This window comes from Phaseolus vulgaris, chromosome 5, assembly GCF_051622355.1.
Source record: "Phaseolus vulgaris cultivar YP4 chromosome 5, ASM5162235v1, whole genome shotgun sequence".
Classification (NCBI taxonomy): Eukaryota; Viridiplantae; Streptophyta; class Magnoliopsida; order Fabales; family Fabaceae; genus Phaseolus; species Phaseolus vulgaris.
In genome coordinates, this window is record NC_143502.1 from 5,290,135 (window position 1) to 5,349,210 (window position 59,076).

Below are 59,076 nucleotides of genomic sequence, written 5' to 3' on the forward strand. Positions count from 1 at the left end.
AAAATTCTTTGCATATGGCCCAGTGGCCACACCAATGTTGACATCAATAGACAATGATATTTCTTCACCTTTATTTATCTTCTTACACATACTCTTTAATCTTATAGGTCCTCTACCAGTTCTTAAACGAGGAACTTTATCATCTGCCATGTTCCTGTTATCAAAAAATATTATAAGCATCAAGAATATGAAACATAATAAAAATTCCATAATGTAAATATATATAATGTAACACATGCACATACAAATATGTATTCCTTCTTCGTGATCATATCAAGTTGCATGTACAATATCAGCAACCTCCTCGCACTCTTTATTGATCATCGTTTTCGTAAGTGATTCAGTCTCACAAATATCATTGTTTGTATCTTTTGGGTCATTATGTTGCTTTTTTTTCTTGTAACACAACAAATCAGTGTTCAAGTGTAGCATATTTGATATAGAAAACTTGGGAAGCTTGATATTCCATTAAGAATGGTTCGTCATGATAACCTATCTTTCAAAAGTCAATCAAAGTCATTCTTGTGCATCAACTTTGACACTAGTCTTATTTTCAACCCACTTGCATTTGAAAACAGGTACAATAAACTTGGTATAACTAACTTCCCAAATCTCTACTACAACACCATAATAAGGCATTGATCCCATAACAGGATTTTGATCCTTTGAAGTTGAAAATTGCATAAAATCTACCTTTGAAGTGACTCCACTGTTTTGCAATGTACTCCTATCATCTTGAGACTTTGTGTAAAACAAACAACTTACTTCATAGCCATAACAACATAAAACATTAAACTTGAGACAGTTTTCAAGCCATGTTAATGTTTCAGATGTTGATGGATCATTCATGATTTGTTGCTTAAACCATGACATGGAAGTTTTGTTATGCTCAATTAACACTCATTTTTCTTATTGTCTTGGATTCTTATATTTCACAATGTCTTTGTGTGTATCTAAGTATGATAACACCTCATCAGTGTTATTCATGATATACAAATCTGTTTGCAGAACCTCTTCTCTAGATTTGCTTATGACTTGATAAGTGTAACAATTGACCATGTCACGTTCATGTTGAATAATTTTTTAAAATTCCATCACACAAAAGATGTTCTCTAATTTCATAAACATTCAATATTCTTTCATTCAAACAATTCACACAAGGACACCTTATTCTTACTCCGTTATGATTACTAACGGCATTACGTTGTGCAAACTGTATGAATTTTTCCACTCCTCTTTTGTATGTATCAGTTATACTAAATCAAAATTGTCGAAGGTTAGACACCTCAGACTAAGTGTCAACACAAATATGATCTAATTCATTATGAAACTAAATCAAAATTGCCAAAGGTCAGACACCTCTGGACTCAGCATCAACACGTTCAATACAAACCAGTATTATATAATTCATTATAAAAACTAAATAAAAATTGTCGAAGGTTGGACACCCTCGGACTCAAGATCAAAGCCTTCAATGTATACAAATATTATCTAATTCATTATAAAACAAAATCCAAATTGCCTAGGGTCGGACACCCTCAGACTCAGAATTAGCATGTTGCATTCACAAATTAATTTAAAATATAAAGAGTATTAAAACACTAATAAAAAAGTATAGAATATTAAAATACTAATAAAAAAACCTAAAAATATTAAAACACTAATAAAAAAATTAAAAATTATTAAAATCAAAAGAAAAAATTAAAACACTAACCTGGTGGGAAAAAATGGTGTGGGTGCGAAGCACGAGGGCGGCCCGGTGCGAAGGCGGTGAGGAGCGACGACACAGACGTCCACCAGCGCAGAGGAGAAGTGGCACGACCAAGAGCGTGCGGCGGCACGGTTTGTTGTTGATGCGTGGTTGCTTTGAAGGTGTGGAGTGAGTGAGGAAGTGAGGGAGGAAGGAGAGCGGGCGGTGCAGTAAGAGTGGGAGAGCAGCGGTGCACTGCACAGGCGCGACGACTTGTGCGAGGAAGAAGATAAAGTGAGGAAGGTGCAATGAGGAAGAAAGGGGAGATGAGAGGAAGAGATTAATAGAGTAGAGTGTTGGCTCTGCGAAGAGTAAGGAAGGGAGTGATGAGAGGAAGAGATGAAACGAGGAGAGTGAGAGAGTAGTCCGCGCATTGTAGCTGATAAGTGCTAGACCCAATATATAACAACAGTTCACTAAGAACCGTCGTTGAAGCTCTATCAAGGACTCATATAATGACGATTCAGACAAGAACCATTGTTAAAAATAGGAAAAAATTAAAAAAAATTACAACAATATCACCGTCTCTCTTATTACAACTGTTCTTTCATAACCGTCTTTATAGGGAGTCGTGTTTTATGTATTTTGTACTAGTGAAGAATAAGGATTAAAGATTTATTTTATATCTCCAAGCCATGGATGCTATTTAGTATTGTGTACTTTGTGATCACACCCCTTTGATTACCGAAATGCAAGTTCTATACTTCATTTACTGATTTTATACGCACCCTTTAACACGCAAGGTCGTTGAAAGGCCACATGGTTTTGGCACTTGTTCAATTCTTCAGCTCTTGATTGAGCCACAAGAGGAATACAACTTGTGCAAATCTCACAAGCAAAAATAAAGGGACAAGAATCATATTCCACATTCATTTTTTTTCTTTATTCCCCTTCAATTCCATCACCTTTATTTTTAGTATATAATTTTTTTGAAAGAACCACACTCCTGAACCTTCTTACTCGTTTCCTTTTACATTAAATACAATATTTTCCTCTTATCTTATCACTAAGATATATTTTTGTTACATATATATATATAACTCTAATTCAGTTTTGGAGAAACCTAGTTTAAGATGCCATGGGCAACCTCTTTGGCAAAAATAAAAAGCATGGCACTCATAGTTCAACCCATGATAAAGGAAGAGGTGGAAGAATCTTCACTAACGTCACCACAAGAGCTTTACCATCCAATATTCCATCGCAAATATCTTCGTCGTTGCCACCACCAATCTTATATCCATCTCTCCAACCACCTTCGCCGCCACCGCCACCGCAGCGATCGCAATCCATTTCCAAGAAACCAAGTTTTGTGAGAGTTGACTCCAAACAAAGCTCTTCAGTCATGGACAAGAAGCAATCTGCAGCGAAGAAGTATGCTCTTATCCGTGACAACTTCTCTACCCTTGAACAGGTATATGAATTAATTTCATCTTTCTTATACTTTTATTTACCAGATTAATCTCTCAAAAAAATATCAGTATTAATTAGAAAAATTATGTGGTACCCTTTTCAATTTAAGTGTTTCTATTCTTAGTGAGAAACACTTTCATTCAACCAAAACATAACTGTACCTTGCCATAGCAATGAGTTTATTAAAGAATTTATATGTTTATAAAAATTTAAAATTTCATCGTATTTAAAAGAAATAACGTAATCACATAAAAAAATGATTAAAAGGTTTAGTGATGAATGGAAATTTTGAAAGATGTTTTGCATTTCTTCCAGAGACTGGTTTAATGCTTGGAATATTTTAAAGGACGAAACACTATTTAGTTTCTCTCATGGTCATGTTGGAATGTGAAAATAAGACAAGTTAAAATTAGTGTTTATTTCCTAAATTCAAATATTTTCGTAGTCTTTAAAGTATGTCTACGTTATCACTTAAGTCACGAGATATTTTAATTTTTTATTTAAACTAATTGACAAATTACTCTTTCAATTTTTAAAATTTTTTGTTTTCAAATATGAAAGTAATGACACCATAAACATTCTAGGAGGAAAAAAGTTACCATAAATATTCGAGAATACAAAAGGTGTATAAAGTGAAAAAAACATATTTAATTTCAATTTTAATTTGGAGTGAGTAACTATGAACAAGTACTTTAGAATTTTACTTTACTTCATGCATAGACTTTTAATGTCTTCCACAGTTCATTTTAATATTTAGAGTAGTTCAGTTAAGGTCTCTGTAGAAGGTAAAATAATGTTTAATCAAATACAAAGAATCTTCATGAAACGGGTAGAGATAAGTGTATTTTCTTTCCTTCTCAATATGAAATTGTATGGAATTTGTTCATTTGAATACGAACTCAATCTAATAAATATTCAATAAATTATGGAAAGTTAAGTCTTGGAATTAATGAATACACAATAAAAAAAGTAAGTATATTAAAACAAATATATTTTAAAAATAATATTACATGTTATAAACAAATTATTCATCAATTTAATAAGTCTTACTAATAATATAAAAAAAATATATAAGTTTTTAAAAGAATGCATGAAACCCATACCTTTTGTTTACAGTAACCCATACTTATTCTTAAAAGCACACTATCTCGTGAACTTATATAAAAAGCTACATCATAAATATCTATTGATTTATTAGCTTTGACTCTTTGACACTTTATTTAAAGGAATAAAAGAGAATGGGCGTAGAACAATGTGGCAGGAACAATAAGTAGTATTTTTTTTCGTAATAATATTGGTTGGTAAACATTGGAAATAAAGAGTAATATGATTGAAGTCACACACAAAATAAATATTTTTTCCTTTTAACATAATTTAAAGTATTCGAGCACAATACTATAAAAATATACCATAATTAGGCACTTTAAAAAATATTTTCTACTCATAAATAAGTTTAGGTAAGAGTATAACATATTATAAAATAAATAATCATGAATGAGTCTTAAGATTTTATATTTCTTCATTGAAGCTTGTTCATCGTGTGAATAACGGCAATAGTGGACCTCACTGTAATGCATGGTACACACATCTTGTTCAGGTCAAGCGTCAACCTATGTGTGGAATATATAATTAAAAATTTAAGTGGGAGTTGAAATATTAAGTAAAAATAAATAAAAGAAGAAATATGTAAATAAAAAAATTTATAAACTCATTTTTTAAAGATTTTGCATTGAAAATTATTCACATATTTTACATGAATTTATTCTTAATTTATTAGTATTAAATTATATAAATTTACTTTTAATTTATTGGCATTTTTTTTTCAAATGTGTGTTTTTATGGGACTTGATTTGTCAAGAAAGAAGAAAAAAAAAAGTGTAACGTGCTTTCTTATTATTAATGATGCCAAATTACTTTTTCAATAGCATGTTTCATGCTTGGTTATTACTACGAGCTACCAGTCATAACATGCAACAAAATCTTCAAAGAAATGATGCAAAACAAAACCCTTTAATCTGCACTAACCTATCGCACTCTTCCACCTTAATTAATGGCTTGTGTTGTCACCAAATCACTTGAGCTGGGCAGGGACAGAAACAGAGGACTCTAAAAAATAGATAAACTAGGTGGTGTTCTATGACTTCTGAAAATGGTATTTGGCAATCAATTATGTTGAAGGAGGAATTTGGATATATATATTTTTTTTATCAACAAATAATGAATTAAATTAATGGGATACTTTAGGGGTATGTATCCCAACCCTTATAAAAAAAATCTTGCTTTTCTTCTTACTCCCTAGATACACATATTATGTTGAAGGAGGAATTTGGATATATATTTTTTTTTTTATCAACAAATAATGAATTGAATTAATGGGATACTTCAGGGGTATGTATCCCAATCCTTATACAAAAAAACCTTGCTTTTCTTCTTACTCCCTAGATACACATATATGTAGAGAAACTTAAACATGTTTCCCTATTACTAGATATAAGCAAATGTAAGCTGGGAAGATTTTCTCAGAAGAACAGAAAACCAGCATCCCTATGTTGCAGCAGACCAGGAACCACCCTACTGATCCTAAAGGCTTACACGCCTTTTATCAGCCCTTTTGGGATATGATCCAGGCCTTAAAGCAGATTACAACAGACCAGATTACAGTTCCTTCTGTACGCTCTAGGCTCCTCTCACAAATCCACCCTGCACCTTCTTAGACACTGCTCCTCTATTACGGTTAGACCGTGCCTTCCTGCTTCCCTCCTATGCAATGCACCCCTGTGCATATACACTAAAAACAAATCTGCCTAGACCTGCAGCAGCCAGAAAAAAACAACAGCCACCACCCAGATTCCACTTGGAACCTCTTTAATCCTATTTTTCTCCTCCTCTTTGCTTTGGACCGTAGCCATGGATCTGTATTATAACTCCTAGTTTGCTCTTTCCGGACACACCTTACCTCAAAACAGAGGTGATCCAAATCCCTCCCTACTACAAGTGTGGGCTCCCAGCTTTGCACGAGTGACAACCACGCAAATATGCTCATTCCCAATGTATTACAGCTACATACTTCTTGCGTTTTGGTTGACTATGTATCACCTCCTGTACCAATACAAAACAGTACATCCCCACCATGCTACAACACAAAACTGCCAATAGGCCAGCCTTTTCAGCTAACTCTATTGATCCGCACCAGTTCCAGGGTGTGAAAGTTACCCTTTCCAGCACTGGCTTGTGAAACTGTCCTCTGCCCCAAGCTGGAAACAACAACCTACCTGCCTTACATCTGTTTTCCTTCACCCTCAGAACTGCAGTTCCTTGCCTCTCCAGCGCTGGTCCAAGGTACCTTTCCACTCCATAATTCATCCTGCACTCATCATATATCAGTACTAGGGGATCTACATCAGGAAACACCCCTAGCTACTGCCCTAGTCAATGTGGGTCGTTACCTAACCCCTTGACCCCTCTGCTATACAGGTCACACTATTTAACACTCTTTATACAGATAACCGGGTTAATGGTCCAATCTGCAAAGGAGTAATTAAAAGACTTGGTCCTATATTTTAGCCAGAACCAGGATTTTAGCTGTGCCATCTAGATCATCTACTCTACCTCCACAACTCCTTGATTGAACAGAATGGAATTTCTCTGGTCCCAAATACCTCTTATAACAGCTGCCCAAATACCTTTCCAAACCAAGTTTTGTTTTCCACTGGCCTGAGAACAAATAAAACTCTCAAAATGAGATTTAATCTCGTTATTTTGCATTAACACGATTTCCAGCCACTTTTGGCAAAGGGACCAGACACGCTGTGCAAACACACACTCAATGAATAAATGCTGTGATGACTCCTCCTTAATCCGGCACAGAACACAAACGGTAGATTCCATCTGCACACCTCTTCTCACAAGGGCCTCCCGTGTTGAAATTCTGTCTATAAGCACTCTCCACGTTGTTGTTAGCACATTAGGAAATGCTGCGGTTTTCCAAAGGAAATCAAAAATAACTTCTTGAGTCCCTCTTAAATGCTTGACTAAGCAGTTGTACGCTGAACTCACCGTGTACCTCTCTAGTCCTCCTCTCCCCACACTTGGTTGTCATTTATGTATCTCGTCACAACAAACCCTGAAACTCTTTCAAGAAGACTTCTTTCCATCTCAGATTCCCACTCAAATCTCTCCCTCCTCCATTGTAACCTCCATTGCCATTCAGAACCCTCCCACCCTCCAGCTTCTTTGACTTTTTGCTCCTGATTTGTTGTTAAGGTATATAGCCTTTGGAAGCATGTTTTTAGACTTGTATTACCAACCCACACATCCTCCCAGAAATTGATTTTGTCTCCCCTTCCTAGTTTCCATCGTAACTCTTCTTTGAATCAACATTCTCCTTCTCCCTCCCTACAGATTTTTTTATATCTCTCCACCACCATGATTGGTATTTCACTAGAATCTGTGTGTCATCTAGCTGCAACCCATATTTTGAGAGTAATACCTCCTTCCACTTCCCTTTCTCTTGTGAGATAAGCCGCCATCTCCATTTTGCTACGAGGGCAAAGTTCAACTTTCTTATGTCCTTGATAACCAAACCTCCCTCTTCTTTCTGTTTGCACACGTCTCCCCAACTTACCCATGAAATCGGCCTTTTTTCCTTTCCCCATCCCCAGAGAAATCTTCTCTGAATGCTAATTATGCTTTTGTAAACCGATTCTGGTGCTTTATATACAGACAGATAAAAGAGAGGTATTGCGGTGAGCACGGACTTAATTACACAAGTCCTTCCTGCCAAGGACAAAAACCTCCCCTTCCACACACTTAGTCTGGCCTTCAATTTTTCCAAAACAGGTTTCCAGAACGTTTTTTTCCTTGGATTTCCTCCTACTTCTAGTCCCAGGTACTTAAACGGATAACCCATCTGGCCACAATTTAAAAGTTTTGAGTAGCATCTAAGATTAGTATTCTCAACATTTATACATACTAGACTTGATTTGTGGAAGTTGATTTTCAGCCCAGATGTTATCTCAAAACCCCTTAGAATTGCCTTCATACTCACCACATTGCTCCAGGAATCTTCACAGAAGAAAAGGGTGTCATCCGCATACTGCAAGAAGCTCACATCTACCTCCTTACTTCCAATCTTAATTCCTACAAAAAGGTTGATTTTTATCACCTGCCTAACTAGTCCAACAAGGCCTTCAGCCACTATTGTAAAAAAAAACGGTGCTAAGGGATCTCCCTGTCTCAATCCTCTTGTCGGTCTGAATTCTTCAGTTGGACTCCCATTGACTAGAACAGACACTGTGGCTGACTCCATACATCCTCTGATCCACTTAATCCAGGTATTATGGAAACCCATCCTATCAAGCATATCGTACATGTACTCCCATCTTACCGAATCGTAAGCTTTTTCAAAGTCTACCTTCAAGCACAACCCTCTTCTCCCCTTCCTTCTAAGGTCCTCAATTACCTCGTTTGCTAGTAGCACACTATCCGTGAGACCCCTATCCTTTATAAATGCAGACTGACTCTCATTTATTATTGTCAGTAAAACTTTCTTTAACCTTCCTGCTAATACTTTAGTAATGACTTTATATATGGCTCCCACTAGAGATATAGGTCTAAACTGATCAAGCTTGCAGGGATCCTTAACCTTTGGAACAAGTGCTATGAATGAGGCATTGCACCCCCTGGGAATACAACCTGTTTTATAGAATTCCTCTATTGCTGCTACAAAATCTGCCTTTAAGTACTTCCAGCTCTTCTTAATGAAATTAAAATTAAATCCATCCGGGCCTGGACTCTTTGAGCCTTCGCATTGCCACACCGCCTCCTTAACTTCTTCCTCAGAGAACACCTCTATCATTCTCAAGCTATCTTCTTTAGCAAGGGTTTTAAACTCGACCGCATCAAGTCTCACCTCGAAATCCTTTGTTGATTTAAACCTGTTTTCGAAAAGCTTTTTAGCTTCACTTCGTACAGTACTAGGCTTCTCACACCAGAAGCCCCCAATCTCTACCCCTTTCACTTCATTCCTTAGTCTCCTCCACCTAAGAGTTGAGTGGAAAAAACTAGAGCAGGAATCACCATATCTGAACCAATTTGTCCTAGCCTTTTGCCGGATAAGTGAGTCAAGCTTATTATCAGTCTCCCAAAGCCTTCTAATCAGAACTGTTCTAGCATGCCTCTAACTTTCCCCCACTTGACCGTTACAATCTTGACGATCAAAGTTCTTAATTTCCTGCACTATAGAACTCTTAGTCAAATTCAGATTCCCAAAGACGTCCCTATTCCATACTTTTAAATCCACCTTCAGAAGTTTGAGCTTTTCCTTAAGCCCTTTTATTGCACTTCCTTCGGATTTATATGACTTCCACCTTTCCTCCACCATTCCAGCAAAGCCTTTTTCCGAAAGCCATGCATCAATCGACCTAAAGGGTTTGGGACCCCAATCCTTGTCCAGACATTTAATCATCAAAGCACAGTGGTCCGAGACCTCCCTCCGTTGGACATATTGCTTACAAGTGGGCCAACACTGTAACCGCTCCTCTGTTACAAGAGCTCTATCAATCCTACTCTTTACCGTTCCATTTGATTTGAACAAAGTAAATTTTTTCCCAACAATGGGAAAATCCATAAGCAAGTTTGTCTCTATAAACCCATTGAACTCCTTCATCTCTCTAATAAAGTCTCCCCTATTTGCCCCTTGTCTTTCAACTCGTCTTCTTATAGCATTAAAATCCCCACAAAAACACCACATCCCAATCTGTGAATTTTCTTTACACTTGGATATTTCCTCCCAGAGAATTTTCTTCTCTTTTAGAGTGCATGCTGCATACACATTAACCACACAACACCTTTGGGATGATTTCCCGTGTAGACCCACAATAGCTATGTATCCTTTCCCCATTGAGTGGCTCTCATACTTAAACGCATCTTTGTGCCACAGAGAGAGTAAACTTCCACTGTCGTTCTCCCCTCCATTATGGATCCAACCAATGTTGTTATCCCCCAAATAGAGAAACACCTAGCATCCGTTACTTCTGTAGTCTTTGTTTCCTATAAGCACATGAATTCCACTCCCTCTCTCGATATACACCTCCTCTAGTAACGTACTTTTGTTCCTCCCCCCAAACCTCTAATATTCAAATTAAAAATCAGCATCTAAACCTCTCTATCTACCCAACTCTGTATTATTCACCACTTCCTGATCTCTGTCTTCCATAGAGATGAATTCTTGAACCACCTCATCTTCCTCCCCTCGACAAGCTAACCCAAACCGTTTTCCAACAACCCAAAGGTTATCTGACTACTCCCTACTTTCTGGACTGTGCACTCGGGCATTACATAAAAATATATCCCCATCAGAAATGGATGCTGAGAACATACCTTCTCTATTCAACATGTCACTCTTCTTCTGTGATGTTTTCTCGCTCAACCGGACAGACTGCCTAGGATAGGTATTTGCGTCTCCCAACTCTCGGAGCGCTTTCAGCTTGCATTTCCGTGATTGGGTTTTACTTGCAGTACCCGCTTCTGCTGCTTCTTCTTCTGACAAGCCATGCAAATTCACCCCTATTTGGTTTTCTTTCTCCACGGCAATTCGTCCCTCTTGACTGGAATTGGGTTCATTCTGTCGGTTATCAGTTCTACTTCCCGTTTCCACAAGATATGTTGATTGAGAGTTTCCCACATAACGTCGTTCATCGTCTTCCTTTGGCTCATACGCACTTCCAAGAATGCGTTCGATTTCCTTCTGTGATAGGTTCTGTCCAGCCTCACCCTCTTTTCCCGAGTGGGCCTTCCCCGCACACTTCTGGCCCGGATGCATTTTGGGCTTAAGAGGCGTGTCCCTGCATTCTAAATCCACCACTAACCTAGCCAGCTCAGCATGCCCAAAAAGGTGATTTTGCACATATGTGAGATCTTGTTCAGATTGAGATACTAAAGCTGCCTCCTCGTTGCCCTTGGTTTCCTCTTTAGTGTATAACCGAGTTGCTTTATTCTGCCCCTTATCCCCTTTCGTAGCAGTTGCCCAAGATAGGGGGGCCTTTGTCGTATTCGCACTCATGTCCGCTCCCTCCTCCTCTTTCTCCTCCGGTCGCCGGACCTTCCCTTCACTCAAATCCTCCTCCTCACCGTTGAACACCGAACTATCAGACTCCTCCACATAGGTCTCTGAAGATGAAATGCTATCAGAGGTATCTAGGTAATTCCGATGACACATACACTGCCCTTCAAGTCTTATGAGTTTTTCTTCTTCAACGTATATGGTCACCTCTTGTTCATTAATCATCATACTCTTAACCATTCTGGCGTTACGGTTTTTGAGTAGACGGACTTGAAGTCTTGCATACTCCAAGTTTTCCCACATGACCGTTGTTTCATCTATAGACACCAGTGACGCTTCCTCTCCTACTAACTTTGAGAAACAATCTTTGGTCCACAGCGGTAATGGCAACCCATAACATCGCACCCAGACTACTCTATGTTCTGCAACAGACTCCTCGGTCCATGGCTCGATTTTTTGGAGTACACTTTCGAACCACTCCTTATTGAGGTCTATTAACTCCTTCATGTTCACCTCTTCTCGTGGAGTAAGGAGAGCAAGATTATCTCCCAGGGATCTGACTCGGACCATGCTCATACCCCCTTTAAGAAATTCATCCTCAAGTTCTTCAAAGCTCAACTCTTCCTTAAACTGTCCTACCATACTGTACTTCATCCACGACAATACCTTCTTTTCAGTGGTAATGGTCGGCCCCTCCCACCTTCTTTGAGCATCACCTTTGATAACATCTGCATATGACTTGCTCCCTGCCTTCACTCTCCATACCTTTGTTCTTCTCTTCTGACCATGAACAACTGGTGACTCCTCCTGCGGTTTCCTGTATATCCTTCCCTGCTCCTTACGATACGCTCTGTTTTCACTCCCCTGCCCTTTAGCTTCCATCTCACTCCTCCTGTATTTCGGAACATTTACATGCAGCTTCTTGTTGCCTATGTAAATCTGATCAAGATCCTTCTCCAGCCTCCCCACATTCCTTACTTCAAAAAATCTAACGAACCCAAACCTTCTCCCCCATTTGTTAAGCCTTCTTGAGATAAACACTTCTTTAACCCTAGCCCATCTTCTAAAAATCTTGATCATATCCAGCTCCCCATAACCGTTTGGAAAATTCGCGAAGAAGAATGTCGTGAAATCATTTGAGTTTTTGTAGGCATGACAATTAGTACCAAATCCTCCATGTTCTCCTTGCCTGGAATGACGATCCATTTTGTTAATGGATCCCCCTGAACAACTTTAAACAATATTATTCGTTGCTGCTATGCCTTCACGAATTATCCATTGAACAAACTTACACATATTATCATCTATCTAACCATTCCCAATCGCAACCCCTTTGAGGTTAAGAAGTGTGTGATTTGTGAGGTTATTATGAGTGAGAATAGTGTGAGCTAGCTGAGGGACATAATGTCCAGCATAGCTTTCTCCAGTGATGAACAAGTCTCAAGGAACATCGACTAGAGATAAGGACATTTCATTGTATATAAGTGGGTGCAAACCTCACTCCATGAGCCGGTTTTATGGGGATTGAGTTAGGCTTAAAGTCCACTTCGTAACACAGAGAAGTGTTTGTAGTGTTGAATCTTCATAACCTTCGTATATTGGCTAGTAATAATCAATAATCAATGAATAATTTATAAAAAAAAATAATATGTTCTTAAACACAATTTTTGAAAGGTCAAAATAAAGGTTTGTTCACCCTATGTTTAAAAATTCTCACGAAGAAACTTCAAATCACGGATCCATATGAACATTTTTTATCCCACTAACCAAATACAAGTTATAAAAATAACAATTAAAATATGAATTGTATGTAAAAATTCTGATAAACAAGTTTAACATCAAGATTATTTTTCAAATTATTTTACAATTAAGTCAGAGTTTCAAGATTGTAAGCTACCATCTTAATTAATTACAATGTTCATTATGTAGCGAATTTCATGAAAATTTTAACTTGTGCAGGTGACAACAGCCTTGAGGAAAGAAGGATTAGAATCATCAAATCTCATCCTTGGAATTGATTTTACAAAGAGTAATGAATGGACTGGTATGTGGTAGTACATGAACAAGTGTGTAGCCAAGTGATTTCAGGGTCCATTGTAACCTGAATAAGATGTGGTATATGGAGCATGATCTGATGAGAACTAAAATTGGCCAAAGATAGTGTTGTTTGATAATTAATTGTGGGATTTGGGTTGCTTATAATTTCTTTAATGTTTATGAAATGATTTGTTTCTGACTGAAGGCAGAATCTCATTCAATAAAAGAAGCCTGCATGCTATTGGAACTACACCTAATCCTTATGAGAAGGCTATCTCTATAATTGGCAAGACTTTGGCTCCCTTTGATGATGACAACTTGATTCCATGCTTTGGCTTTGGTGATGGTAAGGCCTAATCCTTAAACCAGACCAAGTATTAACCAAGAAAAGTTTTTCAAGCTTGACACATGTAGCTGAACTTTCTATGATGATGCAGCTACTACCCATGATGAAGAAGTGTTTAGCTTTCACAGTGATCATTCACCTTGCCATGGCTTTGAGGAAGTCTTGGCTTGCTACCAGAAAATAGTTCCAAACTTGAAACTTTCAGGTCATTATTACTTTTTGTAGTGTTGTTCTTGAAGATGTAATGTAACTGCTTTTGTGCTGGAAAACTTCTGTGGCTGAAAAAATGATTGTGTTTTGTCTGAAGGACCAACTTCTTATGCTCCGGTGATTGAAGCTGCCATAGACATAGTTGAGAAAAGCCGTGGCCAATTCCATGTGTTGGTTATAGTTGCTGATGGCCAGGTATTATACTATAATGTTACATTCACGTGTGTGTTTGTGTCTCTTAAATCTTACTTGCATAAATGTGTGTGATTTTAAGGTTACAAGAAGTGTCAACACTGGAGATGGAGAGCTAAGTCCTCAGGAAGAAAAGACAATTAAAGCAATCGTTGATGCAAGGTAGATATATATAGTTTAATCAATCTTTATCAAGAATAATATTTCTTTTATAATTGAAAAAATGCCCCATGCCAAAACTTGAGCAACATAAATTTTCATCTAAGAAGAACTATAAAATTAGTAAATTTTCGTCCAAATGCATCAATACAAATTAGAGCTTCAATAATCACTGATAAAAAAAATATATGCAACTACTAAAGTTGTCTTTGATCTAATTCTAAGCTCAACATTTTATAGAATCTATCACACACGGTTGTCTTTATCTCGAGGTTACTTCATTTCTATAATGTCAAACTACCATTCATGATTTTCTCTTCTTGTCATCCTTTATTATATGATAATGTTTCCAAAAGTGTTCTTGCAAATTTCGTTGCATCATTTGTTGCAGCCCAACACATATCCACAACCTTCTTGCAACTTTTTATTTATATATAAGGTTGTCAAATTCAATAGATCACTTAAACTGGTGAAATTATCATAAATTCTTCTAAAAACTCTCAAAGAATTTATCTAACATTAAAAATATTAAAAAATTTAAATATTTGTGTAGTGAACTCTTTATAGCGTGTCATATGATAGTTATGTAGTTGCAACCTATAGCTATATAGACTTGACTTGTCTTTTAGTAGGCTGGATATGATGATCAAGTACATCTTTTTGTGAATTAACAATTTTTTTATATATTTTGTTGTGTTAGTTAGAAATTGTTGTGTGCTTCTAACCAATGTACAATTATTTTGTAACCCATTAAATATGACTCACTTTACTTGGTTGATGTGTATGAGTTATTTAAACTAAGTTACAATTAAGATTATGAATCACTTTACTTGGTTGATATGCATGAGTTGTTTAACCTAAGTTACAACTAAGTAACTTGCATCAAAGCTAATAGACAAAATAATTCGATTTATTTTTATCATACTTTGTTATTTATGTGTTTCTCATCTTTTGTGAGTGTAGTTTATAATTGGTAATATTGTACTGTTTTTTTTTCATTGTTTTTTGGGCTCTTTGGGCTAACAGAGGCAATGCAAACCGACCCGTTCAATTTTATAAAGGTAGAAAAAAGCCAAAAAAAATATTTTTTAATTCAATTTTAAATATCTCATAAAAATAAAGATGTATTAAAGTAAAGTATAAAATAAAATCTAAATTTATACTTAAAAATATATATTATTGATTAAATAATGAATGAAATATTTGATTATATTGACAATCAACAAATTTTACATAACAATAAAAATTTAAAAAAATGTATGCGAATCATGAGATGGGACAGGGTGACCCATGTAGACTTAGGTTGTTGGAGACGATGTTATACAATTTGAGAGACTCATACGAATCATGATCTCTAATACTGAGATTATGCATGCGCACAAGTATTAATTTGTTAATAACATAAATGCATAATATAATACTTTTAATACAAATTTAATATTTCCACTTCATAAAAAAAATAGTAAATCACATTGATAAAATGTTATATTTAAATAAATTTAAACTAAATAGATGACTAAATCATTTATATAAATTCATAAAAAAAATAGGTTATTAATGTGAAAACCAATTAAAAATGAGTTATAACTTCTTCAAAAAAGTTTGAGTCAAATAAAATATTGTCAATTTGGAAAAAAAAAAACAGTTACATCTGATTTTAAACTTGCTAATTCGCTTTTAACTTGGAGTTTATCATGAGTTTAAATAATTTACCAACACAAGAGTTTAAGAGTTAACTTGAGAGTTTCATCACCTTATTTATATGATATAAATTCTTTATTTATTTATTTATTTGAATTTGTGATCTCAGTGCATATCCTCTTGCAATAATTCTAGTAGGAGTTGGTGACGGGCCTTGGGAAGATATGAGAAAGTTTGATGACAGGTTACCTGCACGCGATTATGACAATTTTCAGGTATAACAATACCTATTACTACCAAAAACTATTTAACGCATAATTAGGTTGTTAATTTTCTAAATAGTTTTTAATTCAACCTAACTATAATTCCTTAAGTTTAATTCTGGATTTTGGTCCACACGTTTTGTGCATAGTTCATGCATGCATGTATTTGAGGAAATCTTTACCAGATTCCCTAATCAAGGATTTAAAAGTAATTTAGAAATATAATTATAAAGTTTTAAAGTGAAAGAGCGATTTAATTATTTTCAAATAATCCATGGATTTTGATTTTAATTAATTTAACAAATTTTTAATGATTTAATTATTAAAGCTAATTTTGGCTTTGTTGTGTGCAGTTTGTTAATTTCACTGAAATAATGTCGAAAAACATAAGCCCCTCTGAGAAAGAAGCAGCTTTTGCTCTGGCTGCTCTCATGGAGATCCCCTTCCAGTATAAAGCCACCATGGAATTTGGAATACTCGGGTATGATCCTAAAATTAGGGGTTCACAAATTAAACTACCTAAACTATATCACTTAAATCAATTTTAAAATTAGTTCAATAAAATTAAATTGAAAACGGAAATTCTACTAAATTATTTGAACTCTCTCACTTGTTTCAACTATTATTTATAAAAAAATTATTTTAAGAATATATACTTTAATACGATAAATTATAATTAAATAGTTAAAACTTTTATTTAAAAGCAATTGAATTGTGATGTTTTGTAGTAGTGTTTTGTTTCTATTTAACTTGATTGTATATATTTGTGGTTTGGAAAATAGACGTGTGAGAGGAAGAGCAAAGAGAATAGTTCCAAAAGCTCCTCCTATACCCTATTCTAGGCCTGCACCCTCACCAGCTCGTCTTCCCAGCACTGCACCAGCATCCTCCATTGATGACCAAAACCAATCGGTATGTTTTACTCACCTTTAATGTTCATATACAAAACAAAATACCCATTTTCTGTGAACTTTAATTATTCATGGTATGAATCATTTCTCTGACAATGAATAATCTCAACCCAGACATACATTTTTTATATCTTGAAATTGATTATATCATAGTATAGCTTTGAAAATAAATTATTGGAATTGTTGAAGATCCCACGTCGACTAGAGATTAGGACATTTTAGAGTCGGTTTTATGGGGTTGCTTAAAGTCTATTTTGTAATATGTGTTTGTTGGGTTTATCAGACCACCTACTATCGGACCGTTATCGGACCATCCATAACATATATCTCCATGCACGAGTTAGTAGTCTCGGCGTGAGGGGTGTGTTGAAGATCTCACATCAATTAGAGATTAAGACATTTCAGAACCGGTTTTATGGAGTTGAGTTAGATTTAAAGAGATTAAGACATTTCAGAACCGGTTTTATGGAGTTGAGTTAGGTTTAAAGTTATTTTGTAATAGGAATAAATGTGAAATATCTTATTAGATAAAAAATAAATAAATTGAACATCAAGTAAGTATAAATAAACAAAGTTTTTTTTGTCTTTTTTTCTTGACATATTTTAAAAGAGAAAGTGAATAATTTAGGTGAAGACTTTCACTTTGTTGAACAGAATAAACGCATGTTAAGAATCTTAAAAATAAATATATTTTAAAAAATCGAGTTATATTTCTAACAACCGGCTCATAGGGTTGAGGTTTGCACCCACTTATATACAAGGAAAGGTTCTAATATCTAGTCGATGTGGGATCTCCAACACATAGAATTTTCTCATCTAAGTTGGAGAAGAAGTAATACGATGAGAATCCACATATTTAAATATTATTATTATTATTATTATTATTATTATTATATTGGATTGATTTTTTTTAGGGTGTATAAGTAGAAAATAAGGAGTGGTATAGTTTTCAGAAATATTTTTACACGAAATGTAGCAAGCCTATTGAGGCATAGAAGGTTGGGAAGGAAAAAAGGCAAAGCAAAGAAGAAGGAGACTCTAATAATGAAAATATCAATATATTATTGTTTTTTTTTATACAAATTTATGAATAAAGAAAGAATAAATGGATCAAAGAAATATCGGACAAAGGTTCTCAAGTCCAACAAAACAGTCGACTTATCCTACTAGATTGTCTATTATAATCAAAAACACAATAAAGGATAAACAAGCTAAAATAATAATTCTTACAAATATGTTCAAGAACCTTATTTGAAGGATGACCCAATCTATAGTGTCATATATCCAAGCTTTCAGAATTGCAACTAATCTTGTTATTTACTTAAATGCATTTGTACATATTAGGCATTCCAGTAATCTGATATAAATCGTTTTAAAGTTTAACTTGTCCAATTGTCTTTAATGTAGTCCTATCTAATATCTAGCAAGCATTATGTGAGAATAGAAATTGGTAATTCAAAGCATTTTGAACAAAGATAATATTCAAGGTAAGTACTAGTATGGAGAATACATCATAAATAACAAAATCTTTTTAAAATTGCAAAGTCATGCATAATTTGCAACAACATGGGTACTGTTAAGAAGTTTCACAAAAAAACGAGTTTCATTCTCTGAAAACTAATAAAAAAATATTTTTCATATGCATAACATGATTTGTAGCACTTGTGTTAAAAATTCAAAAATTTAAATTTTTACCTTTCTCATTTTGAGCAACAGAAGAATCACTAGCAATACTAATTTGATTTTTTTCGGTGTTTTTGAGGACTTTTAGGAGTTGTTGGATTTGCTCATTATTAAAAGGAGTTTGAGCTTTATTTTGGTTGTTCTTATCTTGGAGTTTGATCCATCTTGTGACAATATGTGCATTGCTTCTCGTAGCTTCTTCCTTTACCTCTACCTGGGATTTCCACCCATAACTAAAATTGTTGTTATCACAATTAAATTGTCTATTAGACATTTTATTAGAAGACTGATAGTTGTCGTTTAGCAGTCAAATTAAAATGATTTCAGTGAATATCGTCTAACACAGTGTTAGACCATCTGACACTAAAGAAATTATAGTATAGATAAGGTCAGATGACCCCAAGTTGTCTCCTCATGAATCCAATAGTGAAATCAGCAAATCAATATTCAAAATTTATTTGCAAGCACTAAAAATTAGCAATAAGAATAAAGTAAAAGTGGGTTGAGTCTGTTTAGCAGAAAATAAAGTAAACGATAAAAAAAAAAGAGTAAAGAAAGCAGGTGGACTCTCAAGCTTTTCCAACAATAATTTCTTCATTAGTTGATATATATATATATATATATATATATATATATATATATATATCTTTCATTTAATCATCTAAACATAATTGTATTGACCAAAGATGTGTCAGTCAAAGACAATCGAATCCCACTAATAAAACATGTGTTCACTAATTTATGCAGTACCTTACTCGTCTTCATGCATTTATTGATAAGATTTTTAATCTTTTACCTCTTGAATCATGCGCCCAAGAGATTGTTCAGAAAAATAAACAAGAGTTTAATTATAGACATAATTGAATTATCAACATGCATCCAAAACAATTCTCAAAACATCAATTAAACTATGAAAAAACGTAGATATTTAGCATAGTAAGATATTGAAGAGCAAAACTTTAATTGCACAGAACCTCAAAATTCATTGTGAAATTACTAGAGAATCAATCCAAAGGAGCTTAGTTTTCCATGTGGAGGAAAAACGAAAAGATTACAAAGAAGAAAACTAAGAAAAACTTAATGCTCTATTTTTCGATTTTTTTAATAGTTTCTCAGTTTCCAACTTTCCAGAATTCTCGAATTTTGTTTCAAGTTTTATCACGATTCTGTTTCTTTGTATTTTGTAGAATATTTTCTTCCAATTTTGTTTAAGAGATATTACAAATTTTATTCTCTTATTCTTCTCCTCAAATTTTGTTTTCTATTTTGATTCAAAAGAAACAACTTGGACTTTCATATATTTGGCTCACTCATAGAGCTATAAACTTCCTTCAGATTGTCTAGCACACCATTTACTCTAAAAACACAAAATTAGCATAAATAATAGTTAAAGACCAAATAAATCCAATTAGATGAATCTCAATTTAAATAAAGATTTATTAATGATTACACTCCAAGGATTTATGATTAAAGCTTTAAAGTGTGAATAAAATTATACTCATTAACGACCTACGTTGATTCTAACATGTGTTGTTAACTTTAATATCAAAATAAATATTTCCACTTAACTATCTTTCTTGTTGAAGAATAAGAGAAAACACGTAGTTTAGGTAGAGAGGTTCCATAAGAAGAATATGATTTTTTATATTTCCAAATAATTCTCCAAGACCCTTCGAGAAACACATCACATGTTCAAACACTTTATAATCTATTATAATCTTAAAGAGATTACAGTTGCATTTTATGTCACATGTACAAACGATAATGGATATGAAGAACTCAAGTTCTTCCTAAAAAATATTCAAATTAGGATAGTACTTTGTAATGCTTATTTAAATTTTTTTTTATTACCAATGAATTAATGAATAAAATGAGACACTTTAAGAGTGTCCCAACCCTTATACAAATATCAGTTACACAGATACAAACCAGAGGAATAAAAGTACAGGGAAGATTTCATTTGCTCAAACGTAAACATAAGATTTGTTCCTAAAACAAAAACCAAAAAGCTTCAAGATAAATTCTCCCTCCCGGAAATCATTCCTTTGCTTCAACTTAAAGGAGAATTTCCTACTCTTGAATAGCAGCTGCAGAATTTTCCAGTGGTACTCTTCTCCAAGTCCAATTCATCATAGGTGATGCACCTCCCTATTACAGCAAAGTAGCCTAGATCCACCCTTAACTAGTAGATCCTATCTGTTATAGAAACCTGCATCACGATTCTCCTAAGCATCGTCAACCAGCACCCAACCATTAATCACTTCCTAGGAACCACTCCACAACATCTTCGGATCCCTTAAAGAGACCCCAGCAAACCAAAAAAACGCAGATCCAAAATACAGATTCTCCTCTTTCAAATCTTACACCACTGGCCATTTGCCCCCTGTAGGCAGTAACCATCTTCTACATGCTGCCCAAAACTAACCTCTAGGGTAGTCCCAACCATTTCATGCCACAATCTGCTTTTGTTTCTCTGTTGAGTAAGAGGTGCCATAGACTTAAAACCGTCTAGCTTAGAACAGATCACGCAGTAACCGTCTACATGCTTATTTAAACTTGCTTGATAGAATTTATCTCTTGTAGAAGGCCTGATATGCAAAATTGGTCATCTTTTGAGAATCTTCTTCAATTCTTCCCAGAGTTCTTAAGCATTATCAATGTAAATTGTACTCTGACCAATATGGGGATAAAGTGTGTTATCTAATATATAACCATTATATAACAACGTTCCCAAACATCAAAAAGCGGATCTTCATGAATAGGTTGTGTGATATCTCCATTCTAGCTTTAGCTTACTCTTGGATGAAAGAGCATGTTTCATACCTCTAATAGTTAGCCATACTCAACTATGGAGTGACAAGAACCATTCCAAGGTTCTCTCCAGAGTATAGGAAGAAAGAACATGAGGGATTTTATGACACATCCATGTTAATAATGTTCATGGAAAAATAGAGTTACAAATAAAAAAACAAGATTATAAGAAAAGATGGAAGAAAGTTATCACAAGCATAACAGTTGAGATTAACCCGCTTTGATACCATAGGGTCCGAAAGGATAAAGGCGAAGGTAAAAAGAAGAAGACTGTAAGTAGTGAAAATAACAATAATTTACAATGGAAGAATAAATAGACCAAAGAATGAATGAATGAACTATACAACCTACCATCTTACTAGATCGTCTATTATAACAAAAAAACACAATAAACTAAAACAACAAACTAGACTGATTATAAAATAGTCTAAATAGACTCTCTAACAAAACCATATAAAGAGACCGTCTAACAAAATCTTTAACAAACACTTTCTAATTTTTTTCTCTACAAACACATTTGAAAATAAGATATATAATGTGAAAACGATTTGAAAATTTTATAAATTAAAAAAGGAAACTGGATAGCTGTTAATATTTGATTATTGTATTGATTTGTTGTTCTATCAAATTATTCAATTATACAGGTTTGCCCTGTGTGTTTGACCAATCCAAGAGACTTGGCCTTTGGGTGTGGACACATGGTGAGTTACTAAATTATTAGTCTCGTTTCTCTTATTGTTATTATTTTATTATTATTGTTATCATTATTATAATATTTTGGAAAAATAGACATGCAGGGAGTGTGGATACAAGTTAACTAATTGTCCGATGTGCCGAGAGAGGATCAATACTCGTCTTAGGGTGTACAGTGGGTGATTGTAATTAATAAAAATCAAGCACATTAATTACATACTTTGCATAACATACCTTTCAAATTAGGGTTCAACATGCTTTCTGGTTGTATGAAGACTACTGAAAATGTGGAGATGGATTGCCCACTTTCTCTGTATATGTCTTATTTTAATTGTATTTTCTCTCGGAATAATTTTTTATTTTATAGTTTTTAATGATTTTATTTTGGTTAAAAAATTTACAAATTAAGTAACTTTCATATTTATAGTTTTATCGATTATGTGATTTTGATTAACACATAAAAGTAATTTTAGTTTACCGCTAATTTATCGTCCCTTTTTTAATATACATGCTACTATGATAACTTTATATGTAAAATTAATTATTAATTTTATAAATTTTTTTATTTAATGTTACATAAATGATGCAATAATATGTTAATATTTGAAAACTATTTAAAATAAAACACTTAATCCAAACACATTTGAACTAATTTAATTTTCTATTAGAAGACCTCCATCACTAATTTAATTAAAACATCTAATATAACATAATTTTTTTCTTGCACTTGTTCATTCATTTATACCCTTTTCACCTACCACAACATTTGCTCAAGTATAAAAATATGATTATTACAATGAAATCATAACACAATATTTATATTAAAAAAAGGCAGTGTTTAAAAAGATCACATGCATTTATAATATATATATATATATATATATATATTATAATTTATAAAATTTATCTACAATTCATTTATACACTTGTATAGATACATATTCAATTCATTTAGATATATTCTTTTTTATAAAAACTTTCGATGAAACTTGACATCTGAGTTATGTTGTCACCTTAAGTAACAACAATCATTTGTTACCACATGAAAAAAAAATATTACTAAAATAAAAAAGAAAGAAAATACAAAAAAAATATGGAGGAGTATACCAAAATCCATACATTAACAAAAATGGTACATGGGTAACCTATACTTATTAATAAAGAATTCTAAGAAAAGACTAGATTGAAGTCTATTATATCCATAACAAGAAAAACAATTAATAGAAACTCATTTTAGAGACAAAAAATAATTAGTTATTATATTGACTAAATTAGATACTATTTCAGATACTAAAAAAATTATTGGTTTCTAAATTAATTTTTATTATTGATAAATAGTTTATAAATTGATATCTAATTAGCTACCAAAGCTTTTGCTACCAAATCTAGAATCTAAGTAATTGGTTGTTAAAATCTTAGTAGCTAAATAGATACCAATTTAGAAACTATTTATCAATAATAGAAACTAATTTAGAAACCAATAATATTTTTAGTTTCTAAAATAGTATCTAATTTAGTCAATATAATAATTAATTATTTTTAGTCTCTAAAATTAGTTTCTAATTAGTAATTTTCTAGTAGTGATCAATGAAAATACTCTTTATATATAAAACCTAAGTTAACAAATTTATCAACATACTCTTATATTATCAACTACTAATATCAACATTAGAGAAGCTTCAATACTATACACAAACCTTTTGACAATTGTTAAAAAATCATTCGAAAAAAAATATTAAACCGTTGCTAATCAAGACGTCATTGTAAGTGGATTAATATACCAACAATTATAATAGTCGTTAAAAATTAGCATTTTAATGTCCACTCAAGTTGAAAAATGTAATCATAATTGAAGTTAACAATGATAGGTTGGTATAAGTTATAGTTGATATGAAAAAATAAGAAATAAAAAATATCAAGTTTTAAAATTGACGACAATTTATGTGGAAACGGTAGTTTAGTCAAATATGACGGACGATTTAGGTGGAATTTGTCTTCGTTTGTTCGGATTTTTTACATGATTATTTTTGTTTTTGACATCATCAGCAAACCATCAAAATATAGTTAAGCACAAACACTTACTATTGTTTCACATTGTAAACAAATTAATGAATGCAAATATATAAATATTCATAAAATATACTTAAATGCTTAATAAACTTACAAACAATTGTCAATTAAAATTTGTAAATAACAGAAAATCGAATCAATGTTAATAAGAAGTAAAAGTTCTTTCCAGATCTAACACTAAAAGTTTTTCCATGTTGTTCTAAGATAATGAAATGCTTTTAAGCCTAGCAACTATGTGTTCTTGAAAACTGCAAAAGTTAGCATAAGTCGTTAAGTAATAACTTAATTTACCAATATATTTGTGGGTTATAGCATATTATTTATCACAATCTCTATCAATATTAATTTGGACAATGATCATTATTCACTAAATTACATAATAGTCGCATTTATATTCTTCGATTTGTTTATTTCTGCATTGAAAATTATTTATTATTAAGGGTGGCAAAGCTAGCTGACCCGCCCCGCATATGTCTGCAAAATGCGAATCGGGATGGACCGTCCTGCATACAAAATGCGGGATGATTTTCATGGCCTGCCTCGCATGTGGGTTGGCATGTGGGTTTGTAGGCCGGCCCACTTTCTTTTATTTATTTAATGTGGAGGATGAGTGGAGGCAGCAACGGTGTATAGTAGCGGAGCAGCGCGAGTGGCAGCAGCGTGCAACATTTGCAGGCGAAGCCGCATGGAGTCGCAGCCAAAGCGAGCGGTAGTGTTGCAAAGGAGAGTGCATCGTGTGTTGTGTGCGTTTTTGGAAACATCGTAGTTGTGTGTTTTGAGTGAAAACCTAATTTTCTTTCACTCAAAGTTGTCATTCCTCCACTGGACCATTGCAGTCAAGTTAATTATTTTTTTTTTGCGAGCTAGCAGGCCAGCCCGCCCTGCCCCACTGCTGGCTCGCACAGACCGCAGGTTATGCGGGGCGAGCTAATGCAGGTTGAAAATGTCAGCCCATCTCGCTTTGTCACCCTTCCCGCTTTGTCACCCTTATTTATTATAACATATTTAAATAACTTACTGTATCTTTATTCAATAAATATGAACACATGCACACGCATACAGACTCACATGCACATGCACACACACAATTACAATGCATCAAGAAATTGTTCTCATCCACTTCCCTTGCAAGCAACAACAAATTCATAAGATCTATCTTCACCCTTCATTAGACTTGATCCCATCATGAACCAGATAAAATGAACGCTAGTGCAAAATGTAAAAATAACGACTATTTATTTAATGCATTTTTACGGTTAGACACTATCATTCAAAACGCGATGGTATTTTTAAAATTAACTTCATTTAAGAATGCGACTACACGCACACACATACAAACACACACGAAGGCTAGGGCACATGTTCGAAGTGATTCGACTTGGAATCAATTGGTCAAAAATGCTTCTTGGCCTTTATGTGGAATTTCCTTTCATGCTTTTGAAGATCTCCACTTTTTTTTGTGTTCTTCTTGTATTGTAGTTGCCTCATGTAAGACTCAATTGGAGGTTTAATTAAGATTAAAAACTACTCCACTTATAACTCTATAAAAGTCTTAAAAATTATAAAGAAAATATAACATATAAAATTTGTATAAAAATAAGAAACTTTATCTTGAAGAATTTCATTCAACGAAAATTTGTATTCTTAGAAAAACATGAATAGATGTGAAATTTCGTTTGTAAGCTCAATGCCCCCCTAGACGTAATTATTAATTTCCATATTTTATTTCTCATTTTAAAAATCAATCTTACAAATTTTTTATACTCAATTATTGCTAAAAACTTGAAGCTTATTAACTAAACCACATTCATATAATTAAATGTTTTTTTTCAATGAAGTTCCTGATTTTCTACTCGAAAAAATTAATAAATTGATTTTACGTAATAATAGAAACCAATGTTTTAATTAACTTTAAAAAATAAAAATCATTTGTAAACTTATTTCAAGAATAAAAGCAAATTTTCTTAAGTAAGCTACATAATTTAAAAGAAAAAATAAATTGTTTTCAGTATAGGTGATAAACAATAAATATGCTTACTGTGACAAAGCTGGAATAGCTCAGTTGGTTAGAGCGTGTGGCTGTTAACCACAAGGTCGGAGGTTCAAGCCCTCCTTCTAGCGATTTTGTTTAAATTTTTAAATTATTTTATTATTCTATATCTCAACTATATTTTTATTTTATATAAATATGTTTACTGTATTGCACAGGTTTTAAAAAATGTTATATTTATGAATATATTAACAAAAAAATATTTTAAATTATATTTTAGTCATTTTTTTTTCTTTAAAAAAGTTTTCACATATGAAAGAAATGAAAATCGACTAACATTGTTTAATACAAAAATAATTTCGATCTTCTTTTGATTTATCTAACAACAATTGAGAGGCTCTAAATTATTTTTTCTCTAGGATTTTAAGTTGGCTAAATTAATTTTCAATTGTGCTTGATGTAACATTTTCATATTTAATATTGTATTATTTAAGCAAGTAGTTTATAATTATTTTATTTATGTACATTTCAACAAATGTACAAGGTCTGGTCTTAGTTCCAAATTTTAAAAATTTAAAATTATATTTCATAAAATACTAAAAATTGATTTACAAACAAACTTTATATAAAAAATATTAATATTAACCTATGGTTATTAGGAGTCCGTAGTTAATCAAATAATAAATTTAAAAGGCACAAAGTCAAAGCCATTCGTCAAATAATTCAACAAATTCAGAATCTCAAGAATAATAAGAAGGATAGGTTTCGAAATTCAAAACTTTTATCATCAAAAACAAAAAATTCAAAATTAAGAAAAATCAACAAAACATATTAATCAATAACTCATTCACAATTAATTCAATCATCACGTCCCAAAACAAAAACAAAAAATCCCAGATCCTTTTTCGCAGGTTTGAATTAACAAATTAAACACCAATTAATTATTGAAAATCATATATAAGGATTAAATTATTGAAAATCATATATAAGGATTAAATAATTTGTATTTAGTATCTTATTGTTGAAATTTAAGCAAACATTGAATGTAATTTTGAATTTTGGACAAATTTAAAGAATAATAAGAAATCGTAATGAAAGAACCCGAAAAAGTATTCATTCTTTCGAGATAAATTTTTTTTTACAGTAAAAAACATACTTTTAACAACTGATTATAATAATTTCATTGTGTTAATATATCAATCATTTGTGAAGTTCAAACACACCTCTCTTAACACACGAATCTGACATCCACATTCGTACGATATTTATAGAATATGTATCGATAAAGGGGTCTAACTTAAAAAATATTTGTTGAATTTCAGTTAACTTTAACATAATTTAAAAAATATATATATATTAATTTTTTAAAATTTAAAATTTATTATATAAATTTTTATTATGACTATAAAAATAAAGAACATATCTTTTAGAATATTTTTACTAAAAAAAATATATTTATAAATATAAATCTTTATTATCAATTTATATAATTTATAATTATATGATATATAGATTTGTATCCACGTGTCCTACTTTTTAAAAATTAAATATATCTTCATATTTTCTCTGTGTCATATTAATGTCTGGTAAGTATTATTTTACATCTTCTTATAAATAAAAAAAATGAATCGGGTTGTGTTGACGGAGAAAGAGAAATGGACAAAACGTGGTGGTCGTGTCATTAAAAATAATAGTAACGATTTCATTAAAATAGTGTCATTATTTTTATAAATAAATAATTTTGAATGAAAAACCAAAATAATTGATTTGATGATAGGAAATAAAGTAATAATTTATTAAAATGGAAGTCAACTATATATCACTAAAATTATGTATAACATTCTGAAAAGATAGATTATAGAAATGAATAAATCAGAAGTAGTGTGAACACAAACTCTAGAAAATGACAGTGGATGACAGCGCATTAAAGAAGGGTAAAAGCGTAAAAAGATTAAGGGACAAAATTGTAAAAGTGTAACAATTCTGAAAATTAAGATAAAGAGGTGAGAGAAGGAACGCTGAATCCTCCAGAAACACACGAAGAGAAAAGCTTGATTGGCGTTGATGGAGATTGAAAAGCTGTAATCGGAGAAGAAGAGTGAAAGAGCCATTTACCAGGTACCAACAACTGAACTCAACATTCTTATTATTATGAAAAAATAACAACAATTTACAACTCAAAACCTATTTATAGAGGTTTTGGAAAAATCCAAAACAAAGAGATACCGGTGATAACCGGTATGTCAAAATCTTGATAAATATGCAGTCATTGATGTTAGGACAAGAATCCAAGGCTTTTTTTGCTCTCTGTATCTTTGATTTTTTTTTCCTTTATTATTTCTTGCATTGTAAAATTTTAAAATCTTTTAAATTCAACCATTCAAAACAGTAGTTCAAATTTAAGTATTATTATAAGTTATATTCTTTTGAAATATTACACAATCCATTTTCAGGAGGAAATATATCCTAAATTGTACAACAATCCATTTCTTATCTTCTCTCTGGTTTTTTGGATAAACCACTAATCTCTAATTATAAAATGAGTTTGTAAGATCACATCTGTTGATATATGTATTATAGTGTTTATGCAGTATAAGTTTTCGGTATGTTGATATATCAAAAATTATACTTTGACAATTAAGATAGTTGTAAAGTGATAATTTAAAAAAATAAAAAACATAATAAAGGATAAATGTATAATTAAATAATGTGAAAATTTATTAAAATAATAGTATTGAAAGTTGTATGGTAGATATAGAAAAAAAATAAGTTGTCAATGTATCATGATCTTTGATATATAGAAAATGATAGTTTGACAATTGTTGGAGTTGTATGTGATGAGTTTAAAAATAAATATATATAATAAAGAGTAAATTTATAATTAAATTATATGAAAAAAATATTAAAATAATAGTAATAGAAGTTGTAACGTGGTTGTATAAAAAATTGAGATTGTCAATGTACCATTATCCTTAATATGACGACATAGGGGAATTGAACATGATATCCATAGACCGACCCACCGTCTCCACCTCTAGGAACTACGAGATCATCCAAAGGACACCTTTGGCATCCCAGAATCGCGAACCAACCATAGAACCATGTTCAAAGAGTGGAACACATTAGCTATCCACTCTTAGCTTGAATAGTAAGGGTGGGAGAAGGACAATCACTGATTGGTAGAAGTTATCATCTATCGTTGGTCTCTATGGTAGAATTGGTTTAATAGGAGGATGAAAGTAATGATGTTCATTTAACTAATTTTTTTATAAAGAGTTATAATATTTCTTTATTCTTCTTTAATTTAATTAAATTTTTACTATAAAAAGAATTGTGCACTTTGAATAAATAATTTATATAATTTAAAACATTATTTTTAAATCATTGATGAGAAAATTTATAAACTCTTTTTAAAACATTTAATCTGAAAAATGTAATTATCAATTTCAGATGGAAGAATGCATAATAGTTTTTTTCTTGGAATATGAAAGTTTGTGTTTTAATTTTTGAAAAATAAATTGAATGCGTTTTAATTTGTGAAGAATAAATTGAATGTGTCTGATGGAACCTTTGGTTTGCTGGGATGATTTCATGATATACTTTTTAGTTGTATGAGTGTTAGTCTTAGATGATTCTTTTCGGATTCAGTCTAGTGGGGTGGTTAAAGGTTGTGTTTCATGTATCAGGGTTGGACCACCCATAAAGTAATCCACATTTATTTATTTTTTATTGTCAATAAAAAAATAAAAGACCTATTATTCTTGCATACCATACATTAAATTATAATAGAGATAGACACTTATCTTGATTCATAAGAGTTCCTGTATGAGGAGTTTCTTCCTCTCACTTTCCTTCTCTCAATCTATCTCTTTGTAATTTTTTAGTAATTACAAATCTACCATTCAATTAATTTCGAAACTAATAGTATTCATGAAAAATATACAAAATATACAAATATATATGTATTTAATGTCATTTTTTTTCCAATGTAACCTCTCCCTCTTTTATTCAAATAAAAAAAATTGCACGTGTTACGGAACGGACCTATGAATGCAAAAATTACATGAATGCATAGTAAAAATCAGCATTTAAATAATTAAAATAATGTAACGGGTCTCTGGTGGATAAATTCCCTATTTAGTACCATTTACACTTTTACTTCACAATTTAGCACTCTTTTGTTTTTATTTCCCTATCTAACACCCTTTTGTTTTTATTTCCCTATCTAACACCCTTTTATTTTTTATTTCCCTATCTAACACCATTTTAAAAATAAATTAAAAAAAATTGATAATTTTAATTTTGAGTGCATTAAAAAATAAATATTTTTAATGTTTAAAATAGTTAGAAATATAATTAATGAATAAAGAAATGAGTTTTTACAAAAAAATAAAATAATAAATTTAAAATGTTTAGTTTAAAAATTATTTTTTTAAGAATGAAGAAAATAAAAAATTAAACTCTACAACAACATAAAAGTTGAATCTATAAACATAAATTAGTATTTATTTTTATTATTATTGATGATGTAATCATGTTAATTTCAAGTAAAAAATACATGATATAATTATAAAAAAAAAACAAGTTGAATAAGAACTGATATGGACATAAGAGAACAACATGATCGAAAAAAAAATGTTCATATTGTCAAACATTAGGACACACATAAAAAATTTGTTCCAACATTACTGGATTGTGCACTTCTCGTCATTAATTATGTTTCATTTCGCACAAATTATTTAATGTACCATTGAAGAAAATATTAAATGAAGGACCATCTTTCATTTATTTTTCTTTTATATCTTTTATGTTTTTAGTTATTATTTTTTTTCTGTCATTCTTTATTTATTTCTGTTTTTTTGTTTTTATTTTATTGTTGTTGTTTTTATTTTCTAGACTTATTTATTTTTGCATTTTTTATTCTCATTTTTAAACATTAAGGATAACATTTGCATTAGTTTTTTTTTAGGATTTTACATTTAAGGTAAACACTTCAATATTATTTGTGTGTCCACTATTAATTAATACTAATTAATTTTGTTTTTTTTATAATTATATCCTGTATTTTTACTTGAAATTAACATGATTACATCATCAATAATAATAAAAATAAATACTAATTTATGTTTATAGATTCAACTTTTATGTTGTTGTAGGGTTTAATTTTTTATTTTCTTCATTCTTAAAAAAATAATTTTAAACTAAACATTTTAAATTTATTATTTTTTTATTTTTATTTTGTAAATACTCATTTCTTTATTCATTAATTATATTTCTAACTATTTTAAATATTAAAAATATTTATTTTTTAATACATTCAAAATTAAAATTATAAAAAAATTATTATTTTTTATTATTTTTAAATGATGCTAGATAGGGAAATAAAAAATAAAAGGGTGCTAGATAGAAAAATAAAAACAAAAAGATGCTAAATAGGGAATTAAAAACAAAAAAGTGCTAGATAGAAAAATAAAAGTATAAATGGTGCTAGATAGAAAATTCAAGAAAAAAAAGTCATGACTTTTCATTCAATTATTTTCTTTGAATTGGAGTATGTGAAGGTTCTCTCACTGCCATAAAATTTATTTTACCTTAATTTAGTTATCGAAAATTTCTTCCATTTATAAATTAAAATTAGGATTCGTAAAATTAAAAAAATAAAGCATCATTCATAAAGAATTATAGATTTGAGCACCACATTATCTAAATTCAAATGCATATTTATAAGAATCTTACGTCATATATTATACATTAAATTCTTATATATTATACATTAAATTATAACTTGATGCAATTGATCCATGAATAATTTTTTTAATCCCCTTTTCTTGTCATACTTTTTCTTTATGATTAACAGTGAGCAATTTTTCTGCAGAAACAAAACCTATCTTTTGAATGTTTTCTAATCTTTATCAAACTAGATTTCAATTAATTTTAAAAAAATAGATATAACCTCACATATTAATTAATATACTTTTTTATATTATTAAATTATATCAAAAATCCAAAAACTAAAACTATTTTTCTAACAGTGAAAAGGCAGAGTAGAAAGGCTAGCAACATATCTTAATATTATTACAGAAAAAGAGCACGATGGATTTTCCTAGTGGAGGGGAGATAATGGAGGACGTGGAGAATAACTACATCGGAGGAGAAAACAATGATGAAGAAAACAGAATTGAAATCTCAGAAGAACGCAGTGATGAAGTTAAGGCACATGGTTGGTGTTTGTTGCCAAAGAGAACATACGATTCAATAAAACAAAAAGAGGATGAATCTTGGAGAGAAATAATAGATGATCAGACTCTAAAGCAAAAGAGCCCTGGGGGAAACACGGTGCTGCATGTAGCAGCTCTCTATGGAAATGTTGACTGTGTGGAAAGAATAGATGAAATTGGTGGAGCAGAGATTTTGATAGCATTAAATAATAATGGTGACACCCCACTGCATGTTGCTGCAAGAGCTGGCAAGATCTCTACTCTTCACAAGTTGGTGGCTCCACTTCTTCGTAATCTAAATTCTCAACAAGCCAAAATGGTAATCCTAGTAATCAACAAACAAAGAAATACTTTGTTTCATGAAGCCTTGTTGAATGGTCACAAAAATGTAATGGAGATTCTAGATTCTTCACCACCAGGTTTCAGGAAATTGGTTGAGCTAGAAGTGTTTGCTTGTACAAACTATCAAGACAAATCAGTTTTGCAGTTAGCATTTGAGAGAGGGTACGAGGACACTGTTGATGATGGGTTGACCAGAATAATTCCTCGTATGGAAGGTACATAGTTGCCACAACCTTTTAAACTTCCTCCTATTATTTTTGCTAATGCTCTATTTTTCCTAATTTCAAAATATTTTTACTCAACTCCATAAAACCACTCATCAGAAAGGTTTACACTTACACCCACTCTTATATTATCAACTTATATAATATAAAAGATTCTAAACTTATATAATATAAAAGGTTTTAATATTTAATTGATATGGATCTCCAACAAGTTTGGGATGAGGCATATATATTAATCATAAGTCAAGATAACAACATCTAATCTACCACTACTTTGGAATTCCATTTCTGCTAGCTTTTATCTTGTTTTTATTAAGGGAAATTTATCCTTCCTAAATTAAGAAATTAGGTCAATTTATTAATAAATAAAACATATCTTAGTAAAGTTTTAAAAAATAATTATTTATGAAACTTAACTGAATAGTTAATTACAAAGTACTAATAAGTTAGGCCTTTTCAATTTTCAAATTAATATTTTATTTCGAAATTGTATTTTAAATTAAAACTTCTCAAATGTCCAACCTTTTTATTCTTCTCTCTCCATCCAATTAGTACACAAATGTCTTTAAAGCATCTCCAAAAATTGTTCAGGGGAGTTTTCCTAAGATGTAAAAAATTGAAATGCAAATTATTTTTTTAATAACTTTAACTGATACGGCATTTTAACAGATGACATACATTTCAATGGAATTTTACAGATTTAATTTTTAAATTTTTTTTATAAATTGAAAAAATTGCTTAGTAAATAATTCCAATTCTCTATATTTTATAAGTATTTTTTTAGTTTTAAACAACTATATATTAGTAATCTACATTAAAATAATATTTTTATTCACATATATCTCATACTAAAAATCATAATTGCTACTTCATAATTCTGCAGTAGTTCTCATATCAAGTTTGTCTGCATCTTACAACTTTATATGATAATAATCATAATATGGTCCTCTAGTTCATCACCCAGCAACCTGACCGACCGAAGGAAGGAGAAGAAGACTTCAATAGTTCTCTAGGTCCCATCTCCCTAGTAGGAACACAATTAAATCCTTCCAAATTAATATGTTCATTATTATGGTGCAAGTAATTGACTTAATTCAATTTGTTTATTTAAGACAATACTTGATTATGATGCTTTTATAATATACGTACAAACATGAAGAACCAAACATAAGAAACATATTTTAAACGAGCAACAACCACATAATACACAAAATAAATATTATACTGAATTAACAATAGTTTCCACATTTTCAACACATTTATTAAACATTTTGTGTCTCTTATCAAAAGATTCATTGTCATGAGATTAATGTAGTCTTTAGACATTGTCTTAAAAATTTTCATTCCCAATAACTTACTCTTTCAAATATTTACAATGTGCTACTAGTTTGGTTATAATTATTAAAACTGAAAAAACTACTAATCATTTATGTAGGGTGAAAAAACTTGCCTCGTGTTCCTCATTTCGCTTGAGAGCTCTATCACAACCGTGGGTGGGGGTTGGTTTTATCGGGCCCCACGGTGGGTGTCAAATGTTCTTGTCGGTTGATCTGGTCACCGGTTCACTTCGAAGACAAGTTGTGGCTCTGTCTATCTATGGTAGATTTTGTGCTTCCTTCTGAAACGCGCTCCATTGAGACAAAATGGGCCCTACCTGTTGATTGCACTCCAACGATCAAGTCAGTACAAGGCTTATAGAAACAAGAAGTAAGTGAGTAGTTTCAGTCTTAGAAACCGTGTACCTTTACCTAGGATCTCAAGTTCCTTTTATAGCCTACCTCTTGTAGCAGCTTTCCATCACAGGAGTCTCTTCCAATGAAAGCCTGCGTAATTAAAGATATTATGTTTTAGAGAACATTCTCTTAGCGCCGCAACTGAACATAATCTCTCCCTTTTGGAGTGCATCAAATCTTAACAGTATAACCACCAGAGTACTAACTCATGTACCAACATCAAGGGTTTAATCTATTTCATGTAGGCACCTTCGGCGAGGCGCTACGTACCACACATGCAACCTACTCACTGCGTCCTAGCGCACATGAGCTTAGGTTTAGAGAAAATATTTGCTTGTGCAAGACCCATACGCACTAAGCGCACCCCTAGGTCCTTTACTATCCCTACTGGCCGTCTAAGCCTCGCACGAGGGGGTTACGTTAAGTATATATAAAAAAGAGTTAACACACATCTTGAGCCCAACCATATGGCCTATCAACTTGGTTTAGAAGCTGACCTGACCTAACTAAGACTGAGCTTCGACTAGCGCGTACTGAACTCTGAGTGCTCTAGCCAGTATAATATTATAAATATTATAAATATTATAAATATTATAAATATTATAAATATTATAAATATTATAAATATTATAAATATTATAAATATTATAAATATTATAAATATTATAAATATTATAAATATTATAAATATTATAAATATTATAAATATTATAAAAATTATAAAAATTATAAAAATTATAAATATTATAAATATTACAAATCCATAAATATTACAAATGTAATACTTTATAAACGGATACAATCCGTATATAATTATTACTGCTTCATACGCTCCATACAACACCTAATTTTAGTTTTAGTTTTTTAATGGGCTGCAACACATATGGCCCAATTAGAAAAAAGGTGTTATAATTTTAATTGGATTTAGATGGAGGCCATCAATATGAAATATTATTATTGATACTAATATTTATGTTTTTTTTTTAATTTTAATATTATAATTTTTTTAATTAAATTTAAAAAATAATTAAACTCAAATTAATTTTCTAATTAAAATATGGCCCAATTAATTTGAGTTTAATTATTTTTTAAATTTAATTCTAACAACGTAATAAATCTTAAAATTATTTAATTCTTTATAACCTTCTTTTATATTTTCATTTTCATTTTTATTTATTTTAGTTTGTTCATTACTTTTAATTCCCATCAAGAACTATACAAATCCAAATCCGTATGTATATTTTTTTATGTAATGCTCACTTTATATATGAATCTGGATTTGTATGTAAAAATCAGTTTGTAACACTTACTTTATATACGGATTTGGATTCGTATGTAAAAATCCGTATGTAATGCTCACTTTACATACGGATCTGGATCTGTATGTAAAAATTGGTATGTAACACTTAATTTGCATATAGATCTGGATCCGTTTTTAAAAATCCGTATGTATTGCTCACTTTACATACGGATATGGGTTTGTATGTAAAAATACGTATGTAACACTCACTTTACATACAAATCCAAATCCGTAAATCCGTATAATAATTAGTATGTAAATAATAAATTTTTTGTATTAAAACCGTCACTTCATACACAATTTTTTTTTTTAATAAATAGAATAATATTTGTAATTATAATTTGTAATCAGAAAATAAATCTGAAATTTAAACACGTCTAAACATCAATAAATATAAATAATTTTAAAAAAAAACTTATAAATTAAAGGTTTAACTACGAATACAAAGTATATAAAATACCACTCCTTAACTAATTATGCATAAAACATTACCTCAATTACAAAACTATATCTAATTATTAAAAAAAATCCTAATTAATTATAAGAAATTAACTATAATCAATTACGTTCAAAAATCTAATAATTATAATGTATAACATAATAGATTATTTGGACTGTGCGATTAAATGACAAGATAAATATAATAACATGTATCATATTTATAATGGTCTACTTTTTTTAAAAATAATAAATTATGTACATAATATCTTCAACTTGATGAAAAACAAAATATTAAACATCATTTAATCCATAATTTTCTAGTCAACCTGATGAAAAACAAAATGATAAAACATCATTTAATCCACAATTTTCTAGTGAAATTCTCTTATATTACGGGGTATGTTTCTCCCCTTTCCTCTTGACTTTCTTTTTCATCAAAATTACCCTCAACCAACTAGCTACAATCAACATACTATACATGATATCATGGTAGTTGTGCATTTATTGTTTTCCCAAACTTGTTCTTGGTGAATCTTTATAGAGAAAAGAGAAATGGAAAAAATATGGTTGTGCATTTATTGTTTATCAAGAATGTGTCATAAAAAATAATAGTAAATATATGATTTTTAAATAATTTGATTACAATAGTTTCATTGTGTTTATAAATAAATTATTTTTGAATAAAAAACCAAAATAATTGATTTGATGATAGGGAAAAAAGTAATCATTTATTAAAATATGAAAATATTAGTTATTTTTAAATTTTATATATAACTAAAATAAAGTATTATTTTAAAATGAAAATAGTAACACGCAATTTCTCAGTATTTTGTGAGAGAAGTTCACATGGAGGTATTTTTCCCCTGGTACAATTTAAAGTCGAATTTCACTATTGAGAAATCCATAAACTATTTTTAAAACATTTAATCTGGAAAATGTAATTATGAATAATTTCAGATGTAAGAATCTGTAGTTTTTTTTCTTCGAATATGAAAGTTTGTGTTTTAACTTTTGAAGAATAAGTTGGTTCATCTGGTGTTGTGAGGTCAACTTGTACAGTTGGTTCATCATTTATTTCTTGTCCGTTTTCTTTTACTTAAACATTAAAAAATCTTACGTGGCCTATGTTGATGGTTAATATCACTAGAAGTAGTCATGACTTTAAACTCATAAATTCTTGGCATGTTACATCTGATTTTTCTAAGGAAATTTTGGAGCAAGAGCTAGAGGAATTTGAAGAAGTGGTCAAGGAGATATTTTCAAAAGGAGGTGAATCAAGGATGGGGGAAGTGAAGGATGAGATGGTGTCACTCGAAGAAATTTGTGGAAATTATTTAAGATTATTGTATTTTATTTAAATATCTTATTACAATATACAAAATTAAATATTATATAAATTTATTTATTATTTATAATTTTAAAAATATTTATACTATTAATAACAACATATAATTATAAATAATGAAAATAAAAAAGTAAAAAAAATAAAAAAATAAAAAAATTATAATATTAATAATATATATAGTTATATAAAGTAACAAATGAATATAATAATAAATATTATTTTCATAAATTTTAATATATTTAATAAATTTATTTTAATTTAATATCAAAATATTTTCTATTATATTTTTTAATTTTTTATTAAAAAATATAAATAATTATGAATATTATATATTAAAAACATTTAATTAATTTTAAACTACACAAAAAAATCATAATTTATTATTCAAATATTTTTTAATAATAAAAATAAATTTGTAAACTTACAGTAAACATGTTCATAAATTCATTCTATCATTCCTCAATCTAAACAATCTCTTATATCCTCACACATCTTCTCTAATCCTCACAAATTCACTCTCTCCGAAGAATCTAAATCATAAAAAAAAAAAAAAGATATTTCGTAGGAAAGTGACTGTTGTGTTTCATTGTTTGACATATAACTTTTAAGTTGTAGAAGAATAAAATGTTGAAAAGTCATCAACAAAATAATGACTTAAAAGTTAAATAAACAGTGAATATGTTGATTAAGAATAATAAAAAGTTTCCAAAAACATTTGTGCCCTATGCAAAGGCACCAATTAGCCAATAGGTGAGGAATGATGACTATCCTCTTCCATAAAACAAAATCAGAAATCAAGATGTATTTGATATGTATATTTATCCTGTTTTTCTCTTAAGTTGGTTTCTCAATCGCGCCTTTCTATAACTTCCTCATGTAATATTTATATCTTATATTGATTTTGCAAATCATATAAAATGTGTTTATTTTTTATATCGTTAGAATATACATAGATTATGGAATTAATTAAAAATTCATCTATAATAAATGTGAAATGTATTATTTATACTAGTGAATATATGAAGTTTGGACACGTGTTTTAAATTGTGTGTTTTTGTATCCGACTCGTATTAAACACTGATATGTGTGTGACAGTCATAAGATACGTATCGATGAAATGTCCAAATCAAAACACATGTTAACTCTTTAAAAATTATAACATGGTGACAACACAATTTAAAAGAGACAAATACAATGATTTTCTATAAATGTATAAACTTCATTGTATAAATATCTATTATAATTATATAAATAAAAAATAAATCCTATATATAATCAGAAATATTTAGATTTTATATGTATTATTCAAAATATTTTTTTATTTAATCTTCTATTATATCTTTATATGATATGAAATGGTTTAAAGTTGTTAATTTATCTTTAAAAATTAAAAAAAAAGTGTTTTTTTTAGTTATGATGATTTCCTATCGTATAATTTATAATGATGTAATATATAAATTCATGACCTATATTTTAGAAGTTATATATATCGAAATATATATGTTCATGTCATATATGTTGGGAAAAACGGGTAATTTTCCCACTAAAACAGAACTCTAACAGAGCTATCCGACAAATAATATTGAATAAACATAGCGGAATAATAAAAGAGATAAAGAGAAAAAAAACATACCAGAAAATTGTTAACAGAGTTCGGCCAATTTAGCCTATTCTCCGAGCACAACTGAAACAACCCACTTTTATTATTATGGGAGAAGATATTACAAATTGAGATATTTAACAGTGAAGGAGGAGATGTTAATTTATAACCCTGAAACCTCCTTCACAAACAATGACCCACCGATGTGGGACTTGGGATTAAGCCAAAATCAACAAATCTCCACCTTGGCTTAATTTCAAGTCCCACCTAATACAAATATTCTCAAAACATAACAAAAACAAACTTTGCAGTTCTTCAAATTTGCGCCTCCGGGCGCCAACTTCAAATGTGCAAGATATTAACCAAGTCTAAACAATGTTCAAACTTGGCCCTTGTAACCACCTTGGTGAGCATATCTGCAGGATTCTCCGTAGTGTGAATCTTCTGGAGAACAATCTCCTCTTCTTCGAGAATCTCACACACAAAGTGATAGCGAACATCAATGTGCTTCGTCCGTGCATGAAAGACTTGATTCTTTGCTAAATGAATAGCACTCTGACTGTCAGAATATAACTCAAGTTGTTTCTAACCAACTCCCAAGTCTTTAAGCAACCCATGAAGCCAAATTGCTTCCTTCACAACCTCTGTAATCGCTATATACAAGGTCTCTGTCGTAGACAAAGCCACCGTAGACTGCAAGGTAGACTTCCAACTAACTGACGCTTTTGCTAAAGTGAACAAATAGCCAGTTGTAGACCGTCGCTTATCCAAATCACCTGCATAATCAGAATCACAATATCCAACTATGCATTGACCAAGTGATTCATCTTGCTCAAATGTCAATCCAACATCTAAGGTATTTTGGAGGTACTGTAAAATTCATCTCACAGCTTGTCAATGACCCTTGCCCGGATCATGCATGTACCTGCTAACAACACTCACAACCTATGAAATATCTGGTCTCGTACACACCATTGCATACATCAAGCTTCCAACTGCATTTGCATATGGAACTTTCGCCATGTATTCTCGTTCTTCATCAGCCGTTGGAGATAAACGACTACTCAATTTCAAATGAGGAGCAAGTGGGGTACTTACAAGTTTTGTATCTTCGTGTATACCAAAACGTTGTGGTACCTTCTGCAAATACTGCTTTTGTGACAGCCAAAGTTTTTCCCTCTCTTTGTCCCTGTTTATCTCCATGCCAAGAATCTTCTTGGCTTCCCCCAAATCCTTCATCTCGAACTCTTTACTCAATTGAGCCTTTAACCTGTAAATCTCAACTTGGCTCTTTGCTGCAATCAGCATATCATCAACCTATAAGAGTAAGTAAATGTAGGAACCATCTTCAAGTCTGCGCAAATACACACAATGATCATATTTGCTTCTCTTGTACTTCTGATCCATCATGAACTTATCAAATCGTTTGTACCACTGTCTCAGAGATTGTTTCAGTCCGTACAACGATTTGCTAAGTTTACAAACCCAATCTTCTTGACCAGCAACCTTGTATCCTTCTGGTTGAGACATACAGATTTCCTCCTTCAAATCACCGTGTAAGAACGCGGTCTTTACATCAAGTTGAGCTAGCTCCAAATTCAACTGTGCTACCAAGGCCAACAAAATTCGAATGGAGGAATGTTTAACAACTGGAGAAAATACCTCATTATAATCAATTCCCTCCCTCTGAGCAAAGCCTTTAACAACCAACCTTTCCTTGTAGCGAACATATTCTTTATTAGGAAATCCTTATTTCTTTGCAAATATCCATTTGCACCCAATTGCCTTCTTACCTTTTGGTAATTGTGCCAGCTTCCACGTCTTGTTCTTCTTTAAAGACTGCATCTCCTATTTCATCGCACCTGCCCAATTACCACTCTCTGAACTCAGAATGGCTTCTGGGTAAGTGGATGGAATGTCATCAACAACTGGAAGTGCATAGGCAACCATATCCATGAAACGAGCAGGCTTCTGAATATCTCGTCTCTGTCTTCTAACTGCAATTGGCGCTAATTGTTGTTGAGATTCTTGGGTAGGAACTTCTTCCTCATTTGACTCTTCTTCTGCCATAGAAGAGTCACTTGTGGTATTTCGTGTTGGGATCACCACTGTCTGCTAAAACTCTACATGCTTTCGGGCACACTCCACCTGTTGCGGAGTACTGTCAGCTCCTTCTGGATTTACCTTCTTTAACATGGCAGATTCATCAAAGGTAACATCCCTGTTGATAATCGTCTTCTTTGCCTCTAGACACCACAAACGGTATCCCTTCACTTCAGGACTAAAGCCCATGAAAAAAGCCTTCTTTGCCCGTGGATCCAACTTTGATTCAATCACATGATAATATGCAATAGAACCAAAAACATGCAAAGAATCATAATCAGTTGCAGGTTTTCCAGACCATACCTCTAACGGGGTTTTGCCATCTATAGCAGATGATGGCAAACGATTGACGAGATGTTGAGCGTATGTCACAGCCTCAGTCCAAAACTCTCTGCCTAACTCAAAATTAGAAAACATACAACGAACTTTCTCCACAAGTGTCTTGTTCATACGCTCCGACACCCCATTCTGCTGAGGTGTTTTTTTAACAGTGAAGTGTCGAACTATGCCACAATCTTGGCATACCTTCAGGAACGGATCACTCTTGTATTCTCCTCCATTGTCTGTTCGGAGAACCTTAATCTTCCTTCCTATCTGGTTTTCAACTTGAGCTTTCCACTTAAGGAAAATTTCAAGCACATCATTTTTGTTCTTCATAGTAAACACCCAAACTCTCCCCTGGAAAAATCATCCACAAAAGTGACAAAATAATGTCTACCTGACGGAGTCTTGATAGGTCCCCACACATCTGGATGCACATAATCCAGAATACCCTTGGTATTGTGAATTGCAGTGCCAAACTTCACTCTTCGTTGTTTTCCCAAAACACAATGCTCACAAAATTCAAGTTTGCAAGCCTTCGTACCTTTCAACAATCCCTGCTTGGTAAGAATTTGCAAGGATTTCTCTCCAGTATGTCCCAACCTCATATGCCACAACTTCATTGCCTCGTCATCCTTCTTAGTGCTGGAAGTTGATGCCGCTACTGTCCCCACCACTGTACTACCTTGATAGTAATACAGATTGTTCTTCCTCACGCCTTTCAACATCACCAGTGCTCCTGAAGTTGCTTTAAGAATTCCATCTCGCATTGTCACAACTAGGCCTTTAGATTCTAAAGCCCCCAATGAGATGAGATTCTTCTTCAACTTTGGCACGTACCGTACATCCCAAAATTCTGTTGGATCCATCATGATTCCACAACTTGATTGAACCTATCCCAGCTGTCTTACATGGATTATCATTACCCATGTAAACAACCCTGCCATCAAGTTCTTGAAATTCAAAGAACCATTGCCAAATGGGACACATATGATAGGTACAACCTGAATCCAATATCCACTCATCTGGATACGATGATGCTGAAAGCAAGACAATTAAAGAGATATCTGATTCCACATCACTTTTGCATTCTGCAACATTTGCATCTTGCAGAACCTTCCCTTTCTTCTGCAGTTTTGGACATTCTTTCTTCCAATGTCCTTTCTCATGACAGAAAGCACACTCATCTTTGGCAACAGCTCGACCTTTAGACTTAGACCTCCCTCTTCTCCCCTTTGTATGGCTTTGTTGACGACCTCTTGCCACCAATGCTTCTTCTGATGTCGTTGATTTGATTTTCATCTTATCATGCTTTCTCAATTCATGACTATATAAAGCAGAACAAACAGCATCTAACAACACATTCTCCTTCCCATGAAGGAGCGTAGTCTCGAAATGTTCAAATTCACCAGGAAAAGATGATAACAACATCAAAGCCAAATCCTCATCCTCAAACTTCACATCTAAATTCAACAGGTATGCTACTAATTGATTAAACATAGTGATGAGTGCATTCATAGTAGTACCTTGTTGGTAGTCAAATCGAAACAACCTTTTCTTCATCAGGAGCTTGTTCTGACCACTCTTCTTCAAAAACTTGTCCTCCAATGCCTTCCACAGTTTGTGTGCAGAAGTCTCATTTTTTACAGCATACTTCTGCTTTCTAGACAGGCAGGATCGAATAGTTCCGCATGCTAACCGGTTGATGATGCTCCAGTCTTTCTCCTCTACCTCTTCTGGTTTCTCTTCTTCAATAGCAATATCAAGACCCTGCTGAAAAAGAGAGTCCAAGACCTCTCCTTGCCACATGCCAAAATGTCCAGTGCCATCAAATATTTCCACCGCCAATTTCAAAGTGGACACTGGGAACCTCGACCATGATGACGAGGAGCCCAACTCTCTTGATACATCCTTCGCTTCTTCTTCTTGATGTGCCATTACAAACTCAAAATATAATATTCAATATCACAAATAATTTCAAACAACCCAAGGGCGAACCTTCGGCTCTTGATACCACTTGTTGGGAAAAACGGGTAATTTTCCCACTAAAACAGAACCCTAATAGAGCTACCCGATAAATAATATTGAATAAACCGAGCGGAATAATAAAAGAGATAAAGAGGAAAAAACACACCAGAAAATTGTTAACGGAGTTCGGCCAATTTAGCCTAATCTCCGAGCACAGCTGAAACCGCCCACTTTTATTATTATGGGAGAAGATATTACAAATTGGGATATTTAACAGTGAAGGAGGAGATGTTAATTTATAACCCTCAAACCTCATTTCCAAACAATGAACTCACCGATGTGGGACTTGAGATTAAGCCAAAATCAACAATATATCTATATCTAGTATCAGTGTTGTTATCCGTATCTAGTATCAGTGTCGTTATCCGTATCTAGTATCAGTGTCGTTATCCGTATTAGATAGATAATAACATAATTTTAGAAAGTATCTCAAGTTTTCTCTTTTACTTTTTACTTTGTAACAACTTCTCAAAAGGTGGATCTCTTATATAAATAAATTATTGGTTTATGTTACATTAGAATTACATCCTTTTGAACATTGGAAAGGAGGAAAACTTCTACTCTAGTTGAAATTGAAGAGTGGAAGGTACTTGAAGTTGATAATTTTGTGTCTACCGTATATTATGACTTATTTATTAATTATTCTTTAAAGTGGATAGATTGATACGTGTGTGTAGTTTTGGTGTTTTTAGAGACATAAAAAGAAGTAGGTGGAAGCATGGTGGATTTTCCTGGTGGAGAGGAGATAAGTATGAAGAATTATGACTTGGAAAATAACTACAAGGAAGGAGGACAGGCTTCAAGGAATATGATTGAAGAAAACAGAATTGAAAGGTCAGAAGAAGGCAGTGATGAAGTTAAGGCACATGGTTGGTGTTTGTTGCCAAAGAGAACATACGATTCAATAAAACAAAAAGAGGATGAATCTTGGAGAGAAATAATAGATGATCAGACTCTAAAGCAAAAGAGCCCTGGGGGAAACACGGTGCTGCATGTAGCAGCTCTCTATGGAAATGTTGACTGTGTGGAAAGAATAGATGAAATTGGTGGAGCAGAGATTTTGACAGCAAAAAATAGAAATGGTGACACCCCACTGCATGTTGCTGCAAGAGCTGGCCACATCTATACTCTTCACAAGTTGTTGACTGCAGTTCTTCGTAATCCAAATTCTGAACAAGCCAAAGAGGCAATCCTAGTAACCAACAACCAAGGAAATACTTTGTTTCATGAAGCCTTCTTGAATGGTCACAAAGATGTAATGAAGATTCTAGATTCTTCACCACCAGACTTCTGGAAATGGGTTGTGGAAACTGCGTTTACTATTACAAACAATAAAGACAAATCAGTTTTGCAGTTAGCATTTGAGAAAGACTACGAGGACATTGTTGATCAAGTGTTGTTCCCCAGTACTAGCGAAGGTACATGTTGCCACAACCTTCAAACTTCTTCCTATTATTTTTGCGCTTTATTTTTCCTTAAATTCGCAATAATTTGGTTGGGATTATTAATCATAAGTCAAGATAACAACATCTACCACTACTTTGGAATTTCATTTCTGCTAGTTGTTTTTTTTTTTGTTATTATCCTTCCTAAATTAAGAAATTTGGTAAATTTATTAATAAATAAAACATATATTAGTAAAATTTTTAAAAATGATTATTTATGAAACTTAACTGAATAGTTAATTACAGAGTAATAATAACTTGGGCCTTTTCAATTTTGATATTAATATTTTATTTCGAAATTGTATTTTTAAATTAAAATTTCTCAAATGTCCAACCTTTTATTCTTCTCTCTCCATCCAATTAATACACAAATGTCTTTAAAGCATCTCAAAAAAATGTTCAGGGGAGTTTTCTTAAGATGTAAAAAATTGAAATGTTAATTATTTTTTTAATAACTTTAATTGATACGACATTTTAACGGATGGCATAAATTTCAATGTGAATTTTACAGATATAATTTTTAATTTTTTTATAAATTGAAAAATTACTTAGTAAATATTTCAAATTCTCTATATTTTATAAGTATTTTTTTTTAAAAAAAATTAAACAACTATATATTAATTATTTACATTAAAATAATATTTTTATTCACATCTATCTCATTGTGAGAAAACTAAAAATCATAATTGCTACTTCATAATTCTGCAGTTCTCATATCAATTATAGTTTGTCAGCATCTTACAGTTTTATATGATAATAATCATAATATGTTCGGTTAAAAAAAATAGTTGATATAATAACATTTTCATGAAAAGAAAATTCGTCTAAACTTATATTGATATTTATTATGTCGTATCTATATATTACCTTTTAAAATATCTTATTGAGTTACAGTATCCTTCCCTCTCATTCTAATTCTGATTTTGGTTATGAAGATGAAGATGAAGATAAAGGTCGAGGTGAAGATAAAGGTCGAGGTCAATTAGGTTAGAACTCTGAAAATAATAACTGTTTTTAAACGGTATTTCAAATTTGTCCACATCTTTTGGAGTACATGCATTTATTTATAGGCAAATTTTTTTATAAGTTCTTTTTGAAAAATTAATTTAAAATTAATTAATAACCGGTTAAAAGTTTTTCTTTTATTATTTTTTAATGTACTTCATTTTCTTAAAAATTTATAATCAATGTTCACGAGAATGAAACTACAAATTACATTACAAGGTATTAATTAATAACTAAATTTAAAGATAAAAAATATTAGTCACTATATTAAATAAATTAGATACTAAAATATTATTCATATTCATAGTAGTTTCTATTATTAATAAAAAAAATTAAATTGATTTTTAAATTTATATTTAAATTAGTTACCTAAGTTTTAACGATTAACATTTTAGATTTTAAATTGATCTCTAAAAGACTAATAGAGACTAATTTAAAATATAAAATAGTAAGTAGTTAAAAATTTTGGTAGTTAATGGTTAGATACCAATTTAGAAACCATTTTATAAATTTTTATTAATAATATAAACTACTTTAGATACCATTAGTTTTTTTAGTTTATAAAATAGTCTCTAATTTAATTAAATAGTAATTAATTATTTTGGTCTCTAAAATTGTTTTTATTTAATAATTTTTTTTTTGAGAAATGAAGATATAAACAATATTTACACCTAGAATCTTATAATTGCGGTTATTGCTATTCTTCAATTGATGCATTGGCAATGAAGATTGACATAATTGCAACATATTTTTCTCCTTCTTCATAATAACTTATCCTCCTACTTTATATATAACTTACATAGATGCCATAGTTGTTTTCATTATTTTGTTGTGGAGATATTTTTAGACTTGTCTCATGAGAATTGTGCAAAGATAATTTTATTTTGGTCTTTATATCTTAGACTAAATAACATATAGTCACTGATAATGTAAAAATTAAATTATGAAAGTTGTATCTAAGCATAAAATGTTATGTATAGTAAGTTTTTTATTGTTATAATATTTAAGTTAATTATGATAAGATGATTTTTTTAATTGGTTGTTAGTGTAAAAGCTTTTACACTCTTGAAATGTTAATTGGCATTGGAATCATAAACACCCCTTATCTTTTGTTAATACAACTTCAGTGCTCTTTAAAGTGGCGGATTCATTTTTGATCTTACTATATTTTTAGTTTATCTTTTTGAATGATCTTTGAGTATAGGAAAATATGCATTTTTATATTTTATCTGAGGTTAGATTATCTCTTAAGTGGTCTTATTTATTTATTTGGTTTCTACTGATAAAAAAAAACTCCAGTACCAAAGTTATTAAATTTGGATATTAAAATGACAAGAAGGAGAAACATGTGGAGGTTCATACCAAGCGACCGAGCTCGATCACACTTATTATGACAATCTTTAAAAAAAATAAAGGTAATTTTTATTCTATAATTGTAAATTTTCTCTTATCATTTACTAATAAATTTATTAACAGGATACTAGATCTGAACACTATCTCTCCATTTTCTTTCTGTGTAGATGGAGTAATCAAATTTTAATAAAGCTTAAATATTAATTGGGATCATTTTGAATTATCTAATAATTTTTAATTAGGTCCTTACAGTTTTTTAATTAGATGATTCTACTTGTTTTGTCTATTAATTGAACATTTTTTTAATCGTTGTTACGATTGTAAACATGTATTTTTCATTGAGAATTAATGACAAGTTCAAAACGATGGCCCTTAAAAAGTGATAATCCTCGTTACATATATACCAAAATGTCAATATCATATTTATAGACTACTTAGATATTTGTAGTTAGTTTCACATAAATACTTAATTAAAAAAAAATACAAGTTTAAAGATTCAATTAGAAAAATGTTTTACAGAATAAAAATCCCGTAGCTTAATTGAAATTTATTTTAATTTTAAAAATAATACTTAAATTCTTTCATTTTCAAAATTTTGTACTTACATCAATTTAACAAATTTATTTATTATAAAGAAAAGATTCATTACTGAAGTTTCAAAAATATGGTGAAAGAAGAGAGAGAACTTTGTATGCTATGTTACTTTTTTTTCCCTTTTAAATATTCAATCTTTTTAAAATTTCCCTTTTCAATTAGGAAATTTCTTTTAGGAAACTATGAAACGGATGAGACGAGGATAAGATGTAACATAACAAGATGTAATGTAACTAGTTAATTTATTTTGTTTAACAAAATTTACTTAATGGACATTGTTTTTAATCATTCCACTTTTCCTTTAAAGAATTCATGCATTCGTCTACAAAATTCTAATTGTAATTGGTTATTCATAAAATATGACAGGTATTTTAGAGAAAATAGTAAACGAAAAGAAAGAATGGATTCATGTTAAGGATGACATAGGAAGAAATGCTCTTCACTATGCAGCATCTACAGGTTATCTATATGGTGTTGAGTATTTGCTTCAACATTGTCATACCTGCAATATGGAAAAAGACAATGATGGCTTTTTTCCTCTTCATCTCGCTTCTTCTGCATTTGGACATACAAAAGTGCTAAAAAAGTTGCTTGAAAATTGTCCAAATCCCAGAGAAATAGTTGATAACAAAGGTCGAAATATTGTTCACATTTCTACTATAATGGGACAATTTAATGTGGTAAAGTACATCTTGCAAGATACAAATGATGAAGTTAAAGATATGATAAATGACAAGGATTGCGATGGAAACACTCCGTTGCATTTGGCTGCCTCACACTCTCGTCCAAAAATTGTGCAAGCCTTGACATGGGACACAAAAGTGGATCTCCATTGCCTTAACAACAACAACCAAACAGCTCTCGATGTTTTTGAGCAATTTAGACAAGAAAATAATCCGCCCTTCCCCCAGGCAAGTATATATAGAATATTGTGTTTGCTCAAAAATTCAAGATTTAAATATGTTTTTTTAGTTTATAGTGAATGCTACGAGAATATATGTTCAATTGGGTTTTTAATTAATCAAAATTCATCTAGGATGATTATGTTGAGAGAAGGATTTTTGTTTTATTTCTCATTAGCCCTCAGTTTTTCTTTCTTTCTCAATTTATGGTAAATTCCATGCAAATAAATTGTCTAAATTGTCCAAAAATTAAGCATCATTATTATGATCTCCTTACACACTTGGACTACTTTTTTTTATTTTGTTGAATTTGTAACACAAACTTGTATATGCAGCGGTTAACATGGTGCCAACTAAAATCTGCTGGTGTACAATATTCTAAAAGAGGGTCACACTCTATCAAGATCCCCAATCCTCGCAAACCAGAAGCCAACAAGACGGATTTTTTTAAAGACAGAATCAACACCCTTATGTTGGTTTCAACCCTTATAACTACAGTAGCATTTGCCGCAGGTTTTACTTTGCCTGGTGGAAATAATAGTTCTAGTCCAGGAAAACAAGGCATGGCTGTTATGCTGAATCACATGTGGTTTAAACCATTTATTTTATGCATAACAATATCCATGTATGGTGGCATTGGTGTTACTATTATACTCCTTTGGGCTCAATTGGAAGATATAACTTTGGCTATGTTGGCCCTTAAAGTGGCAATGCCCCTTTTAGGAGTCACTCTCGCAACCCTATCAGTGGCATTCTTGGCTGGTGTCCATCTTGTTATAAGCGATCTCAGTTGGTTGGCCACTATTGTTATGATTTTGTGTGTGGTCTTCATTCTCCTGCTTTTGTTACTATACACTCTTCTCTCGTTCCCCTCAGAATCAAACAACATCATAATGCGATACATTTCTTTCTATCCTTTTCAGTTTCTCGCATGGTTATTTGAAGATTCAACTGAAGGTAAGTAATTTCTGAAATACTACTGAAGTTTGTGCATCTTTGTTGATTTGTTTTCTTCTTTATCCTTTCTGTACATGAAAATAAACTAATTTTAAAGACCAAAATAATTAGTTATTATATTGAATAAATTAGAAACCATTTTATAAACTAAAAAAGTGATTGGTATTTAAAGTAATTTATATTATTAATAAAAATTTATAAAGTTTGTATCTAGCCATTAACTACCAAAATTTTAGTTACTAATTACCTTATATTGTAAATTAGTCTAAATTAAAATATTAGTACTTAAAACTTGGTAGCTCATTTAGATATCAATTTACAAACCATTTTATAAATTTTTATTAATAATATAAACCACTTTAGATCTTAATAATTTTTTAGTTTATAAAATAATATATAATTTAATCAATATTGTGAATTATTTTTACTCTCTAATTTAGTTGTTATTTAATAATTTTTTTATTGTCTTTGAGGTGGAGATTTAACTTCGTTTTCATGTGCATCTTAATTGGAGTTTTGTATCTTATATAATTGCATGCTACTATAATCATGATTTTTATGTGCAAAATCATTTGAGTTTATGAGCTCTAAAATTCTTTATCAATGTTTTATAATAAAGTATATCATAATATAATAATGCTCTCTGAACAGAATTTTATATATACACGCATCATTAGAATAGAAATAAAAAAAATTACCGTGTCTAAACAATATTGATAAATATTTTTTTATAAGCAATAAATTAATAAATATTTAAGTCTTGTAGACTGATTATGTACATTTTTTTATCAATTAAAAGGATTTTTTCTGATCTGCTAGTCCCTATATCTTATCCTTGTAGCAAATGTTAATTCTTCCTGTAATAAAAAGTATATTAGTAGCATGCTTATGCTGCAATGTCATGTTTATTTTTATTTTTTTCATATAATGAGTTTAATTATTTATTGAGTTTCAGGAATGAATATGAGATTCCTTAATTGGAATTCAAATGGACAAAGTTGTCAGGGATGCTACGTTGTCAATTTCATAAGTTTATAATGAATTGTTACAATAAGTGCCATGAAATTATGTTGGTGTGATGAAACTTATTCATAGAAATGAATGATTTGCTTTATATTTTCAAAAGGAAGGACATGATTGATTACATTATAGTTATTATAGTTGAATTTTTTATTTATTGATTACATCTGCTATTTTTCTTTCAGATGAGATGAAAGGCTCCTCAGATGATTAAAAAGTATCTATGATCAATATCTGAAGTTATGAGCTATGAGTTTGGTGCATGTTAATTTGCATGTTTGAGTTGTTATTCGAGAATATGATATTATTAAAGGACCTAATAAGACACTTCCTTGTGATGTTTTATCGAAGTTATTTGATGTCATCTAGATATGGTTGTGTTTGTAATAAGGACAACATATGTTGATGGAAACACGTTGTTTTACATAAATTGTTGGTCATCTTTATACGTAATTAAGGTTCTATATTAGTTTGGTTATGTATGCATTTATTTGGGTAACTTCAGAAGATGTATATATACTTCTATGAAGGATGTACCTTTCCTACGTTCGTTCAGTCTGATTGCTACTAGGTGTTGTTTTAGAAATTCCAAAACAAATTGATTTGACAATTTTTCATTGCTTTCACCATTACTTGTCTTTGATTTTTATGGGAAATTTCATTATTTAAAAATAATATTTAAATTTATTGAATTTTGAATCGATGTTATTTTAAATTATTATTTTTTTAAAATATTTTGTTTTCATAAGATAAACTAAATTTTTTGAATTAATTTTCTCATTTGGATAAAGTATTTTAAGTAGTAAATAATTTAATAATTCAAAAATATCAACATTAATAAAATTTTTTTGTAAGTTTCAATTGATGGTATTCTTTTGTCAAAAGTTTATTAAGATTTTTTCAATTGAATTAACATATTTTTTTGGGTCAATGTTAATTTATGAAGCCAAACAACTAAATAATGAGTATAGCATTCATCTTAATGTCTTACAATAGTTTATTAAGTAAAGGACTATAAAAAGCAAATATTCTCTTGAGAAAGAAGTATACACTTAACTATATATAGTCTTATATTTATACTTTAAATATTCTTACTGACTTAAGCATTGAATAGTCTCTTATAGAGAAACCACACCATTTTTTTTATGATTAGTTAATACACAAAGCTTGATCCACAAATAAGTCTTCTCTTTAATAAGATTGAGGTTTCTAGGGCTATTTCAGTTATTAAAGATTTAACTTGTCTAGTGGAAAAGTCGTCTAAAGCTTCAATAAAGAATGATATGATGGACTTCAGTGTGATTAATTTTTTTGGTATTAATACTCGTACTTGTAAAGTTCTTCGTCCTCTTTCTGTTATATGGGAGTTTCCTTCACCAGGTTGGGTTAAAATTAACACGGATGGGGCTGCTAGGGGATATCCAGGTTTTGCCACTTGTGGAGGTATTTTCCGTGGGAGTATGAGAGTGTTTATTGGAGCCTTCTATGCGTTTCTTGACATTAAGACTGCTCTGGTTGCTGAATTTTATGGAGTTATATATGCTTTATAGGAAACTCATAAGATGAGTCTTACTAATGTCTGACTGGAATGTGATTCTGCCTTGGTTTGTGTTGTATTTACTGCTAGGACAGCTGTTGGAATGGGTGTGATGATAAGTTGTCTAATTTATGATTTATTCATATAGAATCATTTCATTGGTATTTAGACTTCCATCTAGTATGTTCTTATAATTCTTTATGAATATGTATAGGCTACCTATGTATCTTTTTTGTTAACATATGAGTTTTGGTCTAGTCCCCTAATATTTTTGCATTTTCTTTATTTTTTCTTCTTTTAATAATATTTTTTTCATGTGATGACAAATGATTGTTGTTACTTGAAGTGTCAGCCTAACTGAGGTGTCAAGTTGCACTTAACATGAAAACTTTTATAAAATAAAATAAAATAAATAAATAAATAAATAAATAAATCTTCTATTTTTCATTTCAAAACTCTCTCTAAGTCCATTTTCAGTAAGAATGTTATTAAAAAAAATTCAACCAAATAAATTTTTTTTTCTATATTAATGTTGATCGAGATTATTTTCTATTACTGTTTATCACCATATTTAGGCTGATATCAATTAAAGTAAAACTTATTGTTACAATGTAATGTAGTTGATTTAAGATTTTCTATCAACGTTCCGCTCTATATTAGTTAAAAAAATGTCGGACACTCAAAATTGACTTAATTAGAGAATAGGAAGAGAAGACGAAAAGAAGAGACATGAATTTTAGAATGTGGAGATTTTCACATTTTTTTTAGTCAAATTTCAAATTATATAATTTTTAAGTCATTCAATTATTCACTTTAGAAAAATTATAGAATTTCATATTTTTAGAATTCTATGTCTAAATAATATATTTTGTTATAAAATATTTTAATTTTTTTATAAAATTGAATTATTTTATTAAAATTTCCTATCAAACATGTCATTAAAATAACTACTTCTTTACATGGAAAAAAACAAATGTAAGATTTTCTTACTAATTATGACTCTCATATGTGTATGTTCATATGCATCTGTATGTAAAAATTGTCTAAATCCTCAATAAGGTAGAAAAGTTTGAGGTGAGCCTAATAAATAACATTTACAAGATAAAAATGGAAAATAGTTCAAATAAAAACCTAGATGTAGACATGACAAAAATTTAACATACTCATGAGTACTATAGACATATTAATGATGGATCTGGAACTAGTTTGTAGAGGTAGATGCTTGCTAAATTCACTTCATCTCCATGGATAGAGTATGATTGCAATTTTAACGAAATAGAGAGAAAATGACTTAGAATTATAAATGGGAGTAAATCTCATACAACGTGTTTTAAGTTTAAATATTTGGGTTCAATATTACAAAATGATGGAGAACGTAATGAAGATGTAAAACAAAATCATAATTACAGGTAAATGTAATGATTTTGGAGTATTCATGATTCATGAATCCAAATCATATGACAAAACAACACATGTAAAACTTGAAGAAAGCCATAATGAAGAAACTAGGAATCAGAAAATTATAATTGGAACTCTTAAAAGTTATAACAATTAAGAAAGCTTTCGTCAATCAAAACCATATCACAAAACAACATATGTAGAACTTGTAGAAAGCCATAATGAAGAAACTAGGAAACTGAAAATAATAAGAAGATGGTGTAGCCTACCTAGGGTTGTTTGATGTTATAAAAACGATGGTTCAAATCGCAGTCACGATTTAAAGGCAGCTAAACACTTTACCTAAAATTTTGAAATAATTAGACTTGTAGATAATCTACTAAAATTAAATAATAATAAAAAATAGATAAATGATCCTTGACCAATGCATTTACCTCTGTTACTGCAAAACCCTTCTAGGAGAAGACTTGGGTCCACTGAACACCAAAGAACTTGAACAATTTCAATTCAACCAAATAAATGACAATTAAATTCTTCCAAATTAATATGTTCATTATTACGGTGCAAGTAATTGACTTAATTCAGTTTCTTTATTTAAGACAATACTTTATTATAATGCTTTTATAATATGCATACTATGGAGAACCAAAAATAAGAAACATACCACATAATACACAAAATAAATATTATACTGAATTAACAATAGTTTTCACATTTTCAACACATTTATTAAACATTTTGGGTCCCTGTCGAAAGATTAATTGTCATGAGATTAATGTAGTCTTTAGATAGTGTCTTAAACTTTTTCATTCACAATAACTTTATCCTTCAAATATTTATAATGTGTTACTAGTTTGGTGATAATTATGATAAAATTCTTCTATAAAACTGAAAAAATTTATCTCTATCATCAAAGTCATCATTTTTAGGAAAACCTTTATAATAAATTTGAGGAAGTCGCTTTAAAGATTGTTATAAGAGTCATCATGTTCAGTATTAAAACTCTTTTACAACTAATTTTCAGGCAACTTTCTGGAACATTTACAAGGTTTCAAGTTTCTTGTATTTTAACTTTTCTTTCAAGACATTTAAGCACTTGTCAAAATTATCACAATATATGGCTTGTGAAATCAAACTGGTCCATTATCATTAATTAATATTTCATTCAATTTCTGTTTCGTGAATCATTAAAAATAGATTAACTTCTTTCTGTTTAAGACCTTCTCGGTTTTACTATTATTTATCTTGTTCAGGTTTGTCTAATATAAAAATGTTTATGATTTATCCCAGTGTGTATATTCTCACTTGAAAACCTTTCTTTCAGTTCATTATAGATGAATTAGCAAAGAACTGTGTTGAAATTGCAACAGACAAAAGTGGATGTTTTATCCTTCAAAAATGTCTTCATCATGCAAAAGACAATACTATGAAGCGGCTCATTGAAGAAATAGTCTCTCATGCTCAGTAAATATCCATAACAAGAAAATTATTAAATAAAAATTAATTTTAAAAATAAAAAATAATTAGTTCCTATAGTGATTAAATTAGAGACCATTTTGGAAACTAAAAAATATTAGATTCTAAATTAATTTATATTATTGTTAAATAGTTTCTAAATTGGTATCTAATTAGCAACCAATATTCGAACTACTAATTATTTAGATTCTAAATTTGGTAGAAAAACCTTAGTAGCTAATTAGATACCAATTTAGAAACCATTTGACAATAATAGAAACTAATTTAGAAATCAAAAGATTTTTTAGTCTCCAAAATAATATCTAATTTAGTCACTATAAACAACTAATTATTTTTTTTGTCTCTAAAATTGGTTTCTAATCAATAATGTTCTTGTAGTGATCCTTTTGGTTTATCTCCGATTCTTTATCTTCCTTTTTCCTTTGTGAAATATATTCTTTTAAGCACACACTTCATTATTAGTTAAAGTATATTGAGGATCATAATTATAAGTCTTACTTTACATTTAATGAATCTCTTTTGATTTTATTAATTTTTTTAAAAATAACCAATAATAGAGTGTGTTGGAAAAAGTTAATCAAGGAGTGTATTAGACGTGAATTGCAACTCACCGTTCACATTTTTTTTTTATCAGCAATAAAAAATCAATAAATGAGAACCACTTCAGGGGTGGTCCAACCCTTTTACAAACACACATACAATTTAACTCCTAACTCGACACCCAAAACCGCCGGTCAAAAGACCAACCAAACCAAGCGCTAACTAGCTTTACCGAATCAGCCGTATACAGGCCAAAGGATCCAGAACCCAACAGGGATAGGAAAAATAAACTTCGCGGGACTTTGCAGCAATCCAAGACCACACCTTTACTTGTGCTGAGGCAAAAACTTCTAACGCATCTGCCACTCCTCCATTAAAGACGACCGAGTTCCTATGCTTCCAAATTTCACTCACAATTTCAACCCAAATTGCCCCCCAAACATCATTAACCGAAACAGATGCCTGACTCAACCTGAATTGAATAAAATTTTGCATTGGATCCGAATGGATTACAAACGACACTCCAAGCCACTCAAAGCAAAGGCACCATACCCTCCAAGCAAAGTCACAAACGGCGAACAAGTGACTCGACGACTCATCGACCTTCCCACATAAGCAACATACAGGATTTTCAACCACCATCCCGCGCCTTACCAAATTAACCCTAGTTGCAATCCTATTTTCCAAAACTCTCCAGGCCAAGAATACAGCAGAAGGCAAGGCTTTACACCTCCACAACCTACAGTAGGTCGGAGAGGACTCCCCATCACTAACCCTCCTTACCTTGCTATAAGCTGAGTTAACAGTAAAACTTTGAGACCCCTCAGCCTTCCAGATCCAGCTATCCACCCCTCCCACATCCATCTTCACCCCTTGCAGCAACTGACTCAACTGCTCCTCCAACAACTTCTCCCAGTCAAAGAGGGATCTACGCCAGCACAAATGCCAAATCCAAACACCATTAAACCAGTTCCCGAACTTGGCCACCTTAGCAGCTTTAGCCGTGCTAAGCGAATATAATCTCGGAAACATTCCCTTCAGAGCACCACAATTCAACCAGCTGTCCTCCCAGAATGAAATATTTCCTCCATCACCAACTTTCCACTCAACCCCATCTTCAAAACTTCTGCCCCAGCCCACCGAGGCCCAAACCTCCTTCAAGTCTCTCCACCAAAGAGAACCCCTACAGGGTTTACCTTCCGCTCTCAAATTCCTCCATCCACCATATTTAGAGTCAAGAATCTCTTTCCACAAACCTCCCTTGGCCGACCCCCACCTCCAAATCCACTTGCCTAGCAGGGCCAGGTTAAAAGTCTTTAAGTCAATGATTCCAAGACCCCCGTAGTCCCGAGGCTCGCAAACCTTATTCCAAGAGGCCCAAGCAATCTTCCTTCTGTCAGAACCCCACCCCCAAAGGAAATTTCTTTGGATCCGAACTAACTTGTCAACCACCCCAGATGGCAGTTTGAATAGGGACATAAAGAATAACGGAACTGAGGAGAGGACTGACTTAATCAAACAGATCCTCCTAGCCATCGACAAGCACCTGCCTTTCCACCTCGACAGCTTGCCCTGAACTCTCTCTAACACCCCGTTCCAGAAAACACTGCGCTTATGGCATCCTCCTACCGGTAACCCTAAATCTCAGAACTCACAGTTCACATGGTTCAAACAATAGCAACAACACTCAAGCAAATCAAAATTGAGCATTAGATAAGAATTCTTTTGGCAAGTGAAGGATAAAGGCAAATTAAATTTAACACAACCGCAAATTAAATTTAAAGAACATCTCTATTCTCCGCAGCAAAGTCATACACAATATTTGTTCATAATAGATTTGACAAATTAAGAACCACAATAAATTTCACAAATTAAGAACCAGCATACAACAAAGGCAATCTAGCAATAGAATTCAAAGACAAGGTTATAGAGCACAAACCTAAACAAACGATGGCGGACAAAAGTTTGAAATCCTTGCGAGGAGGCAATGATGGCGGACAGTGAAGGGCGCGAGATTGAGGATTAGGTTTAGGGCACGCGAGAGTGTGAAGACAGTAAAGGAAAGAGTGAGTGAAGGCGAGAGTGAAGGGAAGTGTGTCGTGAAGAGAGTAAAGGGAAGGGTTTCATTGGTGAAGAGAGGGTTTCTTTGGTGAAGAGTTTGCAGAGAGAGAGAAGAGTCATGTTTCTGAAGTTAAGTGTATTTAGTTACCAAGGAATCAAAGGAGGTTTTTTCAAAAAAAAATTGGGAATACTAAGGAATGGTATGGGGGGAAGAAAAATGCAGGGTTTTTATTTCGAAGGAGAATTGTGACAGTTCAAAATGACAGGTTCTGAAGGATAATTGTGACGATTATTAAGATGTCGTATTATACGGATACTTATAGCAGTTATTAATAACCGCCATATTAAAACCGTCATTTCATACACGATTTTTTTTGTAGTGAATGAAATAATATTTTAATTATAATTTGTATCAGATTTATCAGGAAAATAAATATGGCATTTAAACACGTCTAAACATCAATAAATATAAATGGGTTCAAAAAGAATTAAGCATGTAAATTAAGGGTTTACCTATGAGTACAAAGTATATAAAATATCACCCATTAACTAATTATGCAGAAATCAGTACCTCAATTATAAAACTGTAACTAATTATTAAAAAGAAATTTCTAATTGATTTTAAGAAATTAATCGTAATCAATTACATTAAAAAAAAGTCTAATTGATTATAATGTACTACGATTATTTACACTGTGCGATTAAGTAACAAGAAAAATATAATAACATGTACCATATTTAAAATTGTCAACATTTAAAAAAAAAATCCCAAGGCCCTAAGGCCCAATAGTCAATCCAACAAGCTAAAACGAAAAACTATAACAAAAAACAAAATAGTCGATTCAACAAGCTAAAATGAGAAATTGATAGACAATCCAAGAAGACTGTCTAGAGACCGTCTAAGA

At 31.2% G+C, this 59,076-nt stretch overlaps 3 protein-coding genes and 1 non-coding gene across 5 annotated transcripts; all 4 read left to right on the forward strand.

Moving 5' to 3' along the window:
- Positions 1–2,698: 2,698 nt before the first annotated feature.
- LOC137834966 (E3 ubiquitin-protein ligase RGLG4) lies at positions 2,699–22,550 on the forward strand. Its single transcript, XM_068643239.2, has 11 exons — positions 2,699–3,161; positions 13,182–13,266; positions 13,465–13,605; positions 13,697–13,810; positions 13,913–14,010; positions 14,090–14,169; positions 15,977–16,082; positions 16,424–16,551; positions 16,853–16,982; positions 22,120–22,176; positions 22,265–22,550. Exons 1-11 carry the CDS (start codon positions 2,829–2,831, stop codon positions 22,349–22,351), a joined length of 1,359 nt encoding a protein of 452 aa, XP_068499340.1. The 5' UTR covers positions 2,699–2,828; the 3' UTR covers positions 22,352–22,550.
- Positions 22,551–26,285: 3,735 nt separating this feature from the next.
- Positions 26,286–26,359, forward strand: TRNAN-GUU (transfer RNA asparagine (anticodon GUU)). The gene has a single exon. It is a non-coding gene; the product is annotated as a tRNA-Asn (tRNA).
- A 1,903-nt stretch (positions 26,360–28,262) lies between these two features.
- LOC137834968 (uncharacterized) lies at positions 28,263–35,294 on the forward strand. Of its 2 annotated transcripts, XM_068643245.2 has the most exons (3): positions 28,263–28,346; positions 32,261–33,003; positions 34,448–35,294. In XM_068643245.2, exons 2-3 carry the CDS (start codon positions 32,322–32,324, stop codon positions 34,450–34,452), a joined length of 687 nt encoding a protein of 228 aa, XP_068499346.2. In that variant the 5' UTR covers positions 28,263–28,346; positions 32,261–32,321; the 3' UTR covers positions 34,453–35,294. The 2 variants fall into 2 exon arrangements, with proteins under 2 accessions (XP_068499346.2, XP_068499344.2); XM_068643243.2 differs by lacking the exon at positions 34,448–35,294 and having other exon boundaries at positions 32,261–33,234.
- A 13,467-nt stretch (positions 35,295–48,761) lies between these two features.
- On the forward strand, positions 48,762–51,373 carry LOC137836116 (protein ACCELERATED CELL DEATH 6). The gene is made up of 3 exons (XM_090302357.1): positions 48,762–49,191; positions 49,518–50,139; positions 51,345–51,373. Exons 1-3 carry the CDS (start codon positions 48,790–48,792, stop codon positions 51,371–51,373), a joined length of 1,053 nt encoding a protein of 350 aa, XP_090158483.1. The 5' UTR covers positions 48,762–48,789.
- The last annotated feature ends 7,703 nt before the right edge of the window (positions 51,374–59,076 follow it).

Bases quoted from the DNA above. Each gene is read 5' to 3' on its own strand.
- LOC137834966 (XM_068643239.2), top strand. From the start codon at position 2,829: ATGGGCAACCTCTTTGGCAAAAATAAAAAGCATGGCACTCATAGTTCA. The intron at 13,606-13,696 runs GTAAGGCCTAAT...ATGATGATGCAG, and splicing joins ATGCTTTGGCTTTGGTGATG to CTACTACCCATGATGAAGAA. The intron at 16,083-16,423 runs GTATAACAATAC...TGTTGTGTGCAG, and splicing joins GCGATTATGACAATTTTCAG to TTTGTTAATTTCACTGAAAT.
- LOC137834968 (XM_068643243.2), top strand. From the start codon at position 32,322: ATGGATTTTCCTAGTGGAGGGGAGATAATGGAGGACGTGGAGAATAAC.
- LOC137836116 (XM_090302357.1), top strand. From the start codon at position 48,790: ATGGAAAAAGACAATGATGGCTTTTTTCCTCTTCATCTCGCTTCTTCT. The intron at 49,192-49,517 runs GCAAGTATATAT...TTGTATATGCAG, and splicing joins ATAATCCGCCCTTCCCCCAG to CGGTTAACATGGTGCCAACT. The intron at 50,140-51,344 runs GTAAGTAATTTC...TTTTTCTTTCAG, and splicing joins ATTTGAAGATTCAACTGAAG to ATGAGATGAAAGGCTCCTCA.